At 50.8% G+C, this 69436-nt stretch overlaps 2 protein-coding genes and 1 long non-coding RNA gene across 12 annotated transcripts; 1 reads left to right on the forward strand and 2 right to left on the reverse strand.

Moving 5' to 3' along the window:
* Nucleotides 1-2817: 2817 nt before the first annotated feature.
* LOC108962542 (uncharacterized) lies at nt 2818-14213 on the reverse strand. Of its 5 annotated transcripts, none has more exons than XR_007777377.1 (4): nt 14083-14213; nt 6701-13828; nt 5906-5998; nt 2818-4824 (listed from the first exon to the last, which is right to left on the reverse strand). It is a non-coding gene; the product is annotated as an uncharacterized LOC108962542 (long non-coding RNA). The 5 variants fall into 5 exon arrangements; XR_007777379.1 differs by adding an exon at nt 6093-6333 and having other exon boundaries at nt 2818-3279; nt 6701-14162; XR_007777378.1 differs by adding an exon at nt 6093-6333 and having other exon boundaries at nt 6701-14162.
* A 105-nt stretch (nt 14214-14318) lies between these two features.
* On the forward strand, nt 14319-24972 carry DSTN (destrin, actin depolymerizing factor). Its single transcript, XM_030235823.2, has 4 exons — nt 14319-14461; nt 22990-23297; nt 23535-23611; nt 24683-24972. Exons 1-4 carry the CDS (start codon nt 14459-14461, stop codon nt 24790-24792), a joined length of 498 nt encoding a protein of 165 aa, XP_030091683.1. The 5' UTR covers nt 14319-14458; the 3' UTR covers nt 24793-24972.
* Nucleotides 24973-29780: 4808 nt separating this feature from the next.
* On the reverse strand, nt 29781-52833 carry RRBP1 (ribosome binding protein 1). Of its 6 annotated transcripts, XM_050973123.1 has the most exons (24): nt 52733-52833; nt 46631-47332; nt 43751-43899; nt 43428-43550; nt 42510-42662; nt 41893-42011; nt 40974-41127; nt 39210-39348; nt 38697-38884; nt 38496-38533; nt 37287-37377; nt 36639-36731; nt 36197-36289; nt 36015-36095; nt 35828-35917; nt 35304-35396; nt 34313-34384; nt 34033-34128; nt 33493-33576; nt 32631-32729; nt 31721-31804; nt 31186-31284; nt 30597-30740; nt 29781-30337 (listed from the first exon to the last, which is right to left on the reverse strand). In XM_050973123.1, exons 2-24 carry the CDS (start codon nt 47310-47312, stop codon nt 30299-30301), a joined length of 3003 nt encoding a protein of 1000 aa, XP_050829080.1. In that variant the 5' UTR covers nt 47313-47332; nt 52733-52833; the 3' UTR covers nt 29781-30298. The 6 variants fall into 6 exon arrangements, with proteins under 6 accessions (XP_050829080.1, XP_050829075.1, XP_050829076.1 ...); XM_050973118.1 differs by lacking the exon at nt 32631-32729; XM_050973119.1 differs by lacking the exons at nt 32631-32729; nt 34313-34384.
* Nucleotides 52834-69436: the final 16603 nt, after the last annotated feature.

The raw sequence follows: 69436 nt of genomic DNA on the forward strand, positions 1-69436 counted from the left end.
TTTTAAAAGAACCTTGCTGCTTTTCCACTGCCATCCTTGCTGCCAGCCATATACCATTAAACACAAAAAATAAGAGGCTTTAGTTGTAATTGTGGCTTTGCCTTTTTTGTAGAGAAGGCATCCCATGAAGACTGACACAGCTGAATACCTGCCTAAGCACACCAATTCTCTCAGCAGGAATTTTCAGAGAGAAAAATTAAATTGTAGCTGTATAATACATTGAGCAGACAATGCCAGTGATTATCCAGCAAAATGAGATCAAAAAGCCCCAGCAGTGCTGACTTCCAAAGGGGCATAAAGTGTTCTGAAGAGTTACCCTGCAAAGGATGACAAGTCCTTCAAGACCACACGTATTTTGTCCCTTTTACTCTGCTTCTCTGCAAGGCCTCTAGGGCCAGACCAGTCCTATAAAAGACTGAAGACATCTCACATTTTCTTGCAGGAAGACATACTCCACATAAGCTGGCAAGTGCCTCCTTTCCCTCTCTGTCCCAAGCCATGAAAACTAACCAACCTCCCAGTTCAGTCCCCTGACTGCATGACAATGGAGGACTCCTTGGAATTCCACAGCCCAAGTGTCCCACTGAATGGAAGTCTGTCATTCTACTTTCCCAAAATCCTAGGTGTTTCTGCTACAATTCACAGCATGGCCAGGAAATTGCCTTCTTTCCCTTCATGGCCTCCCTAGCAGTCAGGCAACCCTTCTGGATGTTGCAAGTGGCCACTTACAGTAGGATAAGAAAGCTCTGTGGCTCAGACAAACTCAGTGCCCCCCCTTGGCAGGGTCAGGCTGAGCAAGCCCACCCCACAGGCAGTTCCAGAGAGGCCTTTTATTTATGTGGAGTACAAGCCCACAGTGAAGATTGTGGTGTCAGCCAAGGCCAGAAGGAAGCAGTGGCTCTGCAGCAATAAACACAAATCAGGAAACATGGCAACCAGTGACACGCTGACCTAGGGCATGGCTGAGAGGAAGTGCAGAAATGTTCTCCAGTGAGGTGTCTTTGCAACACAACATCCCCAATTGCAAGTGCAGAGGAGTCAAGACAAACCAGACATGGAAGGGGAAGTAGTGCAGGGAGATGCCAAATTCTGTAAAGGCATCTGGAATCACAAGTGAGGTCACATTGCTTGCAAATCCCCACAGCCATGGTCCTGCAACTGTGCCAAGGCCAGTGTTTCCCAAACCTCTCCTTGACACCTGTTGTAGAACTAGGGAACACAGGACCCACATTTCTCCTTTATCTGGGAAGTATCTTCTTGACTTTTCTGGATGCTTCAGGTATATACCTCCAAAACCGCATGTGCACTGGGGGCTACCAAGAGACATAAAAGCCAGCGAGCCATCTGCTCTTTTCCAAGCTTCCTTCCCACCTGGACAAGAGTTCAGTGCTGTTCTTGTGTTCTCACTGGGCTCCTTCCATTTGAGTCATTGAATTCACACACATCTCAGGATGCATGCAGAGGTGGTCTCCTTTTTTTCCAAACCACCACCTTCTACTTGCTCCAGCAAGTTCTGAGTCCCACCAGCTCCATTCTATGGTCATGCTTTCTACAAAGTCCTCACTTAGGAATCTGAAGTAGCAACTCAGCAATTAGTATTGTGAAAAGGCCTAATGAGTTGCTTTGGAGACCAGCAAGCACTACAGATCTCTACAGAGCTGGCCATGCCACCTCTAACTCCTTCTCTCTTTCTTTGTGTGCTCAAATACTTCTAATCTTCATATGCCACCCAACAACCTCCTCTGAAATGTGTGTGCTCACCACCTATTAAAGGCTGGCAAACAGATCAGTGTTTTGAGGTATGACCTGACATATGGCTCAAAAGCATGCTGGTTTAAAAGGGGAGTGCATCTACCCCTGCCTCTACCTTCTGGCAGCCTGACATACATGGTTTAATGCATGGCTTGGCCCTTGTCTTGCATCCAGCCCAGACAGGGCCATATGAGGTCAATAATACTGGGAAAAGCTTGAATTAGATGGAATGGAAGTGCTTGACTGCTAATTATCCATATGACCTCAAAGCCTTGGACAGCCAGGGGTCTGCTATAGGATAAACTATAAGATACAGACACTTAGGCTCTGAAGACAAGGACTCTGATAAATAAGATCCAGCCAGCCTTTCTATGGTTAAGACATTTCTATCTCATGTATACGATGCCCAAAGCTGCAAATCTTACCTTAACAAAGTAACAAAACACATCTGGGAAAGAAAAATCACACTAGGGATAGCACTTTGTCTATCCTAAGCATGGATGATGCAGGTCTAAACACAGTGGGGGATAGAGAGAATGTTTTTCATCCTCCAGCTACTTTCACACCACTCCACTGCATCACCAGGAGTGCAACCACAAGTTTGCCACTACACAGCCTCAGGGTCAGTTCTGCTTGGAGAACTGTAATTCCCTCTCTGTGAATTCCTGCACTGTGCATGTCTTTCACCAAAAATTCAGTCATCTCCTCTGGGAAAACAAAACAAGGCAACTGCTTTCCCAGTCATGAGAAGATGAGCTCAAATGTGACTTTGGGTGCTGCACTGAGCCACCTGGAAACATACTGGGCTCAGCTGGTAAAAGGCAACATCCAGGTGGAACATCACCCACCACCCAAGGTGGAATTGTACAGCACCTGCTCAAAACAAAGCTGGAAAGCAAAGAACAAGGTGACAAAGACAAAATGAGGGATGAAACAAAACACCAGATCTGAGGTCAACATCAAAATCTAACCAAATTGAAATCTCCCGAAAGAAACATTAAAGTTCAGAAGGAAAGAAGAATGAACCAAAAAAGTTTCAGGATGAAATTCTCAAGCCAGAACAGAATAAAATCAGTTGGGGAACAAAACAAGAGACAAAAAGGGACTCAAGTACTGCTAAGAAAAGTTTGAAAAAATAAGTGGTCCCACCAGAGAAATATTTTTTTAAAAATTCTTTTATTTTACAGAAGTATTTACTTTTTATGAAAGTCAATATTGTCTAACAAAAGGAGACTAAACTCTGATTCCAAAATCACATGTGTCCTCATGCCTGCAGTCAGGTCCCAAAAGTCAGACACTGATACATTTCCAAACTGCAGAATTTCTAAGCCAATCTAAGGCTGTTTGTTTGCTGTCTGGAGCATAAAGCTATGAACCAAGATTTCCATCCTGTTTGGTTTTGATTTCAACATCCTATCTGGAACATTCAGCTCATGTTTTCATGTTTTTCTAAGCAACCATGAGAGTTAATTTTTTTTTTTTAATTAGAAAATGGAGTTTCTTATGCAATGTCTTTCTTCCAGGAGCCTTTAAGGAAAAAAAAAGAAATACAATATCCTGAGACTGCTGAGAAAGTCATAAAGCTTAGTAACCACTGCAATATGCCATAAAAAATGCTTTTCATTTCCCCTCCACACATAACTCACTTATTTCTGTCATTCAGTCTCTATTCCAAAGGTTTTACTGCAGTATTTGCTGAACCAGTGTACTACAATGAATATTTTTCACTTCTTTAAAGAATTTCCATTAAAGCATGACTTGGGTGGCTCGACAAGCAAATATCATTGATACTATACCTGTCATAGAAAACAAACAAACATCTGTGCTTGGATGGGATCAAGACACTGTTTTATAGAGAAGCAGTGTTCCAAGAACACCACAAAGTCACATGGGGCCCATGAGTGCCAGATTTTAAGTTCACATCTCAAAGGAAACTCAAATAAGTGGAAAACCACAAGGACACAAAGCCCCTCAATGATTTCATCAACAGTTTAGAAGAGCCATTTGCTGTGTTTGTTCTGGCTAATACACAAAATATCTAAGCCCTCATCAAAATGCAAGTGTTGAAGCATGTAAATAAATGATGAAGCAAGTTCTCCCACTTTAGGAGAACTTTGCCTTTTTTTGCCCATAGATATTCCCACACAGATGCATGCTAGCATATGCTGCTCTTCCAACACATTCCTAAACTCACCCTAACTTGAAACATTTCCCCTTGTCTCCCCTGGACAGCCAACTCCAGCCAGAGTCAGAAGGAAGCCACATTGGACTGAAAAGTGCCAGAGCTGTGTCTTTGGTTTCCTGGAGAAAAATTGTTCTCCTGGGAACTGCTTGGATTTTGGACTTTTTTATCTTCCCTGGCATGAGGTGACTCAGTTCCAAACAGACAGTGCACCCAGCCTTTCTGGATCCATGACAGGAAAGAGTCTAGGCCTAAGATGAGGGGACTTGCCAGGCAGGTCTCTAGAGATGTCCTTCCACTTCTGTCTGTGTACTACAGAAACCTTTGCTGAGGATGTCCTGTGACTGTCTGAGGACGGGGACAGGAATTACACCATTTTTTTATGCTGCTTTTTAAGAACCTCCAAGAAAGGGCATTAATTTCTTGCCTCAGTAATTTCGTCTACTGCTTTGCTATCCTCATCCTTGGAAACACTCTTCTGGTTCCAAACTCTGATGTCCCTCACTGTGGTCTAATACAAATACAGCTAGCAGGAACACAGAGAACACATTACTCTGCCACAGCTAACCTCACATCAATCACACCAGCCCCCAAAAAAGGAGCAGAGTCATTTTTCCAAACTCACTGTAGTATTCTGACTACTAATTTTTCACCAATTATTAATTAATTAATCATTATTCAATTACTCTAATTGTATTTCAACTATACCAATTATCTTTTCCTCCAAGTGTAAAAGACTTGTCTCCTCAGCAGTGCAGGAATGTGGGAGGTTGAAATATGTGTTTGTGAAAGTGCCAGGTAAGAGCAGGAAAGAAACCAGGCATTGGAAGGCAGGAGGGTAGATGGAAAAGGTCAGAATTACATTGTCTGGGGGAGTAAATGCTTCAACCCTGTAATCAAAGAGAAAAAGTCATATCACTGGCAATTAAAAACTCGAATTAGTACCAAACTAAACCTACTGTATGTGTCAACACTCTTTCTAGAAGCACAAGTGCCACCTTCTTCTCTGTATGTCAACTACAAGGGCATGGCTGCAGGCAGACACTCTCCAGCTCTGCTATTCTATTAAGACTGTCCAAAACCAGAGTGAGGAAAAATGCATTGCTGTCACCACATTTCCACCTGCTCACTGTGTTTTCTGTCATTAGCCAGCCTCAATAGTCCCAGCCTCAATGTTCTCTCATTCCTAGGAAACCTGCAATGAATGAGCAAAACCCATCCAAACACTAAATATTTTTTTAAAGCCAGGGCAAGCACCACAGAGTCCAGCCCTTACATAAGAGCTGGGATCTGGTGGAGACTGAGGGATTTTTTTTTTGCCATGTTGGACTCTGTTTTCTCACCATAGGACTGGTATGAGGAATGGGAGCTCCCTGGTGGCAAAACGTGAATTTGCAAAACGTGAATTTGCAAAACGTGAATTTGCAGTGGCTCCATGCTTTTCCCTGCTCCCATGGAAGTCTTGGGATAACAGGAGCACAGTCCTGTGCTGCCCTCTCCCAGTGCACTGAGAGTAGTCAGACCTGAACACTGAACACAATGGTGTCTAGTGCAGGGGTGCCTGTTTCAGATCCCAGCACAATTCCCAGCTCCTCCTCTCAATCCTGGCATCCCTTTCTCCAGCCCAGCATGCAAGCTGTGCTGGGACACACACTCACAGGCCAGAAGGTACCTGTGTTTGGTTAATGACAAAATCAACAGCAACCAGAGTACTGTCACCCATACAGGTTTCATGACACCCCAAACCAGAAGACCCAGCCAAAATCCAATGGAATTTAGCTGAAAAAGAGCTTGGACTGCCATGATTTTCACAAAGCAAGAGGCTTCCACTTTTTCCTACCTGATTTTTAGGCAACAGTCCCAATCAAGTGCCCAGCAGCCCTTAAACAGTTAGTGTCTCAGGGGACCTGGAGGAACCAAACCACTCCATCTCAGACAGCTCACATACAAGGTTTGCTCCTTAACACCCACCTTGACATCTGGTTCTGAGCTGGATGCCAACACTGCTCTGTGCCTGAAGATCAGCAGACCCACAATCTGGACACTCCTGGCATATCAAGGGACCTGGAAAAGAGACAACAGTGACATGTCACCAATCCTTTCTGGCTGGTGCTCTGCCCTGCAGCCCCAGCACGCAGATGAATGATGCTCATGCAACCTTGGGCAGCTCTTTAAAGTCCCAGACCAGCTGCACCTCCAGCAGGTGTAGCAAATGTCAGGAGTCTTCACAGGTTCAGGTGGTGATGAGCCAAAACCAGAAAGGATGAAATCCACAGAAGGTTATCAAAAGTAGAGGCACAATGCCAAACTCAGGAGATTCCTGCTTGCACATGGGAAGCCGGCAGACCATCTAGATGATCTCCTGCTGCCAACTGACTGCCTTTCTTCCCAGGTATCTCCTGCCAGGAAGAGGACACCAGGCTAGACAGATTTCTGATTCGACCCAGGACAGCTCTAAAGGGAGCAGAGCTGTCACATCTCAGGCTGCAGCAGCCTGCCCTTGGGCAGTGCCCTCTGCAGCTAACACTTCTTCCCAGACTGAGAAATTGCACCATGATCCAGAAATGCCCCAGAGCTGGACAAGTTTGTCTCTGTAAGAAATAGTCAACAAGAACATCAGACAGGTGGGCAAAGCCACAGAGGGACCCAAAGCCTCAGAAGAGGGGAGGGAAGAAGAGGGAAAAATAAAAAGGAGAAAAAAAATAGTTGGAAACTGCTAGTTTGCATCTGGCTGAGAAGGTCAGGACTGCTCTCTGACAGACTTACAGACAAATTCCTTTCATGCCACCAGATGGTGCCGTGCCTTCAGTAACCAGCAGGCCGCTGCTCTGGGACAGCAGCCCTCCCTCCGCTCAGCGGCGTCCGATGCTCTCTCACTGCTGGGAGAAGGGGTGAGACAGCCTCGCTCTGCCCCGGGGCGCGGCCTCCCCAGCCGGACACCTCCCAGCTGCCCGGCCACTTCCACCTTGATGTGGCGAGGCTGATGCTGAATCTGGGCCTGAGACAGTCAGGATCCGGGAGAGGAGGGGAAATGAGCCTGGAAGCCCATGGAGCTGCAGGGAAGGTCAGGAGTACCTTTTTGATCAGTGCAAGAGCAAAGCTTCATATGTTGGGAGAAAGACTTCTGTGATGGGCAATCTGGCAGGGGAAACACTGGCCAGAAGTTGTGTTTTGGTTACATTCAAGTGTTTTTGATCCAGAAGTGTCAGAGCCCCAGGGAAGGATGACAGGGTAGCCTGCTCAGGGAAAAAGTTGCTCTGCCTGGCCAGATTCAGCCCATACTGGCAAGCTGTGCTTCCTGGCTCCCTTCAGAAGTGCTGCTGTAACCATGCTCCATCCCAGCACCCACATGCAGCTTGTTGGGGGACCACCCATCCAGAGATATGAGCTGTGCCACTCAGGCAATGCAAAAGCTCAGAAGGAGAATACTGCCTGCTGAAGACTGGGAATACACAGGCTCACCCAGAAGGTCCATGCCCCCACAGCAGCCAGCCTTTCTACACTCTGAGTGCCAGAAAAGAGCCAGCACACCAAGCACAGGCCACCAGTACAGATTCAGGCACACAGAACAGATCTAAAGAGGGTGGTGGGAAAGGAATGCTCCACTCACACTAGCCTGTTTTTCAGTGGAGACTTCCCACAGCCACTTGCCTGGACAAGACCAACCACAGAAGGTATATATAGCTCACCATGACCCAGCTGTCAACCCAGAGCTATAAATACAGCCAGAGCAGAGATACAGCTATCAAGCCACTCTTGACTCCATTCATAATCTGTCCACATCCTGCAAGCCCATAACACAGATATGAGAGAGGTAAAGGAAACTGTCAGAGATTCCCATCCACTGCACACTTGCAGGAAACACAGCAAGACCTTCTTCCTTCCCAGTGTGTCTCTCTGCAATGTCCTCCTACTCCTCCACCTCAGCTGGCACAGCCCAAGTGGCAGTAGTGGTAGGAGTGTTATCCATCCAGGTGTGAGGCTCAGGTTCACCAGGAAAGCAAATCCCTTTTTGAGACTACCTGATGTACTGGAAGGCAAAAACACTGATATTCTTGCTCTCCCCTGCACCACCCATATCACTGCTGGCACAGCCAGCTCCCGTAGCACTCAGACCCATCCAGACCCAGGCTATGGGCAGATTTGTCCTGCAGCCCATCCCAGTTGTGCTCCACAGGCACTGCCAGTCTGTGGCTTCTCTCCAGTGTCACAGCAGCCATGGCTGCTGTTGGGAAATGAGTGCTTACCTCTCCAGACCCACTTCTGCAACTCAGGCCCCCCATAACCACCATAAATTCCCACAGCATTCCTCAGAAATCATAGTCAATGCTACTTAATTATCTTTTGACAGTTTTGAAGGGCTTTTTACTACCCTCTAGCAAATCCTCCACAGCTATAAGGCTGCTGTTGATGAACATCCATCATGCTGACTAATATGTCTCATTGCTTCCTTTTTCATTACCCCATGCATTTCTTATGGTTAGACAGTAAGCAGATCAGGGCTGGGGATTTTCCAGTCTATGCCTGTACATCACCTTGCCCTATACAGGGGTAGGGCTAATTCAACTCCCATCTAATCTTACCCACAGAAGCCCTCCATAAAAGGAACTGCCAATTTTAACAAGAGCCAAGCTCCCTCCATTCCAGAGAGCCAAACCCAGACAGGTTTAGTAAGTGGCCACAGCCCTGACAAACACAGACGGGCCTGCAGTTCCCAAGCCAAACCAAGGGGCCATCCTGCACGAGCAACACACCTCCAAAAGGTTTCATTATTCTGATGCAGCTGAGCACAAACCCTGTCATAAGAAAACTAAACTGCTACAACAACCTTCTGTCTGGGTTACAGAGTGTGAGGAGTGGGGGTTCACAACTTCGGGAAATAAAATAATTATTAATGGCATTGCAGATAGCAAATAATAATGGCAGCAGCAGAAACCACCTCCACACCTGGAACAAAGCCCACATGAGCCACAAATGCTTATTCTCCAAGAAATCCCTGCAGTCGTGCCGCATTCAGTATAGCAGCACGATCTCCTTCCATGCGCAGAGCAGAGATGGCCCGAAGGGTCGGGTGTTACCCTGCTAAGGCAGCGAAGAATTCATCACACTCGCCACAAATTTCCTGCCCGAGGCTGTGGGAGCCGTGCAGCCTCTCTGGGCTCAGCCTCCCCCTCTAGAAAAGGGACTGCACACACAGCCCTGTCTCACGGCTACAGCACAACCCAGGGAACGCTGCAAAGTGCTCGGGTAATGCAGGCAGAGATGTTGCTCAAAGCTTTACCCGCTGGTTCAAGGCCTCGCTGTACTCAAGGCGAGCCTCCCTTCTCAGACTGGCAGGGATTTAAGATCCAATTCCCGTGTATGCAAGGCAAACACATCATTGTAAGCTCTGTACATTGCCTGTTTTGAGGATTTAAGGGAGAGCTGAGCAGTGGCCAGTCCTTAAGCTGATTCTGGAGCAAGATGCATTTCATTCTCACATAAAAAGTATTTCAGACAGGCTTTACTGGCAACAAAACCAAAGAGAGAAAATAAAAAAAAAGCAGCCAGGTAGAAGAGTAGCTTGATTACATTCTTGCTTACTTAAATTAACATGAAGTTGTTCCACTGCTGAGCTGCCTTCTTTTGTTATTTCCTCCTTTGTCTTTCTAGTGGAGAAAATGCCCCGGGGGTAATGAAGCACTGAGTTAACTTCCCCATCTCACTCAATCCAGACCAATTCTGATGAGGCTGATAAAATTCACCCAGTTTTACAGCAGCAAGCAGGGTCAAATTTTAGCCTGGTTGCTTATGGCCTGCAGTTCTTACCATGCAGAAGTCAGAAGGATTGCAACCTGCAGCATTTGTGGAGGTTGACAGCAAATGAAGGGGAATATGAGTTCTGGCATTCATCTGTAGCAATTTAGGAACAGCCTTTTCATTACTGTAAAAATAGGGAGTATTGATAAGCAACATCTAGCTCTGATCTGCACTAAATCTCAAATTGTAATACCAAAAAAGCAGGAACAAAGTTAACACTTCAAAAACAGGAAACTAACGCAAAGGGGAAAAGCAGCTTGTCCAGACTCATGCCACGGACTAGGATAGGGCTCTGGACCAAATACCAGGCTCTGGTTCCTGCATCCTGTGTGCTGCACCACCTCCTCACTAAAGGGATGGAGCATCACAGCAATTTCTGGAAATCACCCTTAGATTCTCCTGTCCCCAGATTTCCCTTTAAATTTTTACTCCAGCGCACCTGCTGAGCAGAATGTTTCAGCAATGCACAGCCATGGGCGCCTCGTGGGGTTTTTTTCTGCCAGTGAAATAGCTATGACTGTAAGGTTTACAGAGACTTTCTGTTCCTGTCTAAAATTATCTTTGCTGATCCTTGCGACGCCAAGACCACAGAGCCAATATTCCACAAGCCCTGAGAAAAAGGCACTGTATTTCAGGCACACTCAGCTAGTGTTGTTACAGCAGCATCCATCAGCCACGACCAAAGCTCCGGGTCACCACCGTTTACGGGGGACACTGCCCACTCCTTTGCGGCATCAGACAGCATAGAGTCCGGGCGCTCTGAGGTTGTTCAGCCAAACAGGAGCCTCTGTGATCCCTGCTCAGGGTAAAAGTGGATGAAAAGACAGCAGGTGGATGCAGGCAGATGGGGGAAGCGGGGCTAAGAGGGAGACAACAGCAATTAGCATAAGCAGCGGCAGCCTCAGCTCACCAGCTGCTTTGCCGATTGTCCGCCTCCCCGATTTCCAACAGCAGAGCAGCAATTTGCCGACGAGCACAGTCAGTAGCCAAGGCTGCCCCTCAGGACTGAAACCATCAGGGAAAACAAACGATTTCCATGGTAGAAAACCATGGCTTGCAGGGCTTTGATGTAGGAGTTTGCCTAAGTAAGGCATGGAGCATGCAGCTCAAAACAGACACTAAATACTTCAGAGCGAAAGGCTAAAAAAGGAAGGTTTTAGAGGAGGAAATGAGTCAGTAGCTTGAAGGACGGGAGGGGGAGTTCAAATAGCTGAGGCATATAAAGTAAGCAAGTAGTCACCATCTCAAAAGCTACAAAGTCAGCAAAATGGATGTATTGATCTCAGGTTTTTGTTGATGTAGGGTCTCATTGGAAAATGGAGACACAGGTGACTTTTTATATTGACCATGCTGGATTTTGAAGCAATCCTTCATTGGGCAGACATTTGCCAGCTGCAGTTCACACCGGTGTTTCTGACAGGAACCTAAGTGGTCACCACCACCTACAGAACTGCTGGAATCTCTCAGGGTCCCCCCCGGCTGAGGGATGGATTTTGGGGGGGGGGGGGGGAAGTTTCAGGCTGATTGCAAATACCATTTGCCTTAAGAGCAGGAGGGGGATTCACCTTTCATGATAGTTCACCCAAACATGCAGCTTGAGCTTCCAGCCTGGATTATTTATAGCACTAACACTATGGAAAAAAGGGCAAAGCTGATTCACTGTTGAAAAGCAGAAGAGCTAGTAAAAACACCCTTCTTCTCCACCATGCAATTCATACCATTTCTGTCTGTCATTGTGACTACCTTGTATTGCACTCAGAGGCTGGGGACAAAGGGGTCTCACCCCAAGGCAGCTTTAGCCTTGCTCAACCACACACCAGAGGGTGTAACAAGCTGTGCAACACACTAAGCCAGAGGTGCTGGTGTCAGGGTGGCAGCAACTTCCTCACCTCTGCCCGGGTCCTGGTTCCCCTCTCTATCAGCGCCAAAGGCGGGCACTGATAGAGAGGGGAACTCAGAAAGAGAAACAAAATTTCCTCCTGCCCTCCCCAAGCCAGGGAGCTCCCCCTTGGTTTGGGCACCAAGGCAAGAGTGACACAACAGCTTTGACAGGACCCTGCTGCAAGCCTGGGCTGAGGGAAGCCCAGCATTACACAGGGTCAGGGTGATGCTTAAGGCACATGAGGAGAGAGCTGTCAGGTCAGGGAGCAGCACAGGGCTGGAGAAGCTGGCTCCCTTTCCCTGCAGAACCAGCAGCACGGGATTGGCATGCAACAGGGGTTCCCAGCCTGCCATACACACTCTTCATCCCCAGCAGGCAGCTCTGGGGCAGGGCTGGAGCTCCCAGTGCTGGAACAGCAGGGCATGGCTGTGAAGCCCTGTGCTAAGGCAGGTACCACCATAACCACACATTTGTATGTGTATTTTGGTGCACAGATCCTGCCTCTCCTCAGTAGGCCATGCTGTTTTGTCTTCTGGGGAATTAAACATTTCAAAAAGCCGTTGTGGTTGTTGGTGAGTGAGTGCCCTTCCGAGAGCAGGCACATCTTTCTCATGAGGCAGGTTAAAAGTGAGAGTTTTCTCTTACTGTGCTGGTGAAGGAGTTCTTGTCCCTGCTGAATTTCCTTTAACTGGTTAGATACTTTCTCAACCTTCTGCAACGTTTTCAAAACCACCTCTCAGAGCAGACTGAGCCAAGAGGCCAGTTCCACCTCATTTGCCCTTATAAGTACATAGCATGAAATAGCCCCAGCCCTGTTCTCATGGCCTTGCATCATCTCCTCCCCTCCTCCCCAGGATGTCTCACTTCTGCACCCCTCTGTCAGAGTGAAACCCATCTAGAAAGAGCAAGCCTGGAGCAGTAACAGACCAATTACCCACACCAATACAACTAGAAAGCACGGCTGCCCCAGGTTTCTGTCACCCACCACCAGAGATGGAGGTCTGCTGTGGCACTGCCACACGGCTCTGACCACCGCTGCCTTGATTTCCTTGATTTCCTCTGCAAGCCACAATCACAGCAGGAGGCAGGACCAGAAGTTGTCCAGAGAAACTTACTGACAGGACTGAAGCTCTCCCTACTACACAGGCACTTTATCTGACTTGGTTTAGAACTACATTTCAAAAGGGAAAAAAAATCAAACACATCCCTGTTAATTTCGTGGTAATACTTTCAGAGTAAGTCAAGATTTGGGGTCAAATTTAAGCATTCCTTGATTAAATGTATCAGAAAGGGGCCTAGGGAAGAAGTATCCTCTCAGGCCAGGTAAAGTCTGAGTCTTGCTGGTAGCTCTTTTTTGCTAGTTTCATTACAAATCTGATGCAAGAGCTTTTGCAGAAAAGGAACCCCTGGCAGGAGTAAGACACCCAGCAGAAGAGCCTAATGAAACAGGATGGCTTTTTCAATGCACCCACCTACAGGGCTCTTTCAGCAACTTCTCTCTCAGGTGAACAGGCCTAAAAAACATCTACAAAGAGCACCTACTGTGGTAGCCTCAAGAGAGGGGATATATCAAATAAAAATTAAACCCTTTTAACTAGAACAGCAATGTGGATGAAAACTGCAAGGTGTGTAAGCATTGCTCACCCCTGCTGCATGCCAATTTAGTAGTGGTTTCATGATAGTTGTAATGAAGTGTTATTCCTTCATACCCCAGCCCTGAAAATGCCACCATCGAGTCTTGTTTTTGTTTCCTTCTTACAGGAAGGCACATACTCAACAAATAAGCTTTTGATGCTGGGGGCTTTTTGCTCATCGACTCAAGCCGGGAACACCACTGCAGTCAGGATTCGGTGATAAAAACCTAACTTTCTATATATACATTTTGTACCGTCAGCAGATGCCTTTGTACTCTGATTTACAAGCAGCCCGAGCCTCGCCGGCCAGAAACATTAAGGAATGAGCATTTTCGTCAGGGCGAGCAGGACTGCCATGAACACGGAAGAGCAGCTTCTCGGAGCGCCCCGGCAGCAGCATTTCCTCAGGGCCGCCTTTGTTCCGAGGACAACCCGCCCGTTGTTTCGGCCGCCGGGATGAAGCAGTGCCGGGATCCGGGATGCGCGGGTGCCGGCGGGAAGCGCCGGGCTCTGCCGCAGCAGCCCGAGCCAATCAGCACCGCCTGTCTGAGATCGCACCAAAGTAGGTAGTGAAAAACCCTCGGAGGAAGAAAAAAAAAAAAAAAAAAAAAAAAAGATAAAAACTCCCACACTTCCGCCCGGCTGCCCGCCCCTCGCCGCTCCTGCCTGCCGCTGCGGCCGCCTCCTCCCGCAGGATCCCCGCCAGCCCCAGTCCGTTCCAGCCGCGCTCCCAGCAGCCCAAATCCTGCTCGTGCCCCCCGCGCTGTCCCTCACGGCTCCCCGAGCCCCCCAGCTCTGCCCTCAGAACCATCCCCGCACCCCACCCGGCACACCTTGGAGCAGGTAATCCCGCCCGCCCAGCTGTGGGTTTGTACGCCATTGGCCGGCTGGCACGTCAATCAGCCTATGCCTCCGTGTGATTGGTCGACCCGGCAGGGGCGTGGCTCTGAGCGACGACGGGGTTGCCGCCCCCCGCCCCGCCCGCGCGTGCGCACGGGGCTGGGGCGTCGCCACGCGGGGCTCCCGCCATAGCAACCGCTTCCTCCTCCTCCGGGCACGGCGGCCGTGACGTCGGCAGCGCTTCCGCCCGGCTCGCGCCCTCGCAGCTTCTCTTCCTGCCGCCGGAGCCCGCGCCGCGCCCAGACAGCCGAGGGAGCCGCTGCCGCCGCACCGCGCTCCGCCGCCCGCCCGCCGCGCCCTGCCGACGCCATGGTAGGCACTGAGCGCCGCCGGACGGGCTTTTGGCTTCTTCGTCTCCCGTCTCCGCCTTCATCCCTGGGGGAAAAAGGGGGGAGGGGGGCGGCGGTACCGCCCGCCGCATCCCGGCCGGCGCTCTGGCTGGCGGCGCCTCGGTGCCTGGCCATATCGTGCCCCCTTTTTCTTTTCCTTCCCTTTCTTTCGGTCCTTCCCGTTCGCCTTTGAACTTGACGCTGCGGGTCCGTTCTCCTCCCTTCCCCCCCGCCCCCATCCCGCCATGAGGCGGCGGAAGGTTACTCCCACCCCGCCTTGAAGCGATGGAACTGTCCTCCCTCCTTTTCCTCCCCCCCACCGTAAGGTGATGGTACGCTCCGCGTCGCACACAGGCGCTGGGGGCGGGCGCGTCCATTCGGCACTGGGAGGGGGGGTTGGTGAGGAGCGAGGGCGCGGCGGGAAAAGGCCGGGTAGAGGGGGGGGGGTTGTGCGCGGCACCTCCCCGCGCCGCAGGGCGCGGCCGGGAGGGGACGCGGAGGTGGCGACCCCGCCGCTCCCCACGGGGGGCTGGCTCGGAGGGGGTCGCAGCCCCGCAGGAAGGCACCGGGCGGTGTCGGTGGGAGCCCGCCCTTCCCCCGGGGCCGGGGGCTGCCCTGCTCGGGAGGAAGCGGGGCCGCCGCCTCGGTCCCGGCGGGAGCCATCTTCGCACGGCCTGAGGGTTCGGGCCTGGCCTAGAAACCGGCGGCGGCTCCGCGGGCAGCCGGGGCCAGCACGGGCCCTGCCAGGTCCGGCCCGCGCCCCTCGCCGCCGCGCCCGCCCGCAGCGCCGGTGGCGGACAAAAGGGGGAAGCGGAACCCGCGGAGGGGAATCGCTGGTTGTAAAACACAGGGTGTCGCAGCGGCCGTTCGAGAAAGCTGAAATTTTGAGGTAGTTGCTGTAAGGACTTGTGGTTTTTTGTTTTGTTTTGTTTTGCTTTGCTTCTCCGGACAGTGCTGAAAACATTCATCCAAGGCATAACGCTGGAAGCAAAGAAACAAAAAAGTATTAAAGATCCGCACTGATTTGCTTGTGTTTCCTGCCTTTCAAAAGAAAAGTGTTAGGGCTTGCATAAATGGGGCAGAATAGACCAAACGTGTGTTCAGTTTCATGGTGGCTCCTTCTGTTTGCTTTGCCCGTGCTCAAAGTTTGCATCCCCGTTTGATTCAGGAGATGGAGACTGGCAAATTTGCCTCAGTTATTAGCTCATGCAGTTTTAACTGCTGCCCTGTTATTGCCTGAGTCATGCACAAGTACTTGTCCAGCAACACACGCTTGTCTGGGTTATTTACCTGCATTAGAGGTGTTAAATATTGAGGCCTTCCCTTGGTATTTACCAGTAGTTCATTGAACACGTGGTATATCCGGGAAATAAATTTTTGGTCCGTAGGGTGGCAGACAGGATGTACCACTAATGTCCCTGCTTTCTCCAACACCCAAGCTGGAGCATCTGTGGCTGTTCTGCAGCGTGGAGCAGAGCTGATGGGAGCTGCAGATGAAGCTGCTAAAACGTCTGATGAGACTCGCAGCTCTTGTTTAAAGAGGCTTGTCTCAACAAGCCAGCTACCACCTCTGCAGTATGCAAACCTAGTTAAGTGTGACTACTCAGAGTGTCAGGCTTCATCTTGCTTTGGAACCAGGGAATTCCCAAGTCAGTCAAAACTACTGTTTCTCGTAGTGATCCTTCCTTTTTGCAACAGGGTTTAGGTTGGCTTTTTTGAGAGGCTGCAAATGAACTTGGTTTTGGGCAGAGTGGAGGCCTTCTGGCAAAGTAGGGTAGTGCCAGCAGGAGGGCATCCTTTGCTATCAAAAGGGCTTGGATTTTCAGCTTTTGTGTCTTGCCACAATGTTCAGTTTCTTTGCTACTGGATTAAATGAGTCCAAGGTCTTTGGAGTACCGTGCAAATGATTTTTCTTGGTTGTTAGTCAGTGCTATTCCCAGATCTGTGTAATTACAAGGTACATATGCCTCATATACAAGATAACAGCCTCATGACAATTGGTGCTGTTGATGTCTGGCATGTTCCTACTCGCCTTGGCAGAATCACTATCAAGAGGCTCCTGCTGGGTGCGAGAGCTGACCTAAGCAATCCCATGTGAGAGTGCCTGACTACAACCAGGACTTGCTTGTGAAGCTGTTCTCAGCCTTTTCCTCACTTGGTTGTTCAGTAGTCACAGCAGTCTCCTTGGGAGAGAAGGATCCCACAGTAACAAGTATCAGGGATGCCCAGAGTTGGCCTTCAAAGCCTCATTTTGAGGGTGACATTTAAGCTTTAGGTTACTGTAGGTGCCTGGAGGGCCACAAGAAAATTCTTAGAGGTGTTTAGGTTCATAACAGCTGATTTGTGTGCTGAATGTGTTTCTGAGAAGCTTTGATTTTCTGCAGGAGTCCTGTTACACACCATCTTCCACCTGCATTACCTTAAAAACTTGTATATCAACACAGGAATGGGTGCTGCTCAAAACTTCTGCCGTGCTACTACTGGCCACTGCAGTTCCTGTTTTTCAGTACTGTTGCTGGGATTGCCTTTTGTGGGTATTGCTTGTTCTGCCTACCTTGATAATTAAATTGGGAGTGAACTTTGTGGTGGCTCAGAGGAGGAGATAACTTCCTCTTTGGCTAAAAGCTGAAGAAATGACCTTCAAGAATTTGAAGGATAGTGTTTTGTTTTGTTTTGGGGTTTTTTTTTGTGGTTTTTTTTTGTTTTGTTTTGGGTTGTTTTTTTTTTTTTTTTTTTTTTTTTTTTTTTTTTTTTTTTTAATAATTGCTTTCCTACTCATCTCTTCTTGTCTTGTCAGTAACCTTTCTTCTTGCCAGGGTGGGGGAAAAAAATAAAAGATGAATAGAGTTTCAATTCTTTCCTGCACACCTTCTCCCTGCCAAAAGAGACCAAATAATGCAGAATAAAAACTTGAGTCCAGCTGTCAAGCTCTTTCTGCAAGTGATATGCAGATGATTCTGTACTTCTTGCTGGTTTATGGTGTGCAAATAATGGCCTCTTATACAACAGTAGTAAAAGGCTGTTAGTTCTGTTTCCTGTCAGGCTTCAGATCCGAGTTGAAACCTTGGCCTTTCAGATGTACAGGCTGTCCCCTGTAAATGGAGGTGTCTCCCTGTCCATCTGTAGGTAAGCAGGGAATGTGGGCTTTTCCAGACTCCTGAAGTCACTGGTGTTCCCACACTGTTGCTGGTCTCTGGGATGAAGTTAAAGTAGCTGCTCCTTGTGTTTCCTCCTTGCACTGCTGCCTTTCCTGCTCAGTAAAGTGGGGATGTTAACATCAGATGTGTTTTCTTGAGTTCTCAGATAACAGATTGAAAGCCAAGCAGTATTTAAAATCTTTATGGTTTTGACTGCTTACGTTTTCAGTTGGCTTGTTGGCCTTAGGTGGTGACACCTTTCCAGAGGCCTGATTTGGCAAAGCTTTCTTTCAGCCAGGCTGTTACTCTCCCTTTCTGCTAAGTGCTCCCACCACTACCTTGGCTTAGTTTTCCTCTCAAGTTGCTGATGATGGCCCAGGAGATTCCATTGTGTGGCAGTGCAGGGGACAGTTCTGTCCCTGAAGGGTACTGTCCCTGACCAGTTGGGTGGAAATAGGTTTAATTGCAAAAGTATTTATTGCAGAGATGTACTATGACACATTAGTGAGTCAGAGGGAAATGCCACATGGCTCCACAGGCAGCTCTGGCAGTGGCAGGGAATTTCAGAGGTAGATAGGAGAGAGGGTAAGCCAGGCATGAGGGAAACAGGGTTTGCTGAAGAGACTAAGAACCAAATACATGCCAATAATGTGGCCAGCAAACATGGGAGCACAGTGTTCTCACATCTGCCCTTGCAATTAAACAAGGCGTGCTTTAATACGTTCTTGGTGTCAGATTCTGGAAAAAATTGATGATACTTTTCCAAGAAGCAAAAGTTTCCACTTGAGTAGCTGTGGATAGTTCACCCTGATGTGTACGATGTTTGTGAGTGGTTCCCAGACAAAACAAGTCAAGAACTGTATCTTGGAATGTCTCTGGAGATAATGCATGCCCAGGCACCACTGTGGAGAGTTCTTGGGCTCTAATCACAGGAGGGAAAACCAACAGTCTGAAATTCTCAAGACTTAAACTCAAATTTAGTCCTTCAAACTTGAGGCAAACTAAGTCATTAGTTTAAGGTCTTAGCCGTCTTAGAGTTGAGGAAAACAAAGGCTCTTCTTAGATAGAATATTTTAAGTATTCAATAAAAAATACTGGTGCTCACAGTATTCACTTCCTAACAAAAGAGAAGTTGAATTTTATTGTGTCAAAGTTGTGTTTTAGTGCGGGCTTGCTGTGAATCCAGTTTATCAGGTGTCTGGCATGTCTCTCAGTCCTGAAATGGCTTTTCTATATGTGGGGATTTTCTTGAGAAAGTTTTGGGTTATTCTTCAGTCTTCCCCAATTTAGATGAAAATTCAGTTTGGCTACTTGGCAATGGAGGCAAAATGTTGGGGGCTCTTAGTGGAGGCAGCTGGGTCTGCTTCCTGCAGTTGGAAGAAGGCTCTCTTTGGCCTGCGTGGTGGAGGGAGGGCATTGTGCTCTCCCAAGACTTGTGCAGAGCTTTGCACTTCAGGCAAGAGCGAGGCTCCCTGAACAAGAGCTGCTGTGTTCCTGCAGAGTCTGCTGACAAGGCAGTGAATGCAGTGCCTGCCTCAGGTGCCTGCAGCAGGCTGTGTGACATCCAGTGGGGACACTGCCACAAGGGCCACGGGATAATGGGTGAGGGGCTCAGCCCCCAGCATGGGCTGTGTCTGCAGCAGCTGCGTGGAAGTGCAGGGGGACAACTCAGTTGTGCTGATTGCCTCAGAGAAACTTGTTCTGTCTCTTCCTTCCTGAACGTCTCTGTCCTCTCTCTGTCCTCGTATGATTTTCTCATCTGGTAATTAGGTGGCTTGCCTGCTTGCTGCTGCCTTGTTGCAATTAAGGGTCTCTCCCCTACAGTGAAATGTCACCAGCTGGCTGATGGTCATGGATCCCACAAGTGCCTGCAGTATGTGCTGCTCACTGAACCGACCCCCATGTGCCAGTCCAGAGCTGGGTAACTGCTTCCATCCTGGAAAAGGGACAGGACCAGGCTGGCTGCTGGAGCTCTGCAGCATTCAAGCCACAATGCACAAAATAATAACCAATGTGCTGTATTGAATCCTCTGAGCAGAGCCATATCTGGCCAAAGAGGGAAAATCCAGACTAACAAGTGTTTACTCTGTCATTACTGGGAGGGTGGAGGCTTCTCACCAGCTCTTCTTCTGGACAAGGCAGCAGACAAGAGGTTAAAATGTCACTTGAGGACACGTATTTAGAGTCTGGAATTTTTCCTTGTTCCAGTGCTGTTAGCAATCATCCTGTTGCTGTTCTACACAGAGTGGTTGCAGCTACCTTAAAACAAAAGCTGCCTGGGGTTTGAGTTTTTTCCTTTTTAAGTATGTTTGTGAAACCATTTGTGGCCGGTACAGGCCCAGGGTTGAAGAGGGAGCCCTGCAGTTAGGACAGTAGATCCTGTTTCAGAGGGAATTAGTTTGTTGCACTGTCTCCTCTCAGCCCATACTGTAACACAGCTATAGGGTGTTCTCAGATGGAACAAATCTGCATTGTCCCTGGCAACACAATGGCTGCTAATGTCAGCTTGTGTGATGAATCCAGGGGTTGTACAGCAGCTGTGAAAAGGAGTAGCACCAGCTACTAACAGCCTTTTGCTTTGGAAAGCTAAAAAATACAGTTGTCACTATTGTCCCTTCAGCTCCTGGTCAGTCCCAGTTATCAGCTGAAGTTTTACAGTGAATTTTGAGGTTCCAGACTAAATACTTTCTACATTTTTGGAATCTGAACTGACTTGCCAGCAGTGTTCAGTTTCTTTTTAAAGAAACAACTTGTCTCCTGACTTGGAGACATGTTTCTGGCTGTGTAGTAGCACAAGCAAATGCACATGACTGCACAGTTTGCATCAACCTGCAGCTCTGTTGCTGCTGCTTCTGGCTCTAAGCTGAGCATTAACCTATGCTTTCAAAGTTAACATGACTTGGGGCAAGGGAATTATTTGTTGTAGTGTTTGAGCAAAGCTCAAGAATTGACAAAGGTAGAGGTAGGTGACATGTGCAGCTCTTTCATTATAAATAGCCTCATTTCCATGGCAGTGCAGACTTTCTGTGCATTTTCTAAGAACCTTGGGGGGCTTTGTGACTAAAACCTGAGTCTTGCCACCCGTTGCCAGCTACTGAGGTACCTTTAGTTAGAAAATAAACCTCGGGGAGGAAAAGGCTTCCCTTGAATTCACTGTGGATTTGTCCATAGTGAATGATGAAATAGCTGCAGTTGCTGCACTGTTTGCTTTATTAGGTTAACTTTGTGTTATTTAAAGTCTTCCCAAAGAGGCTCTTGCCCACACCAAACGCAGGGACAGGAGAAGACCTTTATTCCTCATTAGCTCTCAGTCACACTCTGACAAAGTGCAGTGTCTCTGTATGGAGGAGGTGACACTGGAATGAGTCACTTGGAGTCCATGTTTGCACTGTAGCTTGAATTTGTCCTGGAATAGGCTTTCTCCATGTACTTTCCTCACCTTACTGGTGATATGCAGAAGGATGGCTGCCTGCCACACAGCTGAGGCACGGTGACTGAGTTGCGGTTCTCCCGTCCCAAAGTAAGTGCAAGCAATTCTGCGTAGGTTACCACTTACAGACTGACCATGCATTGTAAATCTAGAGGGAGGTCCCATGGTGTTTAGGTAAACCCTGAGAAAGCACTGCTCTCCACCCTAAAGAAAAGCTGTCTCAGATTGCTGGTGTATGAGATTGTTCTGGTTTTCTGTGACCAGCACTTAGGAGCTCTAGATACCAAACTCCATGGTAATAGATTCTGCCAGCTGTGCCACCTCTCCTCACTGGGTTAGCTGGCTATGCCAGCCACCCAGAGTTACAGGAGGAGGGATGTTGGAAGAAAGAAGAGAATCTGGGCTTATCTGAGGTCCTCCTTGATAGGCACTGGTCAAGGCTTTAAAAAAACCCCCACACATTAAAGTAGGTGTGCATTCCATAGCCATCTCTCAAGGACAGCCTGGGCACTGAGCAGGTCCCCTGCTCTGTCCCCCTGGTTTTGCAGCTGAACTCTGCTGTTCCTTCAAACGCAAAAGAAATCCCTTGAGCTCACATTTTGAGGCTGAAGATAAATTTAAAAAAAATTAAGAGCAGCCTTTAGCCTTTTTGAGTTGTGTATCTCACCTGCTGCTGTACCCGACTGTTGGTACTGCTGACTGTGCTCACAGCAGTGACGTGTCGTGGTTTGCACAGAGGGAGGAAGGCAGTTTTCCTTCTGATAGATGGATATGAGTAATGTCATTTGAATTTGGAAGACACAAAAGCAATGAGGGAGGAAGCAGGATTCTAAAGGAATCTCATTGTTTATACTGTGTGTAGCATTTTGAACAGATAGAGTTGTTCGGTACTGGACAGGCTTCAATTTGGTCTTTACTGCTCTGGCCATGATGTCCTTCCAGCAGTGCCTGCTGGCTTCCCACATTTGCAATATTCACTCTTGCACAGCTGCTTTTAAACTCTCCAGCTTGGTGCAGTCTGAGAACAAAACTCAAATGTAAATGCTTCTACTTCCCACTTTTTTTTTTTCTGTCTCATTCCCAGAAAAGCGTCAGACTGAAAATGCAGTTCGGCCTTTAGTCATTCTTGCTAGGTCTTGTCCTCTTTATTCTGTGCAGCTGCTTTTAACATCAGATTGATAATGCTGCATGTGCACCTCTTGTTCCAGCTTACACAGGGGAATACGATACCACTCACTACAGTTTCCCAGCTGACTCCAAGGTGGGGGAGAAATGTTAAGGAGGGTTAAGCTTGCTTTAGAAACTGCTGGAGTAGGTGCTGAGAAGAAGAGACTTTAACAGTTAAGACTTGCAAATTCTCTGTTTGAAATACTGAATTCAGAGCAACATCCCAAAGTTGGTTTGTTCAGCTAAAAGCAATCCCAGCATCCTACTACATTTCCCTTGATCTCTAAACTAAGTCCATGTGACAGGTATGGAATTTGGCCAGTTTTACCTCTTTTCCTAAAGCTCCTAGCAAGCATGCTGGAAATGGCTGGGAAGCTTTGAACAGAAGATCCTTGTGGTCTTGTCCAGCCAGCCTGAAACAGGGAAGAAAATGAAGCTGCTGTAATGCCAAAGGATCTGCCACAACTGAATCTCAGAGAACAAGGGGCTGCCATGCCTGTAAAACTCCCCCAAAACAATATTCTGGTGTAAGTGGGATTGTGCCTTTTTTGGAATAGTGTTTGGGTTGGCAGCCAGCTGTGGGCAGCAGCCAGACTCCAGATTCTTTATTTGGCTTTGGAAAAGAGGGGCTGCAGCCTTTTCTGAGGAGGCTCTCATGCCACAAGTGACTGTTGCAAGAATCTGTTGTCTCCTAGCCTTGGATTTAAGGCAGTGCCATGTTGTAGCTGGGAAGAGGAGGGATGGAAGGCCTGAAGGTGTGTGCTGTGGTCTTTGCAGGCCTCCGGAGTACAAGTGGCCGATGAGGTGTGCCGCATCTTCTACGACATGAAAGTGCGGAAGTGCTCCACGCCGGAGGAAATCAAGAAGAGGAAGAAGGCTGTCATCTTCTGCCTCAGTCCAGACAAAAAGTGCATTATTGTGGAGGAAGGCAAAGAGATTCTGGTGGGAGATGTCGGAGTGACAGTCACCGACCCTTTCAAGCACTTTGTGCAGATGCTTCCCGAGAAGGATTGCCGCTATGCCTTGTATGATGCAAGCTTTGAGACCAAGGAATCCAAAAAAGAAGAGCTGATGTTTTTCTTGTGGTAAGCCACCTTCCCAACTCTCATTCCTAGCATGCAGTCCAGGCTCTGTGGGTGAGGTCTCTGAGCGTTTGTATTGCCTAGGCTGGGAAAATGGCAGGCTTAAAGTGAGCTGGGCAGCCTCATGCCTGTTTTCTGGAGCCGTGAGATGTTCCACTTGTCCATGGTGGGTAGGATACTGCTTCTGTCTGGGGTGGATAATTGGTGTCACTAATTTCACTCTGTGGTGTCTCCCACTAGGGCACCAGAACAAGCACCTCTCAAAAGTAAGATGATCTACGCAAGCTCCAAGGATGCAATCAAAAAGAAGTTTCAAGGTATGTAATACGACTAATGTTCCTAACTCTGCTGTGTCCCTGGAGTACACAGCAAAGCTTAGTTAGTTTAGGTTTTGGGGTTTATTTGATGTTGTTTACTAGTGAGAAATGAAGTGTCATGTGATTGAGCTAAAATGAGCTCTGGCACAAATTTACATTATCTGACAAAATTTCAGAGGCACTAGGGCAGTGCTCAGGACAAGAGCAGGATTTGCAATGTGTGATGGACCATATGGAGCAGCACATTGCACCATACAGGCTAGAAACCATAAGATTCATAACACAGCACTGGGTTTTGTGCAGAGCTGCCTCAGTGGCAGAGCACTTTCATCCCCGTGTCTGTTAAAAAGCAGTCTCATAAACTTACTGTGCTGTAGTAAGCCAGTCTGGCTGATAGCCAGGTAGCACTCTTCAGCTCCTCAGGCTGCAGTGGGCCAAAATCTTGCACTGTGCAAGACTGACAGGATCTTTGTGCAGCAGTGCCAGCCTTCACAGGATGGCTTGCCCAGGGACTGGAACTGCCATGGGAAAATGTTGTGTGCTGAGAAAAAGAAATCCCGAGGAAATTCTGCTTTCCACCATGTAAGGCAGACATGGGTTGGGCTCTCCAGCCTTGAAAAGGAAAAGAAAGCATTGTTGGTTGGGTAGCCCAGCTCTCAGTCTCTGCCTCTCAGGTTTGCAGGGTGGTGCTTTCAGCCACCTCAGCAGAGGCAGCGGGAGCTGAGCAAGCCCTCTCCATGTGCTTGCCTGGAGCTCCCTCCCCTGCTGTATCCAGGGCAGCACAAGAAATGAGGGATTTGCTCTAAGAGCCTGCTATGAAAGGCCAAGAGCCTGAGCACTGAGCTAGTGACAAATTTCTGCCTTCGTGTCCCTTCAGTGACATTTGGTGTGCAGCCAGATGTCTCCTGGGACGTGTCAGGGGAAAACCATCAAATTCCCTAAGCTAAGGCAGGACTTGTCTGCTTGAGTGACTGGATTGCTTCTTCTAATGTTACTACCAGGTATGTTTCTTTGATTGCTTACCAGCATGTTGAAATACTGCATTATTGAGTGTTTTGCCTCTTTTTTTAGGCATAAAGCATGAATGCCAAGCAAATGGGCCAGAGGACCTGAACCGAGCTTGCATTGCTGAGAAGCTAGGAGGCTCCCTAGTCGTAGCTTTTGAAGGAAGTCCCGTGTAGATGTCATACAGTGCCACAACTCTACAAGCATTCCATGTTTTAATAGATCAGTTATATAAAGCAAACATTCTAGGCAAGGGTTTCACTAACAGTAGGGAAGCTGTCTTGTAGAATAAAGTAGATTTTGGAGATGTAGCTCGTATGTACAAATGACCCTAAATAAATCAAATTAAGGATTTATCTTGGTGTATTAATATTTGCATTGGTTGTCCAGCCCAGTACTGTCCCCAAGAATTAACACTAAAGGTCTCTAAAAATTGGAGCAGTGTATCATGAAAGGTGGAGAGGTGAGAATGATCTGGTTCCTGTTCTTGCTTTTCCAAATAGTAAAAAGCAAAATTCAGAAACTTTCCCCTGTAACCATTTAAGACAAAACCTGTAGTTTAACTTCAGCTGGAGCAACCTGTGAGCACCAAAAGTGGGTTAAATTCTTAGTGCTTACAGTTGCATAGCTGTACTAAAAAAGCCTAATTATGAAGCGAGACATAAAACAGACACACTTTTTCTGGAGGAGTAGTCCTAATCCACTCTCTTGTAAACTCACAGTGCAGTAATAATATTTAAAGGTTCACTTGTTCTGTAGGTTCAATTTTCTTGTTATGAAGTGTCTTGAGGTCTCTTTCCTCCTGAGTGATTCTATAGAAATGGCTCTTTCTGTTGACACAGTTTAATTTAGAACTACCTTTCTCTAATATACACTTACTAGTGGATCAGATGCTTCTGAGGCTTTTATAAATGCAGATTCCTATATCAGAACTCTCCAGTTATGGGTAGTAAAATGAAAAGGAACCACAACTTTAAAAATGGTATTTTCAGCCCCAGTCTTTGGTCACTTGGTCCATTTGTCCCATAATTACTATTGATTTAACTTAGTAGAACCAATCAGCCTGACTAATATGGCTTGATCTGGGCTTTTTGTCTGTTAGCTTCTTTAATTCTGTAGAAATGCATGGAAATATCACCTACTAGAAAGTTTGACCTGAAATGCCTTTTGTATGGGGGGTAGAAAACATTCCTGTGCCAGCTACAGAGATCTTAAAAGCTTCCATGTTTCATCAGTGGTTGATTAAAGCTGTTTCCTTTGTGTAATGTGTACATGGGAGTTGCATAGAGTTTTCTTGTATGTCTGTAGAGAAAAAGAAAAAAAAAAAAAACCCAAAACCCTTAGCCTCCAGTGCATTACTGTGATATGTTCTGTGCGTGCCAAATTTGAACAGCCTAAATAAATGGGCTTTCCCTCCCCTGGGTCAGTGACTGATTGCTCTCCAGCCTCGGGATCAGCCCTCCTGCAGGGGCTGACTCTGCTGGTTCTGGGTAAGCACTTAGGGAGCTGCTGTGCCCTCTGCAGCCACTGCCCTGCTCTGCTCTGGGGAGCAGGAGTGAGGGGAGACAGGCTGGAAGGAAGAGCTGGTGAAGCTGGAGGGATCTGGGGGAAAGCAGGTTTGTCTCTGCAGTGCGTTCCCCTCTTTGGCTCTGCATCCCCCTGCTTGCTGCAGGCTCCAGCTCCCAAACCTCTCTCTGCCTTTAGGCTTTGGGCCCAAATTCCCACTGGCTGGGGCTGTCCTGGGAGCCATCTCCCTGTTTACAGCCTGAGCAGCAGGAGCCCAGCCATGTGTTGGTTGTTGTGCACTGCCTGCCCTGTGAGGACTGAGGGAGCTTTCTCTGGCCAGGCCCATGGAGCCAGGGCAGTCACAGGATGGCCCTTCCTCCCTGAGCTGTTCCCAGCTGTGCAGGGAAAGAAAGCTGTGGTGTCCCCTCAGCTCCTGGCAGAGCAGTGCCAGCGCTGTGCTGCTGTGTCTGGGGCCAGGGCAATAATGGGCCATTACCTAACTCAGCATGTGCCCTCTCTGGCCAGGCTGAGTGGTTAAAACCCTTCATTAAAGACAGGCATTGGCTGACTGCTCTGACTTGGCACCCACATGGGTCACAGGGCTGGGAGCACAAGGTTCTCTGATGCCAGGGGACCCATTGGACTGCAGCTTCCTGATTCTGAGCAAAGCAAACTGGCCTGGATTCTGCTGGGGCTTCTAGCCTGTCTTGCAGTCAACTGGGGCCTCACCCAAGTGTGTAATGATCCTCATAAACAGCTCCTCCTTGCCCAGGTGTCTGCAGTACTGATCTCTGTCCAAAGTCCACCTGGAGATAAGGAAACCACTGTGACACATTGGGAGTGGTGCTGCCTGACCAACAGGCAACTCCTAGCCAAGATCCAGCTGATAGCTGGTGCCTCCAGGCTGCAGGCATCTTTATCTAGCCCAGGTGATGCTGAGGACACTTCTGCCTGGGATTTCCTTCCTTGGTCAGAAAATGGAGCAGGAGACACTGTAAAAGAGGAAGGATGTCAGACCTGTAAGGTAGGAGAGCATTTCCCACAATATGAAAGCCCTTGGATCAGGGACTCGGGTTCAAAGTACCTTAGTCCCAGAAGTGAGTGATAAGAGGTGACACTTTGGGCCTTGGCTGGGTGTGGTGCTATTGCTTCAGCCCATTGGAGAGCTTTTAGGACCCTCACAAGAAGTCCCAAAATGTATTAATCCTTGTGCTCCAGAACAGTATCTCTTAATCCTCGGAGCTACAGTGCTGTGGGCTTGTCCACATTGTGGGGTTTGTGGCAAAACTTCCCCTCTCGGGGTTTTTCTGCTTTTCAAGAGGATGAAACTCTTGTGACTGTTTTTAAGATTTCTCCCAAATTACCCACACCTTCTGAAAAGGCAAGACAAGAAGGAAGAGACATGATGAATGCTTCCTATAACTCAGCAGGGTGCTGGTGGAAGAAATCACTTCCTAACAGGGGCAGATGAAGAAAAAGGTGAAAGAGTTGAGGTGGGGGAGGCAGCTCAGGTAGTGTGAACATTCTGAAGTACACATGCCGGCAGTGGTTTTCCAAAAGCCATATTTGGCCACTTGGCCTGTGAGATGATGAGAACAGGAAATGGAGACTGATAATTCAAGCCTAGGTGTAAACAGCAGGCAGTGTAAATGTAATTTACAATGAGGGTTAAATTGAGTTTCTTCAACTTTGCCTTGATAAGCCCAGGTACCCAGGCTGAAAGGTAATTCCAGGCATGGCTGAATCAGCAGAAGGATCCAGTGTTCTTATTCCAAGTCACTCCAGGTGAGCAGCTTGTTGATCTTTATCAATAAAGGTACCTGCCTGCAGTGCTGGAGCTGCTCTGAGTCATGGGCTGACAAGCACCAAGCCTGGCTGGCTCTCCTGGAGGAAAGGAGGTGACTCTGGGTGGGCACATGGCAAAATCCCACCAGCTGGGGGGAAAGAGGGGCTGGCCAGGCCTCAGCTTCGTGTGCTCTTGGGCAAGGTGTGGCTTTCTCTGGCCTCTCAGGATGTCTTTCCCCTTCCATCAAGGTGCCAAGGGAATTAAAACATGGCAACAGTACCATTCCAGGTGTAAAAAAGTCTGATGAATGTCTTTCCCCAAAAAGATTTATTTCAGCTTTGCTTCACAAGAACAGTCCTCTCTGTTCCTAAAACAGCCAGCAGGGCATTGTGTGCCCTGGGGCTGGGGACACTGCACCTGCTCTGGGGCAGCCTTTGGAGCCCTGCTGGGCTCCGTGGTGCACTTGGAGCAGCACCTGCCCTTCCTGCACTGGTTGTGCTGGGTCTGTCACTGCTTCTGTGGGAGGCCTGGGTATCTGCTCTCTGTGCACAGCAGCTCACAATAAAGGAAAGAATTGTTGCAAAACCAAAAAAAACTGCAAAACCAAAGGAACTGCGTCACTTCCCGGCACCTGCAGCTGTGGGGCCCTTCCTCCGCTGGCTGCTGGGGGTGAGAGACACCCTGCCGTGCTCTACAGCTCCCTCCTGCCTGTGGCTTGTGCAATCCTGACACAATGCAGGCATTCCTTTGCTTTGGGGGAGCTTCCATCCAACAGGTCAGGCATGCTGGGCTGGGGCAAGTGACAGTGCTGACAGGCTGAGGGCACCAGTAGCCCTTGATTCGTGTATTCCTCTAATGTGCCACTAAGTCCAGGAAGATAAGCCACAGGCTAACCCTGGCTGTGAGGCAAAGGTCTGCTTCCTTTGTCCCTCTAGGATGGGGAGAGCAGCTCCCTCTGCCACCTGTGCTGGGACAGGGAGTGGGGGGGACACACACAGGGAGGGGGCAGGGGCGGCTCTCAGCTCCCCATTTTCTTGGCCTTTCTTCTTACCTGGTCCCAGCTGAGTCACGCACAGCCCTCCCCCACCTTTCATCACAGCCCCAAAAGCCACAGTGCTGGGGGAGGGACAGGATGTCCCAGTCCTGTGGAGTCTCAGGAGTGCAGAACAGGGGTTGGTCACACACTGGCCTTCCCCAGGAACAAAATGGAAGCAGGTCTGCCCCTCATCCTCCTTCCTGGCCTTGGCTCTTTGCAGGCACTGGAGGGACTGAGGGGCCTTTTTCCTCCCCTCTCTCAAAGCCTGCTGATGTCAGCACTGGGCTCAGCAGCTTTATTGTGGGGAGACAGGCACCAAGCTGTCATGTGGCCTCTGCCATTTCCCAAGAAACCAGCTTGAAAATAAAAAAGAACGGAAAAGAAAATAATAAAAGAACAATTTTTTAAGAAAGGAAAAAAAAATAAAAAGGAAAGCAACAAGGGAGAACAGAGGGCTAGAGAGCCTGACAGTAACCAAGGGCCACCACCACCACACAGCACCCACAGGGACAGATTACAGGGGAGCACTAAAGTTTAAAGCAAGTAGGAGGAATGGTCCTGTCCCCACCATGCCCCTACTGCCATGGTAAAAGTGTCAATCCCTCTGCCAAACTCCACACAGAGAGGCCAGCCCTGGACCAGCACTGGGAAAACACTGTGGGAATTAAGTTTATCTCCTTAGCTTGCAGTGAATAAAAACCTGAGGATGGCTTCTGTGACACAGCTCCTGGCCAAAGCAAAGTCCTTCTTCAGTGACCCCAAAGCCCTACCTGGCTTGCAAACTTAAAAAAACCCAACACAAACAAACCTCCAAGAAAAATAAAGCAAGGACAAGCTCTCTTCACTACATCACTTTAATTGCATCGACACCCAGAAATGCACGTGCCAAGAGCCACCCAGCCAAGAGGGCATCCTTCCATGGTGGGTCTTACTTTCACACTCCTTTCACTCAAAAAAAAAAAAAAAAAAGGAAAAAAAAAAGGAAATAAAAAGGAAAAAAAATATATAATTATAATTGCACTGGTTGATGTACAAACACAGTCTGTTCCCTTTTCACACACTGGTGGGTTCTGCTGGAACAGGAGGGTGAAGCCCCAGCACGGCGTGGCCACAGCAGCTCCCCAGGAAATGAAGAGTTGTACAAAACAGTATGAAGATTTTCTTACAAACTGCAGTGTTTACTGGTTGGTTTTTTGGATTTTTTTTTTGTGTTTTCTTGTAAGTTTCAAAAGTAGGTTTTGGGTCACTAATGGCTTGTATCTTTTATCTACAGTAAATTTAGCATAGATTTTTATTTTTAGGAATGTGTAAGGCATTTTGGTAAGTTAACTGTAAGGTCCAGGGTGAAGACTCATCAAACTGAAGTCCCTTCCTTTGAACTGTCCTCTTTCCCCTGGAGAACAAAAAAAGAAGAGGGTTACTCAGCTGGCCTCACCCTTATTCTCATGGCAGCTCAAGGCCCAAAGCATTTCACATCTGGGCCAGGTCTGGCCTGTGGGGCAGGGAGGACCTTGACCACTATCTCGTGTGGTCTCAGCCTTTCCCAAACGCCACCCAAATGGTTTCCGGCAGCAAGGACCACCTTGCCTCCACTCTTAAACCCCTGCCTGCTGCACACTGCCCAAAGGGAGGGACATGGCCACCACCAGTACCATTTCCTGAAGCTGTTCTTTCAACTTCTTCACCATTTCTCTCTCTTTGGCCAGTTGGTCCTGGGAAACCTTCAGTAGCTCCTGTAGTTTGGTTGCTGCCTGGCCCAGGTCCTTTGTTAATTTTTTCTCTTTTTCAAGTCTTTCCTACATGGCAGTCAAAAGAAGGCACCTGCCTGAGCCTCCCTTTGCCACCTGGTGACTTTCCCCCCTTCAAAACACCTCAGGCCACCTCGGGTCTGCATCAAGCTGTCTCAGTGACCACAGGACAGGGAACACCCAGTTCCCACCTCAACAGGGAGAACAGGCACTCCCAGAGATCTCTCTGGAGATGCTGTGGGCTAGGACTGGATGGTTCCCCAGTGTGTGACAAGCCCAGCCTGTGAGTGTTTGCTCAGGGCATCCCACTGATCTCAGCCTGCAGGGATGCAGTGGCTGTGGCCCTGCTGTCCTTCTGCCACACTGGAGCTCTCAGCCCTCTCCTGCAGGGTAACCATGGGATGGGCCTCACTCCCCAATCCTCAGAAATGATAAATCATGCCCATAGTCCTGCTCACACGTGACTTCTGCTGTCGTGGCACGGCCAACTCACCTTGAGATTCTGAACCTCCTCCTTGTCTGAAGCTGCTGCATGTTCAGCCAGTCTCAGCTTTTCCAGCTCTGCTTGCAAGCTGCGTGCCAAGCTTTGGGCCTGGAAAGGGACACACTCAGTGAGCACAGAAGCCAACATCTCCCACACATCCTGCTCCAGCCACCCCGAGTGCCTGCTGGGTGTGTCCTCCTGAGGAGTTGGGTGCTGCAGACACACAAGGCATTGCTTCCACCAGGGAGATGGCATTTCTCACTTGGAGCAGCAAGAAACCCAGCTCAAGACCGTAACCCTTCAAGGGAAAAGCTGGCACAAGACGTGGGGGGGTGGGAGAGCTGAATTTGAGGGGCCAGTGATGCCACAGAGCTTTAGCACAGCTGCTGTAAGAAGTGGGAGGGAACGTCTCACAGTGATGTCTGAGGTGTGGACAGTGATGGGGAAAAGCCTTCAGATTAATTCTTCCAATTCTGGGCTTCATTAGCAGCCAAGAATCCAGGAAGGCTTTGCACACCTTGGTATCCCCCTTGCCCACACCCACCTCCTCCAGCTCCCGTGCCAGCTTTTGCCGCAGCATTTGCTCCTTCTCCGCCAGCGTTTCGTTCTGCTCCAGCTGGGTTTTCAACTGTGTTGAGAGAAGAGGGGAAAACACCCAGAAATAGCATTTAAAAAAGATTCAAGAAATGAGCTAGCAGGCACATCACCAAGAGAGCTGGGCTGGACAGAAGAAATAAAACCAGCAGCTTTCCCCACAGCTCCAAAGGGCAATAGGTACAAGGGCAATCTCTCCTCTGCAGGGAGATTGCTGATGGCAAGCCTGGGGCCTGGCTTAGCACTGCCCAGTTTTGTTTGCTCCTCAGGCAGCACCAGCTGGGATGTGGGATGAGAGGCATCCCATAGAGAAAGATGTGCCTGGCAGGCCTCCATGACTGGGAGAAGGCTCCACAGTTAACAGGATTAAAGGAGAAAGACAGAGCACTGCCACTGGTCAGAGGTGTCAGCCTGGAAGGGAACAGCTGCTGCTAATGCCCTCAGCTCAGCTGGAGCAGGATTTATGGAGCCTCTGTAACCCTAATCCTCCCTGGCTGGGAAGGGATCCCAGCACAGCTCTGTCAGGGGGGTGTCCCCTTCCTCTGAGGAGACTCTGAACCCCACAGGGCACTGTCACATGGCAGTGCTGTCCTGCCTGCATCCCCCAGAGCTTGCCAGAGGGCTCCCAAGGGGAACAGCCTGGTGAAAGCCAACTGCTATGGGAAGGACACATGGTTAATGCATTCTCAGCATCCAGGATTCCAGCAGGGGGGTGCTGGGCTGGCTGTCCCCCAGCACAGGATGGGACACAGCACAGCAGAGACAGCCCTGAGCAGAGTTGTGTGCAGTTCTCCATGCGGTGAAGTGGGGACATGGGACATGGTTAAGGGTCAGAGCCTCCCCAGGAGTGGCCTCAGCACCCTAACCTCAAGAGGTGCAGGCTCACTTGGCTCAGATGGTAACCCCACGACTCCTCCCTCCTGTACAGGGCTCTCTGCCTCACTCAGCTGCTTCCTGACCTGAGGGATGAGCAGCAAGCCTGGCTTAGTGACACATCCCTGTGCCACAGCCTTCCCATGAGCCACAGGGACCGACAGATAAAGCCTGCCAGCTTTTTGGCCTGCACACCAGCTGGAATGCTTGGGAAACCACCTCAGATTCTGCCAGAGCAGGACAGTGGAATCTGACCAGGGCAGCTGCAGGGGTGCAGAGCAAATGATTCTACTTCATCTGCTCAGAGATGGATGGATGGATGGATGGATGGATGGATGGATGGATGGATGGATGGATGGATGGATGGATGGATGGATGGATGGATGGATGGATGGATGGATGGATGGATGGATGGATGGATGGATGGATGGATGGATGGATGGATGGATGGATGGATGGATGGATGGATGGATGGATGGATGGATGGATGGATGGATGGATGGACGGACGGACGGATGGATGGATCCAAACCCCTGCCTCAGGGTGGTGTTATGGTGACAAGGGTCCAGTGGTGGGGCAGCTGGCTTTTTCTGCTACACACCAGCTTGAGCAAGCCTTGCTGCTCTCCCTTCCCACCCCATCACAGGAGGAAAGACAGGCAAATAAAAATCTCCTCCTGGGTCCCAGCGATCACCTCTGAACATGTGGTCCCCAGCAGCACCAGGTAAGCCCATGCAGTGGCTGTGCCTTCCTGCCCTCCCTCAGCCCACTGGAAGGGTGCTGCCCCCACAGCTGCTTTGCAAGCCAGCCCCAAGGACACAGCAGGGCATTCCCAGGGTCCCTCCTTACCAGGGCCAGCTCCTTGCTCTGCTTCTGTGTTTCAGTCTTTGCTGCCTCCAGCTGCTCCTGGGACTCTGACAAGAGCAGCCTCAACTGCCAAAGAAAGGAAAAAAAAACCCAGCTCCTTTTATGCACTTGGTTTAGGAACTCTTTGGCCCAAGGAAGCTTTTTTAAGATGCAACATCATCCCAAAGAGGTCATGGTGTCATCACATGCTGATGTGCCTGCTGATGCCTGCTCAAGCAAATACAGCCATGGACAGGTCTGTCTCACCTGAGCCACAGAAACCACACAGGCCACCCAGGAGCAGCAGACAGCACCTCCACAGAGATCTCCCTGACCCATCACCTTGCCCATGATTCTTGGCTTTAGGAGTCTACAACCCAGACTGGAGCAAACATCTCCATCTGTTTTCCTCTTTCTTTGCAAAGCTGAAGATCCCTGGGGCACTTCCCAGATGCCCAGGGCACTCCTCAAATCCTCAAAACGTGCATGGGTGGGGAGTCAGGGTTAGAAAAAGCTGAAGAAGGCAGCAGCCTCCACACTTACAGCTTCAACTTCTTTTGTGTAGTTCTGGCGCTCGGAGCTGGCTGTCTCCAAGTGATTTTCCAGTTGTGTTTCCAGGAGAGAGGTGTATTCCTTTAGCTGCATTAACAGACAGGAAAGCAGGAGGGGGTTGATTGTGTGAGGTCCAACACATCCCAAACATCCTTTGGCTAAAGCCTATCCTCCCCAAGGCAGGTCAGGAGATGGGACCTGACTCAACCTGAGCACAGCATGTGTCTCTCTGGCACCTGTGCAGAGACCTCCCCTTCCCAAAAACCCTCACCTGATCTGTGCTCTGCAGATCTGCTTTCAACTTCTCCACCACACCTTCCAGGGATTTCAGCTGCAGGTGTGACTGAAGCAGAAAGGATCAGAGAAGGACACTGAGCACCTTTGGCTCAATCAAAAACTGGCTGCTGTTTGACTCCCACCCTTCCCACTTCATCCTGTACCCAGCCAAGGGGAGCTCCATGGAAGAGCTCTCCTTCCCAGGGAGGACAAGTCTAACACACACAGGCCATAAATGATGGAGCAAGGCAACAGCTGTTGCCTGCAGCATTTCAGATGGCTGCAGTCAGGTTTCAACACCCGAGAAACCATCATGAGACTCAGCACAAGCTTCCTGCTGAAAGCAGTTTTTGGTCTGGAAGCAGCAATTTTCCAATGAGGCAGCATGGACTTCATTATTAAGAGAGGCCAAGCTGCCAGAAAAAGCACTTAAACGCAGGCTGGTTTTTGAAGAGGACTCTGCAGATGCTGAAGTGTTTGGAAAGGAGGAATTCACCTCCTCTCCACAGAGAGGCAGGATTGCTCTGGGAGCTGCCCTAGGCACCAGATGTTCTTCCCATCAGGAACACCAGCAGCAGCCACGTCACCCTGTGCAATCCCACAGCAGCCCTCAGCAGTGCTGGCACTGCAGGAGCCAGAAGTGGGCTGAGAAATCAAACATCTCTTGTACAACAACTTCCCCCAGCTCCCTGCAGTCCCAGTTAACTCCAAAACCCCACGTGATGGATGGGGAGCAGCCAGACCATGGAAAACAGCTTAATCTCAGTTCTGCATTCTGGAGAGAAGATTCTACATGAGGTGGGCTTTTTGTCACCTGGCTTGGTGACAGGAGGGGGAGATTTGGGGAGAAAAGAAAGTTCCTGTGTCTCAGTGTTCACAGCTGGCAGGAACACTGAGGGCCACCAACAATTTATAGCCAACAGATCCCCTTCTCCTGGAAGTCCAGCTCCAGGAGCACCAAACCCAGCTGTGTCAGCAACACACACCTTTTGGAGCTCCTCTTCAGAGGCTGTGAGCTTTGCCTTCCACACTTGCTCCTCCTCCTCCACGCTCTTCTGCAGGTTTCGCAGCATCCCTTCCTGTGGGCAAAGCCTCAGCTGAGCCCAAACCTGCTGCAGCCCCCAGCAGGCTGAGCAGTGAAAGGGTTGGAAGCCTCAAAAGCCTCTCCAAGAATTTGGGCCAAACAACTGGGGACAGGATTAGAATCAGGTGGGGCTGAGGGCTCCTAATCCCTATTCTGGCTCAACCAGCCCAGCCATCAGAGCTCTTGCACTGTCTCATTCCATCACCACCAGCAAGGTTTCCAACACAATCAGGCTGAAGAAGAGCTCTAGAAATTCACCTTTACCCTGTCCCTCTGTCTCACTGACAAATACTCCTCCACACAGCAGCTCCCCCCACACACCAAGGGATGCCCACCCTGAGCTCAAGGGCAGCCTGGGCTGACAGGAGACCTCTCCAGAGGGGTTTCCAGTGGGAAGCCAACACAGTGCAAAGGGCAGGAACTTACAGTCTCTGCGAGGATCGTTCTGTACTGCTCACACTCTGCCTGTAAAGTGCTTTGCGCTTCCTCTGCTTCCTTTAATTTAAGAGCTGAATCCTAAAAGGAGAGGGAAAAGAAGGAGAGAGAGATGAAAAGAAGAAACATGTGACCCTCCAGCACACCCTTACCCCTCCACTTTCCAGCCATCACTTACTGGTGGCTCTGTTGTGATCATCTGCTGCTTTAGCACACCCACGGTCTTCTCCTTAAACTCCTGTAGCCACGTGTCATAATCCTGAGCTCGGAAAAAAGAGAACAAGAGAGAAGGAGGAAGCTTAGACCTCTCTCCTTCCCATGTGGAGAGGCTCTGGAGAGGGCTGAGGAAGCCTGTCTCACCTGCTGTGAGGACACAGTGACTCCTGGGAGGGCAGAGAGCAGCGTCTGCTTGGTTCGCGTCTGGAACACGTCCAGCTGTTGGGCCAGTTCTTCCTGAAAGAGGGACAAACTGCAATGGATGGAGCTCTTGGGCACCTGCTGGCCAGGCTGACAACACCGGTCCTGCTTTGCTGTGCCTACAGGGCTGGGGAAACCAGCCAACACAGAAAACTGCTGGTGCTGAGAACCAAAAAAGCATCACTTCCAGTTCAACCATGTCCCTGGCTCCCCAACCACAACCAGTATCAGGGATTCACTGCCCTCAAGAAAAATTTTGGAGAAGCTTGCAGAAGAGTTGGGCCAGCACTCTTCCTAAGTAGGCAGGCAACCCAGGGCAGGCCTCCCTGGTGGCTTGGGGAAGCTGAGTGTTTCCCTTCCAACACCAGGGCAATGCCAGGCTCACCTTTGCTTTGGTAGCAGCGAGCAGCTTTTCCTCACACGCCTTCTCCACCGTGGTCAGCGCTTCCATCGCCTTCCAGTTCTTTTCCCGAAGGTCCTGTGGAGACCACACACAGAGGGCAATAAGCCACACAAAGCTGCTTGCTGGCACTGCAGGGGATTTCAAAGGCACTGCTTAGGGAACTGGGTTTGGTCAGGAGTCTGTCCATAAGCATTCCTTTCTCCCCAGTCTTTCCAGTGGCTCCACACACCCCATTGCTCTGGCAGTGCCCTGGATGGGACTGGAGTTCCAGAAGCAAGCTCAGGATGCCTGCAGGGGACACAGGCCAAGAGCAGGGATGCAAGGTGGCTTCCACACAAGTGACACCACCTTGCATAGAGGGATAATGACCAGAGGAGCAGGAAGGTGTGAAGGAGCCTTCTCAGAGATTGCCTTGGCCCTACCAGGGCAGGATCTCTCTGGCTTATCAGGTCCTAAACCTTCCAAGAGAACAAGGGACAGACACGTCACCTCAGGCAGCCCACCGGGGGTATTCCTGCTCTCTGGCAGATGAGGCAATGCCTCCAGGGCTCTGTGGGGCTGGAAGAGCCTCTGGCCACACCCTGGAGCCATCAGTAGGTGACCACGATGGGCTGTCTGTCACTCACTCACGTTGTTTTTCACCTTCTGCTGCTCCACTGCCTCTCGCAGCTGCGTGGCTTCCCTTTCCAAGGCTGAGAGCTGGTTTGTCTTCTCCTGGAGTCTGGAAGGGCAGGATGCAGGAGTGAGCCTGAGCAGTCACCCCCCTCACGGGCAGCAAGCTCCCGAGATGGAGACACAGCCCTTCCTATCCTGGTCTGCTCTGGGATCTACACACAGCAGGAGGAAGAGGGAGCAGGACTAAAAACCACAGCCATGGCAATACTGGAGTGGGATCTGGTTTTCTACCCCCTTACCAGCAATAAAAAGCAATCACTTAACTGGCTGGCTGTACACACACAAGAAGAGGAAGAAGCAACCTGATGCAAAGGCCAAGAATTCTGGCTTGCACCACTGGGGCTGCTCCTATCCATGGCTCATTAGGCTGAGAGAGCCCACAGATCTGCATTTTGAGAGTATCATCCCACTGCCTTGAGAAACCCTAAATCAGGGCTGCCAACCAGACAGCAGAAAGCTGCAGGTTCCCTCCACCCCCTCAGATTCCCCATCTGCCCTGAAGGGACCCTCAGTTTGAGCAAACCAAGGTTCAGGTCCCCGAGAAGAACTACACACATCTCTTGGGGTCTCAGGACAACTCAACAGCTGCCTTCTTTAGAGGGATGCTGGATGCTTGCTGGCAATGGGGGCATCTGAGAAATCTTCCCCCCATGCAGAGCCTGGGCCTTCTTGGAGGTGCCCAGCACATGGACAAGGCAGGACTCATGACATGGGAAACTCCAGTTAAATGCCAGGAAACCTTTCTGTGCTGGGGTTGGGGGAAGAGGTTATCAAACACTGGAATAGGAACCCAGAGTGGTGGTGAATCTCCATCCCTGGAGATACCTGGGAACATCTTTAAAAAAACTTCCTCTGGTTGGCCCAGCCTTGAGCAGGGACTTGCACCAGAGATATCCCACAGCCAGCACCAACACCAGCAGAACCTCCTGTTCTGTAGGAGTGGTCAGATTCCATGTGCCTGCCAGCAATTCAGTCCTACTTCAGAATGGACTGGCTGTTATATGGGGCCAGCACCAGAGCCAATTAATATTTTAATTGAAAATAGAGCCCCGAGCCTGCCTGGAAGGCAGGAAGCCCTCAGCCACAGGCTCAGTGCTCAAGGAAGCCTGGGACACTTGGACAGCAAGCTGGAGGTGCCACTGCAAGGTGTGCACCTGGACCCACCTTGACTGCAGTTGCTTCATTTCTGCTTCATTGGCAGCCTGGAAGAGAGAAAGCACCTTGATGACCTGCCCCAGACATGTGATACAGGTCAGTCCTTTCTGTGGCATCCCAGAGAGGGTCCCAGAGCAAAGACAACTCAGGGATTGTGTAAGCAGTGTCACCCACTCCCCTCCTCCCACCCCAATTAAACCATCACACAACCTGCAGGTCTCTGTCTTTTTCTGCCTCCCGCATCTGGCCTGCCTCCAGCAGAGCTTCAATGGACTTGATCCTCTCCAGAAGCTTTGCATTCTCTGAGCTGGCATCCTGCAGTTTGCCTTTCACACTGTCCAACTCCAGCAGCTTACTTTTAACCTCTGCCTCGGAGCTCAGCAGCTTGGCCTGCAGCTCTGTTGGAGGGAAGGGTGACAAACACAGTAGGGCAGGTGCAAACAAACCTGGACACTCCACACCCTGCTCAGCCCATGCAGGATCTTAGCCAAAGAAGCCTTCCTTGGCCAAGGATGCTTTGAGGAGGCACAGAAAGGGCAGGCAGGGATGCAGGCAACCACAGGAGAGGGACAGAACCACAGACCAGCCCATGTCTTGCTCACACCAACACCAGGCACCCTAACTCATCCCTGGATCTATTTGTCCCCCCCAAGTTGTTCTTCCAAGCTCTCACAGTCCCCAGTCAGCCCTGCAGCCCTCCCCATGCTGATCCCAGCTCCTCACCAGCAATGCTCTGCTGCTGCCCTTTGGTCTTTTCAGCATCTGCCAACAGGCTCTTGTAGCTGCTCTGGGTTTTGCGGAGCTCATCACTGACCTCATCCAGCCTCTTCTGCAGCATCACCTCTGCCTCCCGTTGGTAAGCCTGCAGGGCAGGAAGAGAAGGTTTCCTTGAGTGTGACAGACACCCCAGCCAGTTTGAAGCAAAGCTTCGTGTGTCACATAATCTTATTTTTAAGCTGTGTTTTGGGGGATTAAAGTCATCCTCCCGCCACGCTCCCCCTGCGCACAGAGCACCCCGCGTTGTGCTCACATTTTATCCCGTGCCAGCCCTCACATTGGGAAGGAGACAATACCCAAATGTCTCAGTCCTGGGCCAATTCCATGGCCAACCTCTCCTCTGGAGAGCTCTGAAAAACCTCTCAGAGCCCCGGTTCAAACCACCCCAGCCCAGCAGGGAGAGGTGCTGGCACGGGGCTTTGCAGAGCACAGACACCCAACCACGTTTCCACAGGAGGAGGAACTGTCTGTGCAATTTGGGCCAGGGAACGCTTTTTATTTTCCATCATGGAAAGCAGCAAGGAAGAGGCTGGCAAGGGCAAGCATTTTGAGGGGGAAGGCAAAGAGGGAGGAGGATGAGTTGCAGCTTTACAGGTAAAAGTGGCACTCTTACAGAGGGAGAAAAATTGCTCTGCATGGAAGGGACAGGAAAAGGTAAACCAGCAGGCCTGTCTCTGTCCAAGGGATGCTTTCAGCAACACCAGGAAAGCAGAGCTGCTCTGGTTTTTGAGGATTTGACTCAATATCCTCAGCTCAGAGCTCCAGATGTTTCTGAGGAACACATTCTCCCCAGCACCTTAAGCACATCCCTGACTTTAGAGTCAGCTAGTTGTGATTTATTTAATTAGCATTAAGGTGTGCAGTGAGCTGACAGCTCTGGAGTTCTCCCAAAAGTATGTCTAGGAGCTCCTGCTTTGAGTCAGAGAGGCAGCTCCTGCCTTCACACCAGCTGTGAGCTCACATCACCCCCCTTGCTCCTCACCTGCAAAAGCAGCAGGAGCAAAATGCAGTGCACCAAACCACATCCTCAGGCATACAAAAAAATAAAAGCAAGGATATGGAAGGTCCCTTGCTCTAGGAACTCCTCTACAAAACTATTTTGGCATGTGCAGATAAAGGTCTCTTCTACCACAGCCCCTTCATGAAGAGGCCAGAGCAATTCAGAGACATCCCTCACCCTGTCTGCTACACCAGATTAATGCTCCCAGCACACAGCTTAGCAACATCCCTGCAGGATCCCAGCAGGAGCACTGTCAACATGCCAAGAAGATGCTCTTCCCTGTGTGAGTACCGACTGCCTGCCAGGCACCAACACAACTCTGTGTGCTCAGAGGCTCTGCTTGGGAGGTGCCCTTTCAACACCCGTAAAACCCCCAAACCCAGCCACTCCCTGCTGGCAACCAAAAAAGCCACAAGCTCCATCTCCTACACCAGGGAGAGAGAGCAACAAGCTTAAAACCATCTGAGTTTGAGAGAGAGAGCACCTGCAGAAGAATGGCCTCAACCAGGGCATGCTGCTCCCTGGGCTCTGACAGTGATGCTACACAAGCTTTGGTGCATCCACAGGGAACGTCGACAAGCTAATGGGAGTGGAGAGCAATTAGGCAGCCTGTCAGACAGCTTCCTTCCCAACCATGGACATCCATGGCCCTCCTAGCCCTTCCCATGGCCAAGTGCATGGATCCATTCAGCCACCCAGCCTTGCCTGACCTGCAGCTGCTCGATTCGCTTCTCCGAGGCTGTTGCTTTGATTTCCCAGCTCTTCCTCTGCTGCTCCTCTTGCTGCAGCACCTCTGACTTCTCAGACAGCTCTTTCATCAGCTTGCTGCACTCCTGCCTCAACTTGGCCAGCTCAGCATTTTGCCTGCAGCAACAGAAGCAGGTTTATTTCAGCACACAGGCCAGCCAAGCCTCCCTGGTACTGGTCGGGGAAAACACATCCTCCTGTGGGCCTGATACAGGACTTGAAATGGTGAACTTTGTTTGCCTGTTTCTAGGACACTCCTGGTCCTTCAGGGAGGGGGTATAAAGAGCCAACAAATCACTTTTTAAAAGCCCTGTTTCAGTCACAGGAGACATTCCTTTCTTATGAAGTAGAGGACACATGGATCTGTGTTCCCAGACACAAGAGGAAGCACTACAGCTGGAGTCCACTCTGTAATTATTTGCCTGCTGTTAATCACCACTCATTTCAGACTGTCTATAAAAAGGAGTGTGAAATTCTTCTACCTAGCTCCTATTTGTTCTGTTCTCTGTAGCATCACTCCCATCAATCAGCTGGCTGCATTTCTTCTCAAGTTTGAGAGTATGAGCTCCCCTACAGGGGAAAAACACCACGGTGCCTTCTGATGGGCTCTCCCCCCTCCACTGCCTGTTGGATCTGGCATCAACACAGGTGACCCCAAAGGAGAGAGGAATTCCCTGCCCTTTCACTTGACAAGAAGTGTTGTTTCATCCTTGTTTCTCATGGTGCACCCCCAAAAGCCATCTGGCAAGCTCTTCCTCCCTCATTCCCTCCTCCACCTCCAGCTAGTTGGGGTGTCTGTAGAAGTACCTTTGGGAAAGGGGGTGGTCAAGCCAAAGTCTGCCAGAGGGCAGCCCCAGGCTCTGCCCCTCCTCCCAGCCTTACTTGCTTTCCATCTGGCTGGTGGCCTGGTTGAGGGCATCCCTCAGGATAGAGTTCTCCTGCTGCAGGCGAGCCAGCTGTGTGTTGGGGCCGTTCTCCAGCTGTTCCTGCAGGGTCCGGATCTAGAGGAGCCCAAGAGGGGTTAATGCCACCACCAGCCCTTCTGCTGCCCCTGTCAAAGCCCAAGAGGTGAGCAGGAGGGACTGGCAATGCAGGGGAGTGTGTGCTGATGCTGACAGCCCTCAGGGGTGTGACATCCCATGAAGATGCTCCAATGTGCCTCTTCTCCAAAGAGGTTTGGAGGGGGCTTAAAGGGATTGGGCGGGGGGGGACAGTATTTAGGGAGTGTGGGGGGTATTAAGTGGCTCTTAGAGGGGTGTGGGGGGACCTGATGGGATTTGGGAAGAGATCTGGGGGAGTTTAAGGGCTGTTTAGGGGGCCTTAAAGGGGTTTTGGGGGAAAATTCAGCACCATGGCCCAGGAGCACTGCAGGCTCTTGCCCCTTCCCGAGGCTCTCGCCCCCTTGCACGGCTCAGCCTTCTCCAGAATGTCACACATGTGCCACCAGCAGCCACCTGGCAGAGGAAGGAGGCAGGTGCAGAGCACAGCCTGGGGCTCACCTTGCCCTGGAGCTGCTGGGTCTCGCTGACATGGTCCTGGTAGCTGGCCTGCATCCGTGCCTGCACGGCCACGATCTCCCGCTCGCGGGCCAGCAGCTGCTCCTTCAGCTTGCCCTCCACAGCCACCGCCTTGCCCCGCTCAGCTGCCAGCTCCTTCCAGGAAAGGAGACCCCCAGTTAGTTCTCAGAACACAGGTCTCCCCATTTTAAGAGGATGTGGCCTCCTAGCTCAGCAGACTACAAAGTTTAGCCCTTTTGTTGCTGCCCCCACTCCCAGGTACATTTAGCACTTACATTTTGTTTTGGGCTCTGTGGCCACTGGATGCCACTGTTGTTCCATGTTGGGCCAGCTAAGAGAAAGGAGTAAGACAGCCTGGAATTTTATTTTCTTCCCCCAGGATAAATAACATCACACAACGGTTGGGGCAAAGCAGAAGAATTAGGCAGATGGACGTGACAGCCACAAGTTCAGCGTGGCAGAGATCTGTACTGCCTTCAACACCCAAAAAAAGGTGGGGGCAGGGGGCTGAGTCAGAGAAGGGCACTGTAAATAGGATCAGGTTCCTTACAAAGGCACCATCTCAGCTCAGGAGAGCTGAAATGGGGAAGGATTTGTTTTTCTCCCTGGAGGGGAAGAAAGCTACAATCTCTCACAGAAAAGGTTTTCCTCTGCTTCTCCCATGGCTGCCAACGGGCTCTACCCTGCGGTTCTTTGGGCTGGCACCTCCCCAGACTGGAGCAGCCCCAACAGAGGAAGGCAGGGGGGATCCCCTCTGCTTTTTGGGAAGAAAACAGCCAACAGGTGAAGGGTCCAAACAGCCCCATCAGGGGGCTGAGATGTGGGGAGCAGGAGGCACATGGAAAGCCACCAAGAGCAGAGGCCACAGCAGGGATGCCAGGAGGGCCACCCAGGGCTTACCTTGCTCAGCTCCCGCAGTTTGTTCCTGGCAGCAGCTGCATCCTCCTGCTCAGCAGAGAGCTGCTTCTCTTTCTCCTCCAGCTGCCGTTTCAGGACAGCAACTGGGTCACCTTTCTGCGTGGCCTGCCAGCATGGGATGGCACATCAGTGGGGACCAGCACCTTCAGAACCATCCCCTCCAACCCACACACACAAGGGACATCCTGCCCTCTGCTCCAGGGGAAAATTCAGCTCCCTTCTCCCAAACACCTTCAGGGCCAGCCTGCCTGAAAATGGGGTGCTTCCCCTCCCCTTGCACTTCCTGAGGCCCAGCAGAGCCCTACCGTGTGCCAGGTGTCCTGGATGATTCCTGCTTTCTCCGTCAGGATCTCGATGAGCTGCTGGGCCTCCCCCTCACTGAACACCATGCTGCTGACTGTGGACACCAGTGTCTTGTAGGGCAGGTACAGGGCCCCATCCGAATCTGTAGGTGCTAGAGAGGAGAGAGGAGGGATTGGGACTTCTGGAGACAACGGCAGAAATATTCTATCATCTCAGCTGGCTTCAAGCCCACAGTTGCCATCTCAAGCCATCATCCACCGAGATTTCCAGAGTCACAATTGGTACCTCTCTGAGTGAGAACAGTGCTGGAGATGACACCACACACATGCTCCTTGAGTCAGCTGTCACCTCAGCCTGGCTCAACAACTGGTCCCAGCACCTGCCATCCATCACCTTCTACCAAAAGGAGAGACTCTCAGCAGCAGCTGGGAGTGCTTTGCCAGCACTAGGGGCCTCAGACATGTCAGGCATCAGAAGCTGGACCACACCAAAACACAACCTTGCTGAAGGATGTCACTCCACGCATCCTTCACACTGGTGCCAGTGACAGCGAGGCCATCTCCCACCTTTCGCCAGCCAAGTTTGTTCCAGCTCTTTGTTAAGGGAGCAACATGACTCCAACCCTTCCCCTGCTAACCTGGGAAAGCCAGGGAGCATCAGGGACCATGATGCTGTTGTAGCACCATAGTGCACAATACACAGAGGCAGTGGTTTAGGGGTTCCTGCATGTATCTGTGGCCCTGTGGGCTCCTTTTCCTAGAAAACCACAGAAGGAAAAGCAGTTTGGAGTCCAGTAGCTCCAGAGCCCCTGAAGTCATTACCAACAGAGTCTTTTGAATACAAAGTTTTGGATGCCCCAAGCAGCAAGGTTCAAAGAAGGAGGAGGAGGTGCTGCAGGTGTCAGAGATTCTCCTCTAGAGAATGGACCCCATGCTGGACAAGGTTCCTCCCAAAGGACTGCAGCCCATGGAAGGCCCCACACTGGAGGAAGGGGAAGGTGTGAGGAGAAAAGAGATTGCAGAGAGTGGCTGTAACAAACTGACCACAGTCCCCATCCTCCTGCACCACTCAGGGATGGGAGATAGAGGAGTCAGGAGGGAAGGAGTGAAGTTGAATCTGGGAATAAGCGCTGGAGGGGAAGACATTGTTTTTACTTCTAAAAAAAAAATCTCTGGTTCTCATCTATTTTAATGAGGAATAAATTAGTTTTCCCCAAGTGGAGTCTGTCTGGCCAGTGGCAGCAACTGCTAAGTGATCTCTGGTAGATCCATCTGGAATGGCAGCGCCGAGCCCTGGCAGCAGCCGTGTCTGTGTCCCCAGCCACAGCCACTTCCCAGCAGGGCACACCCCCTTGTGCCACCAGGGCCCGAGGCTTGGCTCACACTTCACTCATGCTGGCAAGTGCAGGGCTGCAGGACAGCACATGGCATCCCCTGGCTCAGCCCTGCAGCATGCAGGGACACACCAAGTGGAATTCTGCCCCTCTCCAGGTGGAGTCACAGGAGAAAAATACCCCAAGCCACTCCTCTCAGGTTTGCCATCTGTTTCAGTGCTGAGGATGTGTCCTTGAGCACTCTTGCACTTGAGGAGGAGAGACCACAGCTGCTGAAAACACGTTGGTCAAAAACTGCATTTGACCTCATGGCACAAATCCTACAGAAAGCTTTCCTTTGCAAAATCCCACAGGAGCAACTAACACATCACTCTTCACTTTCAGGACATGCAGGACTGGCACTTCATACCCAAGGGAATCTAAGTTTGGAGCACCCAAAAACCTCCCAACTTAACAAATGCTAAAAGGTCATCTCCCAGCCATGTTCCCTCAGCTGTTACAGCTTGGATTCAGGGCTTGGATTTATGTGTTTTTCACATGGGCGCATACAACAAACCAGTCACCTCCAGTTTCCCCAAGCCCACCACCCTTGCAATACCCTCCAGGAGCAACTTCTCCAATCATTCCAAACCCTATCACTGTGTGGAGATGGTCTTTAGTAAAATCCTTCCTTCAGAAGAGCAGATTCAAGGGGTTTAACCCATCTTTAAAACCCAGCAGCTGCAAACGCCCTGCTGAGTAGTAGGCCCTCTTCCAAAATGTGGGTGTGGGAACTGCCAGGCTGCACAGCAGGTTTGGATGTGCTGCAGAAGGGCAGCAAGAAGGGATGTCTTTTAGTTTGGTGGGCTGTTTGGCTTTTTTTTTTGTAAAGAAAGAAGGAAATCACATGACATCTTTGAGAACACCTGAGTGATTTCTGACATGTGTCCTCATGGGAACCCTTCCACAGGTCTGAAAGCACTCATGTTTTTAGTGCCTGTAATTATCACTTAACCAAAAATAAATCCCAAACTGTTCCCACTGGTACAATGAGAGGCAAGAATCCAGCAAGAGAGCTGATTTTCCCCTCCCTACACCTTTTTTATACTCTGCAGAGTTCAGGACCACCTGATCTTTTCCATCTCTGAGTCAATCAAGTAAGGCACGACTTATGATGGGTAAGTTTTCCCTTTCCTGTGAGAGACACAAAGTCACTTCCCTCTAATTACTCTACAATCAATCCCCTGCAGTCTGAAACTCCATCAATCCTCTCTGCTTGAAGAATCTTTCTTCACCTCCACCAAAGGAGGAGGAAATGCTAGCAGTGACCAAGTGTGGGAGAGCTCCTCTGTCCTTTAAACAGTCAGGGTTCTATGGGGAAAACTCCTCATCCTGGCTTTCCATCCAGATGTGCAGCACCTTAGCAGCTGTCCCTCACCCAGGACAGGGACATGCAGACCTCATTCACTCCTATCTGCAGAGCCCACAACACAAAGCCCAGAGCAACCTGTAACTCTCCAACACCCGTGTGCTGGACCAGAGGGATACAGGCAGAGGAATCTGGCCTCACCTGGCTCGCTCTTCTTCTTGGATGCAGCCTTCTTCTTGGCAGGTCCATCATGCTTCTGGTCCTCCTGGGCTGGGAGAGCCTCACTTTTCTTGACAGTGACAGAGCTGATGACTGGAGCACTTTGCTGAGTACCAACTGGGGGCACCGCCACAACAGGCACCTCCTTGGGGGCCACCTCCCGCACGGGAGAACTTTTGGGGACACTGACAGGGGGTGGAGCCAGCACTGGGCTCGGAGCAGGCTCTACCTTTGCCACCTTCTTCTCCTTCTTCCTCTTCTCCTTAGGTGATGGGACGGGTTTCTCCTTTTCCTGGGGGACAACTGGCACCGCTGGGATCGGAGTCTCAACTGTCACAGGCTCGGGCACCACAGCAGGCTCAGGAACCACCTCCTTGGGAGGGTCCGTCACTTCCTGACTAAGCTGCTGCTCTGGGATCTTTCCATTCGCTTTCTCTTCCTTTTTCTTCGCTTTTCCTTTTTTCTCAACTGGTTTCTCTTTCTTCTTTTTCTCTAATTTCTGCTGCTGGGTCTTCTCAAGCTCCTTGCGTTGCTTGGCCAAAGCTTCCTCGTAAGATGTCTCCTTCATGGAGAAGGTGGACACCAGGAAGATCCCAATGGCTGAGATCACCATGAAGCCTCCAAAGACCATAACACCCAGCGTCTGAGGGTCGTACACATCCATCCTGCCTCGCTCTTCTGTGCCTGCAAGACACCAGGACAACAGTTAGGGGCAGCAGGGGAGGAAAGAAATGCAATGGCTTTTCTGAGAAGGATCTACACATGGGCATCTGTGCCTTCCACTGGGAAGAGGAACACTCCAGATTCACATGGCTCAGCCTGACCTGCCTGCACACCCATGAGTTTGTGTTCCTCTGCTCTACACTGCCCAGGCACAGAGGTCCAGATGTACCTCCGTGACTAAATTTCATCTCCAGAAGAACCAGAGAGAAGGAAATAAAAACAGGGATGCAATCAGACAGCCACGAGACTCATTCTGTGTCCAGTGGGGTAGTTTTGTATGACCCTAAGCCACACCTGCAGCAGTAAGAGAGCCCACTTTCAGACTGCTGGGAGCAGGTTGGCCAAAATCTGGGCTTTCCCTGGAGCACCTGGCTTTTTCACTGCCCCCAGATGCATATCCAGGTGTCATCTTTGGGAGGAGAAAGCTTTACAGCAGCCCTTCCCTCTTCCCTTTCCTTGCTGAGCAGCAGCAGAGACCACAATGCCTGCTCTGAGCTCTGGCCAGCAGGGTTTAGCCACACCTGGGGAAAGATGCTGCTATCTCCACTCCTCTCAATGGCTACTTCAACCTATTCTGGTTTCAAAGCCAATTTTTGGTGGCCCATCCCCGTGTTTCATCCACCAGGGCATCACTTCCATGTGGCTCTGAGGTGGTTCACAATCCTCCAGATGCTGGTGTCAGGCAGTTAATCTGGGAAGGGACATTTTCCAGGAGTTGCCATGGCTGTGGTTCCTCATCACTGTTACTCCAAAGAGAGTGAGCAAAATGCAGGAAGCCCTCAGCTACCAGGAGCTCTCATCCCCACCATTAGCTGTTGACATTATCGAATTTCCTCTTTAAGGCGGTGTGGGTCGAGGAGGGAGGGAGGAAGGGAGGGATGGGCTGGAAGAGGAGGAGGCAAAAATAAGATTAAAACTAAGGAGATCAGCATCTTTTCAAACCTCAGTGCTTGCAGGGAGACACCTCGGAGGCCCTTCCTTTCTAAGAGCTGGAGCAGCAAACTTGAATCTGCAGCTCAAAACTGCTCAAGGTGGGGACAATGCAGTGAAAACTCATCTCCAGCACCCAAGCAGGGGGTGCAGAGCTGGGAGGAGCTGCAATCTCCCACTGGAGATACCCAATCTGCCTGGGAAAGGATGTTCTAACCAGCATCCCAGCTCTCCCTGCCCACCTCTCCAAGGTAAAGCAGCAGAGAGAGAAGCTGGCAGGCAGGAGGGCTCTCCATGCCAGCTGGAACCAGCCAGCCCTGTCAGGGCCAATTTTCTACCCCAGGGCACGGCTGGAGATCCCAGCTGATACTGCAGGCATCACTTATTACTATTTCACATCTACCCTGGCCATTTGGCACTTAAATGGCCTCAGCCCACTCTATCCCAGCACATCTGGTGCCAAGTCATTGCCTCCTGACTAGGGAGCGTTGCTTTGGGACGTCCCAACCAGGACAGACAGGCAATTCCTAACCCACAGTGTGAAAAGACTGGAATTCCTCTCCCTGTCAGTAAATAAAAAGTAGGGCTGGAGAACACATACCCCCAATCTTGTGCTGGTTTAGGGCTATACCAAAGAACCCAGGACCTGTTTTAGGACCAGAACAAGGTGACCTACATTCCTCACCCAGCAACCCCAACATATTTGTAAAAATAAGCCCTGCCTGACCTCACAGCACCACAGTTTCAAATTCAGATAAAAATCCACTGCTCCACCTTGGGGCAAGGGCATCCCCAAGTGCTGACAAACACACTCCAACCCCAGCAGCTGGTACTGCCCACCCTCCAAAGCAGCTGGATGGAGCCCACAGGGGATGGGAATGGGGCAAGAAATCCTAATCTCCACTAGGGAGGAGGGATGAGAGGACAGGGGTGGTGAGGTGTGTGAGATGGCACTGCTGGATGTGGCATCATGGCACCAGAGCCGTGTGCCTGCCCACTCCTAAACCCACAGGACTGTCCCCAGAAGCCCTTCCAGAGCCTCATACCCTCTGTCCCTTGCAGAGAGCCTCACCCAGCTCCATGGGCCTGCAGTAAAAGCTGCCTGTACCTTGCCTCCTGCTTTAAAGCCAGGCTGAGATAAGGATGTAAATGAGCACTAAAGTCCTTCCTAGCGAAACAAAAGCACCCCAGCAACCCCCTCCAGACCAAAAGCAATACAGGAACAAAGCAGCTGAGAGCTGGGAGGAGCTGTGGACCTGCAAAAGAGCCCTGGCAGCTGCCAGAGCTCCTGAGAGCAACCGAGATGCTCAGAAGCCATCCAAGCTCCCACTGCCGGACCAGGGGAACCCCACGCTGTTCCTGAGGACAGATGTGCCAGAAGAAGATTCAAAGGAAGGAGAGAGAGGTGCCAGCCAGGAAGTGAACCCTGGCAGCAGCACTTCCATGGCAAACCTTGGTGCTGTCCCAGGGCTCGTGCCCTGCAGCCCCGGCTCCGAGGGAGGAGCGAGTTCTACCTGTAGGGTTCCTCCTGTGGTCGGGACTTGGCACAACAAGCCCAGCAACTTCTTCAGGGAAGAGCCCATCTCTCCAACGGGGCACAGACAGCCACACAGGCTTGAATCAAGCCAGGCTGGCCCTGGCATTTGGGGGATAAGGAAAGGTCTTCCTGCGGGAACTTCCTGGTGCAGAGATGCCAGAAGCATTTATGCCACGGTGTTAGCAGCCGGGAGAGAAGCTCTGCTTTGACATTTCCTGACCTTGCCACCTTTGCCCTTCCAAGGGCTGGAAGTTTGCTCCTGGATTTGCAGAGCAAGACACCATCCCCCTCGCAAGCACGAGTGCCCTTTGGCAGGAAAGCCCTCCGTGCTTCCCACGTGGACAAAGTCTTAGCCAGAACACGGCAAAATAGGGCACCAAAGATGTTCAGCTTGACAGCCACACTTTGGAGAGGCTCAAAGACTTCAGAATCCTCCCTCCTGTAGCTTCTGGTCCTCCACAGGGCATCACTCCTATGATGGCATTTTTTTCTACCTGCCTGGGAGAGGTCTGTGTGCCCAAGAAGTGAGTGGACACCAGCAGTCATCAGAGTCCATGCTCAAAAAATCAAGTTCACATCCAACGCTGAGCACATTTACTTCCCTGACATTTCTGGAGCATCCTCCACTCCTCTCCCAGCCAAAACAGCAGAAATCATCTAATATCTCCATACACAAACTCCTTCCCCAAAACAGCAGGTCAGGTAAAGCCTTTCCCCACATCAGAACAGGAATAAGGTGAACAACTTCACTTGGTGTTCACTTGGCCTTCTCATGTAGAGGAGCTGGCTGAAATGCTGTGCTCTGACTCTTCCACTCCTGTGGCTTTTTCCTGTTACCCATTAAGCTTCCCAAAATCGCAGACAACAGCCCAAGAGACCTGACCTCCCTCACCTCCCTGCACATGCAGCCACCTCTGTCTGACCTGAGCCAAAGTCCAACTCGCCCTAAGGAAGCAGAACCAGAAAAGCACTCAGCCCTGCTGGTTTTTCAGCACTAAACAATTTCCAGGATGAAACAACCCACAGACATGTGACATGACAGCACCAGGGCCGTGCTCAGTGTCTTGTGGTCACATTTGTCACTGACAGCTGTGTCAAAAACCAGGCTGGAACTGTGCCACCTGCTCAGCCTGTCCTCCCCTCTGTGACCATACATGAAATCCATAGGAATTCAGCACCTTTAAGACCCAGCCCTCCACCAACGCTCAGTTAAATCACCCAGGCCACACAACAGGTAGGCAGGAGCAATGGAAGAGTCAGGTTGTGCAGTAACTACAGAGATCTTATTTCTTCCCACAGCCAAAGGAAAATACATGTTATCTCCCCCTGCTGTCAACAGGTGCTGCAGACAGGAAAGGATGCTCTTGGCAAGCAGGACACTGACCCCCTGCACCCCAAGGCTTCCACTTTGCCATGGTGTGAAGGTGGCATCTCAGTTTAGAGCAATGCAGCAGAGGCGATGAGGGGCCAGAGAGAGAACTGGGTTCACACAGACAGGCTCTGCATAACCCACAGCAATGCCTCCCTGTGAAGCTCCTGCAGCATCCCTTCCTCTACATATCCCAGCAGCTTAAAAAAAAGGAGGGAAAGGGCAAGGACGAGGGAACTGGGAGGCCTGATCAGCAGCAGCACTGCTAACAGATAAAAAAACAATCACCAGATACCTCTCCTGGAGTTTTTTTCTCCACCCTGTTGCAATAGAGACAAAAATTAAAAACAAACGAGAAATGCCTGCACGCCGTGAGCAGATCCTGCCCACGTTGCCAGCAGCCTCTGTTTAAATACATTTTCTGTGTAAGTGACTGTGCACTTCCAGCCTCCCAGCAGCATGTGCTACTCCACACAGCAACTCCAGATCAGCCCATCATCAACAGTTATAGCTCGACTTAATTGAACGTGTCTTAGTGCTCCATTAGCTCTGGCAGCAGCAGCCAGCTGGCTTGTGCCTGCCAGCAGTGCTGCCAGCTCCCTTCCTCAGCCCAGGAGTGAGGAAGCAGGCAGAAAATACATGTACATATAGGAGAAGAGTGTAACAGCAGCACAACACAGCTGCAGCTTGACTAAACTCTGCAGCGGCTATTAGAAATTCTCTCTCCCCTCCCTGGCCTGAAGAGGCATTTCACCGCCGGTCCTCATCAGCTCCTCCCTGGGGATCACATCCCAGGTAGCCTCGACTCCTTCCAGCCACTTCCCGCTGGTGCAGGGCTTCGAAGAAGGTGCGAGCTGGCACTCCAGGCGCGGACACTTCTCCATCCCGCTCAGCCACGTGTGCAGCACACGCTCTTCCGCTGGACCGCTTCCCCGGCGGGGCGAGGAGCGGAGCAGCCCCGCGGGAAGGCTGCTCGCGTCCCGGCTGCAGAGAGCCCTCGGCGGCCGGGGGTCTCCGCCTGTGGGGTCGATGCCTCTGTCTAATAAAACCTCCGCGCTGCCGGGGGTCTCCGGGTGCCAGCAGAGTTTCGTCGCGGGGGCTCAGTTAAGGAAAGAAAAGGGACAAGGGACAGCGGCCCGAGCGCCGGGACCTTCAGCGGGTTAATCAGATTAGCAATTGTCATCCGGCCGGCGCCGGGGCAGGACGGCGGCGCTGGGGGCCGGGGGCAGCGCGGGGCCCGGACCTCGCCCTGCCCTCACACGCCGCCATTCCGCGCTCAGGGCCATTCATCCGCCCGGCCCCGCCGCACGGACCGGACCCCGCGCCGGGACCGCCGCCGCTGCCCGCGCCACACGGCTCCGCGCCGGGGCCGCCGCGCCTCGGGGCTCCCGCCCCGCTCCGAGCGCCGGGGCCGGGGCAGCGCCGGCCGGGGGGGTCCCGCAGGCAGCGCCGGGGGATCGCGGAAGCGCTGGCCGGGGAAGGGGCCGGGGGAAGGAAGGGCTGCCCTGCCGCCGCCCCTACCCACCCGTGCCGGGTCGCGGTCCCTCCTCGCCGCCGCGGCCGTGTGGAGTCGTGGCACTTTCCGCCGCTGTCTCGCCGGGCTCGGCCGCCGCGTCCCGCCCCGCCCCGTGGCGTCCCGCCCGCCGCTCCGCGCCGCGCCGCGGGGCCCACTCAGCGCGGGGCCGGGCCGGGCCGGGCGGGGCGGCCGCGGGGCCCTCCCCGCGGGGAGCGGCGCTACCCCGCTGGCCCTCACGGTGCCTTCGCCGTCCCTCGCTGGCCCTCACGGTGCCTCCGCCGTCCCTCACAATCCCTCCGCCGTCCCGCCGCTCCACCCGGGCTGCGGCGGGGCCGCGGGAGCCCCGCGGAGCTTTGCCCCCGGGCTGAGCCGCCGGCGATCGGTGTGCGCCGGCCGTGGCTGCCCGCCGGCCTTGCCCCGGGTGTCAGCGTCATCCCTGGGGCACAGCGGGGAGAGCGTGGTCGGGGAGCCGGGGAGCTCCCGGCCGGCGGTGGGGGTGCTGATCCGTGCTCCTCAAGGGCTGGGTGTGAGCACCTGGGAGCAGATTAGACCTGAAAGATGCCCAATCCCAGCGGGAGCCTTTACTCAGGGCTGGCAAACGTTGTGCGGTTAAACAGCGCTAGGACTGGTCCATCACCCAGCAGCTTGCAGGTCCAAGGACAGGGAGAAAGCCATGGCCAGGATGGCCAGTGCCACGCAGGAAGGCGGCTGTCCTCTTGGCACATCCCTTCTGTGTGTCTCCTGGCCCTTTTGTGACCTCCCATGGCAAGATTTATCAGTCAAGTGCCTGCTCACATCAGAGGGAGTTTTCTATCTGGAAGTGGGTCAGAAGGGACTCCCTTCGCACCAGAAGCAACCGCTAGGCTGAACCATTGGAGAAGAGCCAGAGCATCTTCAGGAGATGCTGCATCCTGCCAGCCTGTAATAAAAATATGAGAACTGTCTCAGCCCCATCTCCCCAGGAATGTGTGTCCAAAACCAACCAACACCTGACACCCAACTGAGTGGCAAAAAGGGTTGGTCTGACAGGGCAGAGGTTTCCTGCCTACTCTGTAACACACAGGTGGCATTGGCTACACTTTTTATCCCAAAACAGACAAAAGGTCTGGTCCTGTGTGGGAATGTGTCTCCCATGCCTCCATACCTTCAGCCAAGCTCAGAGACATCTCTTTCCCTACCCTGCATTCTCCTTGGCCACCCTGTGGTGCACAACCAAGCTTCTGCACTGGCTGTGGAGTAAGAAAGTAATCTATTAAAAAGTGTCTCTGAGGGAGTGATAATTCACCATCACAGCACAGGCTGTTGGGACCTTTCAGCCTCCTGGCCTGGCACATGAACATTATTGTGTTTCAGTGGCCAGACCTTCTCAGGGGTGGCCACTGGGGCTGCTCTCAGTGGTGTTCCTGGGATTTACATCAGCTGCCACTGGATTGTCACCCCCTGCACGGAGAACAAGCCGTGCTATTGAGACCAGGCTGGGGAGGGCAGCAGCTCCTGCCCGCAGCCTGGTACATCTCGACACAAGGGCAAGGGGAGAATAAGTGACTGTTTCATGAGGGCTGATGTGGTGGGAGAAGAGGAAAAATATGCTAATGGAGAAACATTTCAGCTAATTATGATAGCACAGCTTCTGCAAAGGGACCTGAAATGGACACAAACACTTCTTGGCACTCATGAGGACTTGGAGGCTCTTTTGGGTTTTCTTTTGGGGCAGGGCAGGGCTCCCCACTTCGAGCAGGACCTGCACTGGGAAAACCCATGATGGCCATGACGCCTCCAGGAAAAGCCATAAAGGTTTGGGATCCATCCCTGCCTCAGTCCTGGGACCATCAGCTCATTAGACTCCCCAGGGACCTTCTCCAAACCAAAGCACTTGGATGCAGGAACGCAGGGGCTGAACAGCACCGATGTCCCCAGCCCTGTGAGTCCCCATTTCCCTGGCTAGCTGTGTGTGGAGCAGGCAGCCAGGCCCCCCTTCCAGCCCCTTGCCCTGCCATCAGCATCCTGGGAGGCCATGGTGCTCTCTCATGCCTGCTGGTTGTGAGAGACCCGAGGCTGGGCTCCCTCAAGCTCTCTTAGCAAGGCACCGAGCACTTCACTGGGGCAGGGACAGGCATGCACAGCCCCAGCCAAGGGGGCCACAGGGAGCTGGGCTCTCTCTCACCACCTCAGCCAAAGGAACAACTGAGTGTCTGCTTCAGCATGGAACAATGATGAGGGCAGAGCAGTGGGGAGGTGCACAGTGAGGGGTGAAACCCCAGGCAGACAGAGCTGAGATGTGAGCCTGGTGTCCTCTGCCACCATGGCACAGATGTGCTCAGGGGAGCGCTCCCTCTGCTCCTTCCCCAGCTGTGTTTGGGGTCTGTAGACAGATGTCTGAAACCCTTGCTTGCCCTCAGTTCCCCAGCCCCTGTGTGGCTGGAAGCTGTCTCATTCCAGAGTGTTCTTCCCAGCACCCACAGTCACCCTTGGTCTATTCTTGGGTCTTTCCCCTCACTTTGTAAGACATTAAGTGGATCCCTCCCATCATGGTGCTTCCCTCTGCACGTATGCTGTTCATCCAGAGCACTGGGATAACATATTATCAGTGTCATTTGATTTCACCTTCATAATGAAGGCATTCTCCTTAAATACTAAATTCTCCTTAAATTCTCGCAACTTCTGCCCAGAGGGAGAATCCAGCCTAAATCCAGAGGTCTGTGTACCCTGTTGTTAAATAAACCAAAGTGCTGACAATTTTCCATGGTTGTCTTCACTGCTACAAAAGTTTTTTTTGGGTTCAGTTTGAAAATTGCTTGCTCCAGCTCAAGTTTTTCAGTTTCTAGTTATTTTTGCATCCACAAGTCTTTGGCTGTTGGTGAAGAAGCTGTTGTTTAGCCCTGGAATGGCTCCAAATCTTTCCACTGGGTGTATTAGTTATCCTGAACTCCTAACCATAGCTGGGGTATTTTTAGCTCTGCACAGCAGTCATCAAACAAACGCTGCCACAAGGTCTGCAGGACTCCCTGAGGTGCCCCGCAGCCCAGCTCCTTCTGAAGCTCCAGGCTCAGTTGTGCAGAGATGACCATGAAATCCCACCTGGGGAGCCACCCAGGACCGTGACCAAGGGCTTTGTGCCTCTCCCATGAGATCCACATCCAGGCTGTGGCTGAGCACACGGACAGGCACAGCTTGTGCTTTCTTGCAGGAGAGCAGGGAGCTCTGCCTGGTCTTGGTGGTGCCCTCGTGGAGGTGTCGAGGTGCTTGCCCCCCCTCACTCCCACCAGGGAATTCTTCCTGCTGCAGAAATGCGCCAAAAATCTGGTAGGAAAAAGAGCAGGGAAGCCCCTTGCTCCAGTCTCGGCTGCTGCCTGCTCTGTGGACGTGATGCTGCATTGTCTCCTGGCCAGGCTGATCCTCCAAGCAGCACCACATCCTCACTTATCTTTTTGAAGACTCTGGAAGCAGCCTCCCCTTTTTCATAAAAGAAGGAATCAGTCTGTCTGGCCTCCCCTGGCTCCCTGGCAGTTCCTCCCAGCCTGCATGCCTTGCCAAGCCCTTGCTGGTCTGGGTTTAATAAGCAGCAGCTTTGCTCCAGGGATGGAAATTAGAGGTGGATGCTGCAGCAGAGCAAAGTGCAGGGACATGGTGGCAAGAGCTTCTGGATCCCTCCTCACCCCTGTTTCTGCCATGGCACAGCCGAGGCCTGGCTTAGAAAAATGCACCGTGCCACAGCTGGATTTGCTTCTGGAGCAGGGTGTACCTCCTGCATGGCCTCCTTGTTTTTCCAGCTAACTCCACATGGGATTGGAAAATACCACTGGAATATGAAATATGAACCAGGACCTGCAGGATGACCCCACGTCAGTGGGCTGGCAGCCAGAGCCCAGTGGGACAGCCCAGTTCCCAGCAGACACTAAATCCCTGTATCTCTGCAGCTGGGCTTTGCCCTGGGTGTTTGTAAAATAACACTTTTCCAGGAGCACTCCTGGTGTTTGTGCCTTAGATCTCTGTTCTGCTGTTCCTCTGCCCTGACAGCTCTGCTCTGTGAGGTGCCCCAAATGCTGGCAGGAGGAGTGCAAGTCAGGCAGTCACCAGAAGTCAAAAGTTCAATGAGTTCATCTTTGGGTCCACCAACAGTGGAAGTGTTGTTAGAGAAGTAGATTGGTAAGGAGCTTGGAGTTCAATCAGCTGATGAAGGGTTTAAGAAGGGAACCTCTTGCTTTCCTCCCCTCCTACTTCCCATGTTGCCCACTGGCCTCATTGTGGCATCTTTCCTTCTGCCCTCCTGGCCATAACTGAGCTCCCATTCCCATGGAATCCCATCTGAAATTGGTGGAATATTGCTCTGGGCCATCTCAAGGCACGAATAACAAACATGGTTTGTGACAGGGCAAGGTCAAATATCCGTGTGCTTCATCTGTTCCTCCAGCCCTCACTGGAGATGTTTTAAGCAGAACTTAAACCTGTTCTCTGGGAGGATTTATTTAAACAGCTTCACCTCCACAGAGGGAGGGTTGTGAAGCTACACTACCCCTGTAGCTCAGCCAGCAATGAAGGAGTGTTAAAACCATCTCATTTTAGACCCCCAGAGGTATCTGCTGTGGATGAGGCTTGACACCAAAGAGATCTCCCAACCAGTAGCTTCATGCAAGCAGCTCCTGCTCTCTGGGGCACTTAAGACCCATTAAATCACGGCCCCTGATTATTTTCTCTGTATGTGTATCTGTCTTGTTGGCACATGGAAAATATTTTGCATTCTCCTGTTAATTCTTTCCCAGAACTTTGCATTGTTTCAGCTGAGAACAATTCCTGGCAGAAGGAAAGCAGAAACAGGTGAGTGACTGGCCAAGGATGTGCTGGACAGGTTCAGACCCCATTTAGGATGGCTTGAGGTTCAAGGGATGTGCATCTCAGCCTGTGCCAGAATTAACATTCCCTCTGCCACGATGACAGGGAGTGGGATGCACCTGTGTCCTGTTGGTCTCCATCCAGCACATCCACGGTCCCCCCAAACCTCACAAAAACATTTTGGGCTGTTTGGGGTTTTCCATGCACTGGTGGCCTGCAGGGCTGTAGGACCAGTTCTCTGTAGCCTCAGCATCAGCCTAAGGTTACTCAGAAAGGGCAGCTGGTGGACTGAGTGTGGCTGGATCTGTCCAGATGTGAGCTGTGATGCTGCAGGGAAAACTGTATCCCTGTGCCAGGGCAGGCTTGTAACAGGAAAAGCCAGCCTGAGGGCAAAGCAGGAACACAAGCTAATTTGGGAACACAATGGTTATGCTAATCAAAACACCTTCCAGAGGAGAAGGGAAGGAAATTACCTAATCCTTCTCTGTGCAGAGTGGTGTCCCTGTGCCCAGGCTGAAGGACCAGGGCTATGCACAGCTTGGACCAAGGGCATTTCCATCTGGGCAAGGAAGAAACCCCTGGGACCTATTCCCTCCAGACCTCCTCCATCCACATTTGATGGAGGAGACTCCTCCCCTTCCCATCCCCAAACTGGCTTTAGGTCCCAAAAAATTCAGGCTTCTCTTGAAAGTTTGGCTGGACACAAACTTACGTGACTCAGGAGCTTAGCAAGAAACTTCATCAGAATTTGGCAAATCAGCTGAGGAGGGCTGAAGCAGTTCAGGGAAGTGCAGCCTGCCTTGCTCCACTGCCAGCAGACTGGGATGGGGCAATCACTGGCTCTGTCAAGGGAACTCTTCCCACTTCCTATGGATGATCTTAGCAGGGTTCATGCTCATTGCCTGACTCAACATCTGGAAACTGTAATCCAACTGAAAACAGCCCAGGAAGGCTCTCCCAACAAGCCAGGAGCAAGCACAGTTCCCAGCTTTGAGAAATCCCGGGCCATGGCCCCAGATAAAGAATTTAGGGTATTTGGGGATGCCAGTGCTACAGAGCATGAGTAGAGGACAACAGTGAATTTTCAGCATTCAGTAACAAGCCACAAAGTGCCTCTGGCTTAGAAGAAACACACCTCAGCTGAGGACAGGCTTCCTTGGTTGAGGCTCTCCCACATTCCTAAGGCTCCTCTGCCTACTGCCCCACACCTCCAGGTAAAACCTGCAAGGCCTTTTCTCACCTGGCTGAATCCAGGAGCCAACAGGGAAAAAGTGACAGTCCAGAGTCAGAGGTTAGGATGCACTTGGAGGGACCGCAAAATACAGGCACAAGACCCTTGAAGGGAAAGCCAAGAGCTGGAGGGGTTTTTCTTCTGTTCCATGAAAAAACACACTCTGTAAGTGGCACATTTTTCTGGATGAGAAGAGCCCTTTTATAGAATATGGATTTTTCTTCTCCCTTCACACTCCATTTTTTTTTGTGAGAAAAAAAGAATTAACTTGCCTTTTTTTCCCCTTTGTCCTGTTTGAATCTTTCTGCAGCCCACAGACACCAAAGGGACACCCATGGAAGGTGACAATGATATGTGAGACAGCAGTGGAGGGGAGATGGGAAGCCATCCCTCTGGTCTGATGGGGGGACAGGAGCCTTCACTGTCTGAGCTCAACACCACCTGGATTCACATAGCTCCCACCCCACTGCTCATTCCTCTGCTCCTGTGCACCAGCAGAAAGCAGAAAAGCCCTGCACCTGCATTTTGTTAAATCTCTTTATTTCCATGTCACTTCAAGCCCCCTCTGCTCCATATGAATCTTAGAGTGAATTTTTCTTGCTGGGTACAGGCATCCAACACACACCCACTGTTGCAAAGAGGACTTTGCAAAGGGCCAACAGCCCCTCTCTGTCTCTGCAGAAAAAAAAACCACCTTACTTTAAATCTCCTGGGATCTGCCACATCAGCACTGAAATGTGTCAGAAGGTCTCCAAAACAAACATACCTAGGGATGGTTATTTACCCAGAGAAGCAGGAGAAAAAGAAGAAAAAAAGAAGATAAGAAAGAAAAGGATAATTTTTTTTTTAATTGTAATTTTTTAAGCAATTTCTCTTCCAAAAAATGTAGCTGGAAACCTCAGGCTTGGGGTTAAATCTGTGTGTGAGGTGGCACTGAATAATGCCAAGGTAAATCCTAGCTCTGAATTAGTCTCCTTAGAGCAGAGTCGTGTACCTGCACATTGCTGTCCAAGAACATGCTGTGCTCTCTGGCTGCACACAACACTTTGCACTCAGAATCCTGTCTCTGAGCAGAAAAGGGATTTTTATATTAGCAAATAATAAATAAATAAATAAATAAATAAATAAATAGAACCACTCCTGTCCAAGTACATATACAATTTCACCCAGGTGCCAGGCTGGCATTTTGGCCAGGTGAGGGGCTTGAACCTGTTGCTGAATGTGGCTCAAAGCAAGCCCCAAATCTTGCTGCAGCAGCACAGCATGAAGGCTGGTGCTGCAGTGTCAAAACGTGGTGCTTGGGACTTGGGGAAGGTCTCAGGGTGTGCAGAGGGAAGCTGCAAGTTGTGGGAGGAATTCAAAGTTCAGGTTTTCCAGAGGTGTCTCTGTTGTCCCCCCACCATGGCACAGGACAGCTCACACACCAGTGACTCCAGCCTGGCCTGACACCTCACTGCTATCTCCTCGTTTTTCAGCTGTGCTGGAACCAAACCTGCCCTGGAGGGGAAGGCACATCCCCAGGCACTCACACTCGGGCTCTGCTCTCCCAGCATGGCCCTGAGCACTGGGAAACCTTCAGCTCACATTCAAAGAGGACTTTTGGCCAGCACTCGCCTTGGCAAGGGGCAGTGTTATTTGGTGTTTGACAAGGGCCTTAAAAGTAAAACTGGAGCAAAGGAGGTTGAATGGGAGTGCTGGGAATCAGGTCACCATGACTCTGGTCAGTTGGAAGTGCTCTGACACAGCAGAGCAGTGCTGTGGACAATGGCCTTTGGCGTGCTCATTCCTCCTGGGAGCTGAGCATGGATCCCTCCCAGGCAGCAGAAGTGCTTCCCTTTTCCACTGCCAGGGGCAGAGGCTCTTGTAAATCTCTTCATGCAGCCTAATTAACCCCTGGGAATGGCTTATAAAGAACAACATGTTGTAAAATCCAAACATTTAGATGTGCCATAAGTGCTGAGATTATCTTTAAAAGCTCCTGCAGTGAATCCTTTCAAATAACACATTTTGGGGTCTCTCTGACATTGCAGCACATGCTTAAAACTTAACAGACGGCAGGGAGTTACACTTCTCAGACTTTTTCTCAGCTGTCCTGGTTACACACACACATGTGTATTTATACTGCAAGTTGTACTTTGGCTCTGTGTACTGAGAGAAACACAATGTAAAGCTTGTCTGCATTGCTGCCTGCACTCCTATTTGTGTTTTAAAGACCTGTTTTGACTCCTGGATGAAATGCATTCTCCTAAAAGTGTCACATTTCCATCAATGCCTAAAAAAATCAAGAGCAGGTACTTGCCAGCCTGCCCTAGTTCAAGTGGAAAAGCAAGTCCCAGACTTTTTCCAATATCCAAGTCTGTAGGTGTTACTGAGGGCACTCTCATGACCATCAAAGCCTTGCTCAACCATCAGCACTTGTGCTGCTGGGTGGAAGGATGGTGTTTCCAGTGATGGCTCTCCATCCAAGGAGGAGGATCCATGGGCTCCACAGTGGCTCAGACCTATCCCTGCACCAGCCCCTGCTCTCCAAACTGCTCCCTCACTTTACCTTCCTCTGTTTTTAAATGTCAGGCCGTGTTCTTCTGTTCTTCAGAAGGTGCTGAACACCTACAGAAAGGGCTTTTGCTAGAAAATTTTCCTCATTTAATAACAGCCAACCAGAACATTTGATTTTGCCATGCTTATTTATTCACTGAGTCTATTAGTTGAATGTTCTGCCCTCCTCATGAGACCAAACAAATAAAGAGGGAATAAACTCAGAGCAAACATCTATTCCAGGGAGCCCATGTCTTTGTGAAAGGCTGTCTGAGGCTCCAAAATAGGAAAAATATTAATAATGCTGCCTGATTCTGCTGAACCTTCTCCAACTGCACCAAATAATTTGCAAGGGGCAAGTCCACAGCGGATCTTGTGAAGTTTTAAGACTGAACTGGGGTCAGCTGGAGAATGGGACACACAGGGACATGCACAGCCCACTTTGAGGGATCACTGCCGCTCCTGCACCGGCAGCTGCCGGGAACAAAACGTTTTTGCAATCGGCCAGCAGGAGTTAAAGAAGAAAGCAGCCTGGCAGTAAATATACTTAGCAAATTCAAACAGTGAAAGAGTTCCAGGAAACTGAGATAACCCTGCAGGCACAAAGATCCTGATCCAAAGCCCACGGAAGTTGGTGGAAAAGAAAATCCTGTTGGCTTTTAGACGAAGCCCAAAGAAAGTGAAATAAGAGGTCTGGTCCTAATGAGTCTGTAATTCTTCCCAATGAAACAGCCACCCAAATCTCACATGACTTCCCTGGCAGCTCCTCCCTTACAGCTGGGCCCCTGCAATGGGAATTTGTACTCATGTATGTACCTACACATACATTTTTTACTCACAAACTGCTCCTGGGTCCTGCTCCTCTCTGGTGTCTGTGACCTTGTCACAAGACTGAGAAGTTGGTGTTTCTCCTTGAGCTTCCTGTTGTCACAGGGTATTTAAAGATTTCCAAAGGCAGGAAAAAAGCCCCTGAGCAGCCCCAAAAGCAGCACACTTCCATGAGACCCCACAGTGCTCAAAACCAGGGTGTGGGATCCATGTGTCACTCAGTGGGGACCAGCATCCCACAGCACATGGGGAGGGGACACATGACAGGAGCAGCCAGGGAGCTGCCAGGTTGAAGAAGGCACACTTTACACAAGGGTGCAAAACCCTGGCTTAAGTAGGATCTTTGTTTTGGCTGCTCAGCAGCCAGTGGACCTGGCTGAGCACTTTACTTTTAAAATAAAACGTGGGGGTTTTACTTCACTCCTTTTAACTGCAATTGTCTGGAATAAAAATTAGCGGTTCCACAGTGCCTGCTCCAGAGATCACTGACATCAACAGCAAATTGTTCCTGCCTTCAGTGGGCTTTGAATCCTAAAAAATGCAGCCCAGCCCATCCACATCTGCAATACCACAGTCAGAAACAAGTTCAAGCATCCTAGTCATCCAGGGAGGTGGGGGGAAGAAACCCCCAAGGTGACATCTAGGAAAAGAAATGTGCCACAAGCCAGCAGCTGCCTTGGAGCTCTGAAGGGAGATCAGGAGAATGGGAGGGGATTGCTTGGCATGGCCAACTTAGAAAGACAATTGCCCTCTTAATACCAACATTAGCCAGCTCCAGCCTGGCCACTCAGTTTCTCCATGCTGACAAGTGTTGCTGTCCCTGGGCTGTCAGGGCAAAGCTAAGCAATGGTTTTCCAACAGAAAGATCCTTGTCAAAGAAGGAAGTGTCTTCCTGAGAATGATATGTTTATATGAGAAAATATAGAATTTGCTTTTTAAGCGTCCCTTTCCTCCTCTGGGTTTATAGCATTAAAACTAATCAGAGAAAAGATAAGACTGCTGGGGTTTTAATTACAGTCTTTATCAAAGAAGAGCTTTTATGACACTGGAAAGGAAAACAAGTTGAGACTTTGGACAACTTTTCCTTGAAACAGCTCCTTTTTTTGGTGTGATTTCTTAAAGCCATTAAAACCAAAGCTAGAGCTGCATCTGCTCAGCATTTCCCCTCTTTTAACATTTTATCCCCCTGAGCCCTTTCAAACAGGTTTTTTAAAGAGTGATAGAGTTTTCTGGGGAAAGGCCTCTGAAGAAGAGCTCCTACAAAGCCTTCCCTTCCAACCAGAGAGGCAGCTGGGCTGGGAGGGCATCCAGCAGGGCACAGCTTGGCTGCCACAAGACCCAGAGGAAGGCCAGTGTGTGATCAAGGACAGAAGTTAAGCCTGCTTCAAGGTAGAGATGCCTCAGGTTTTCCATGACTACCGGAGGCTCTCTGGAGGTCAGGTCCCCAGGGAATGAGGCAGGCAGTGGTTTGCAAGCCACGCGCTTCCCACCCATCACCTCACAGCAGAGCCAGTCTCACCCTGCTTGCTCACATTTGCCCAGCATGGAAAGCATCCCTTGGCTGGCAGCAGGGAAAGCCCTGGAAGATGCTCTGCCCTGGCTGGGGGTGGCCACTCCTGGCTGCTGATATGCAGAGGATGTGAGCTACAGCTCATCCAAGGGGACAAGCCCTGCTGCAAACTCACCTGCCTCCTTCCCCCACCACAGTTCACCCCTCACCAAATCAGAGATAGCAGATCAGATCTTACTTGCTCTGGCCATATTTGCCTTGTTTCAGAGTTCCCTGGTCCCTCTCCACTCACAGCTCTCCATCAGCACACATGGATATCAGCAAGGCTGCTCTTTGTCACCCACCTCAGCACTGGCTCGGACCCTGTGCCTGCCAGAACTTCCCTGAAGGCCAAGACCAAAGGGTCCCATCCCTGAAGGAGATTACTACAATTCCTTGCCAGCAGAGCTGACCATGGCATCTCCTCCAGCTCTCCAGGCTCACATTTTCTATTGTAACCACCCCCAGAGGCAGCTCACATTTAACAGATGTTCAGCTTTGATGCTGCCTCGGTGGGGTCCTGGGCTCACTCTTGCTCTTTGAGCACTTTGCTGCCTGAACACAAAGGTTTCCAGCTGCTTGCAGCCTCTCAGGGAGCCACACCAGAAGGTGCTAAAAATCCTTGGGCCAGACCACCTGCAGCTGCATCTCTGCCTCTCTGTAAGCTGATGTGCTTCTGCTTATCCACCAAATCACTGAGAAAAGCCTGCTCTGCTTTGTTTTCTTACAGTTATTTCCTCTTTCCACAGGATTTTGAAGCATCAGGAGTTTTTTTTTCTCTACACAAGATGCTTTCCCCCCATCCTTGGGCAGCTCAACACCTAAGAGTAATCCCTTTACAGAAGTATTGAGGGTTAAATTATGTGGTGTCTGGTCTGACTGTCATTAATAATATTGGATTATTATTGTCCTTAATATGTCCCTATGGAGATTCCCATTCCCTGGGGCTCTCTGCTGAGCTCATGTGCTCACAATTTCCTACTGGAAAAATCAGGGATGTAAAAAAGGTCTGAGAGAAATATTCTTTCCTCCTTGCCAGCTAGCCAAGAGGAGTTGGCAATAAAGGCCAGTTATGGCTGCTCCCCAGTGCTCCATTTCATTTGTGTTTCCAGCATGTGGAAGGAGACTTTTGGTGGGCACAGATGTATTTTGAAAGGCTGAGCTCACAGCCCATCAAGCAGGCACTGTTCAGAGTTTAAAAAGAAATATCAGAGTATACAAAAAGGAGGGACTGACTGAGGTCAGGCTGCAGCACAGAGCTTAAGATGGGGAATAGGAGAAGAAGAAGAAGTTGTATTTTCAAATACAGAGAATTAGTCATCTGTGGGTTCACGTTGCTGTGTTAAATGACATTATTTAAGCTGTTGTCTGAGACCAATCACATCCAAAGGTCCTGTTGCAGGTTTTCCTCACTCATGTCCAGCCTGAGCCCAGCTGTTCATGCAGATACACCAGAAAACACTGCAGAACACTGCTGCCTCTATCTCTGACTAGTTCCCATATTAAAAATAAATCCTGGGGAAAGGATGCACCCTCTGGGCTTGGGAAGGGTGTTTGTATGAATGCAGCACCTCAACAGCAGAGCATAAAACCAGCTAAATTCTCATCAGCACTACCAAAAGCCTTGACCACCAGAAATGTGTCTGCACTGTTGCTGGTAATTCCCAACTGGCACATAAAGCAAGAGCCTTCACATAAGTACACAGCCAGCCCAAATCCTGGCCTCTGTCCATATCACTGACAGCTCAGTGATAGCAATTTGCCTTTCTGGAAAGAGGAATCAGGAGCTGACACAAGAACTGCATCACTGCTGGTAGCTGCAGCAGCTGCAGAGCCCATTCCCTTTCTCTGCCTCAAAGGAGCATGCACACCCAGGCTGGCCAAGAAAGCCAGGACCAAGTTCAGATAAGGCTGTGAGCAAGCAGGTCACCAAATCAGCAAGGCCACCCTGCAGAAGAACTGTGGCACCCTGCCCAGGAGCAAGCACGTCAGGCTGGGGAAGGGAGTCCTGAGCTAGGAAGAAGAGAGGTCTGGGATGAGGGAAAGCTTCCTCAGAAACACAGAGAAAGATATTACAAGGAAATAGCCCAGTCAGCAGTGCAGCATTCAGGCAGTGAAAAGCACAGAAATGGTGCTGCCCAAATAGTCATAAGCTGGGAGTGTTGCCATAATTAATAAGAATTGCAGGTTACACTTGATGAACTCCAAAGGGAACAAACACACTCCCACTGGGGAGCCACTGCTGAGAAAAGCCTGTCCTGTACCCCACCACAGCCTGTGCAGAGTGGGGCCACATCTCTGAGGTGTGGAAGCCTCAAACTCCCCTTCTAAAAGCACAGAAATCTGTCTGCAGGGCAGCCACCTTTCAGGAAAAGGGACTTTTACTGTGACAGCTCCACCCCACTCACCCCAAATTCCCCCTGAGGGGCAAGCAAGATGTCTGAAGGGGACAGAGGTGTTCACATAAAAACATTTGTGCTTTTCTTTCATTGGAATGGCAAAGATGACTTTGGCTTCAGTAAGGAGAGTCCAGTCTCTGCTTGCTCACAGAAAGGGGGTGTCCCCAGCAGGGATAAACCACTGCTCCCCACTGGCACTCAGAGTGACAGCCATTTCTGCAGCTGGCAGCAGGGATGGCCAAGCCTGGGTCATGCAGAGGTTTCCCTGGCACCTCCTTTCCCCAAAACAAATCTTCTGAAAGGAGGGAGTGCTGGTGAAAGCCTTGTCCCCAGGAGAGGGGTGGGCAAGGAGCTCTTCCATCCTGCCCTGCTCTTGGCCCATACTGGAAGTCCAAGTGGCTGCCAGTAAACCTGCAGCCAAAATCATGCCCATGATGGGAAATTCTGAAGGTCACAGATGCAAACAAATATTTGATGAGTTGATAAAATGCAGCCTTGACCAGCGCTTGCCCAGCGTCGGGAGGACCCCCCTGTGCCACGGCTGAGTGTGAATGGCCTCCAGCAAACCACCCACACTGTGTTTGAGCTGCCCTGCTGTGTGCACACCTCTGGCTTTGTTAATGTTTAGACTTCCCCCAGAACGCCTGTCTGGGCTCAATGAGCAGCAATCACAACATGAATTCCCAGGAGACACAGTGTCCCCAAATGCTGCTGTTGTCTCTCTTCTCTAGGTGGAGGGGCCACGTTCCTCCTGGCCTTGTCTAGGTGACCTTTCCCTCCTCAGCTCACCTTCCCCTGGGATCATCTGACCCACATTTCACCCACTCTGGCCACCAGAAACCCACCTGGCCACCTTCTTACCAGCCCTTCTTCCAAACCTGACCAGCCACAGCCCAGCTCCTGGAGGAATCTGAAGGGCACTGAGGGGAAAAAGGCATCAGCCCCACTGTGATGAATCTGCAGTGCTGCTGCACGTGTGACTTTGCCCTCAGGATGCAAGAGACTGCTCACAGAGGCACGAGGGTCCAGAGCAGTCCCAGGGTTTACTTGAACTACTGTTGCTGAAAAATATGGATTTTGTCCTTGTAAAGTTGTACAAGATGCCAGGAAACCTGATTTGGACACGCTCAGTAACCTGTAACCTCAGTCTCTCCTTGTACCCAGCTCTCTGCCTCTCTGCATCTTTGCTTTGCCTCTTCCCTCCCTTATCTCCTTCCCATTTCATGGCATTTCTTTCAGCCCAACTCCAAGGACAACCAGCAGCCTTGGACCCTGATGCAGGAATATCATCACTTTGGGAGTGCCTTTTACCTGCAAAATGGGGAAAGCTTTCCTCCCCTCTAAATTTTGCTGTGGGAAGCCTACAAATTGTATGTCACAGTGTTCTCACATGAGGAAAATCTCCTTCAGGACAAGAAGAAGAAGAAGAAAGCATTTTCCTGAAAGAAGAGGCTTGGTGGGATGGAGTTGATATCTTGTTTCCTGACTCTGATAACTTGGGTGAACCCAAGTGTGGATGTGCCACAGGTGACTGCTTGCTCTGCTGGGGGTTTTGTGGGAAGCTAGGAGAGGGAAGTTTTAGGGTTGCCTTTTCTCCCTGTTCCTTGTAAATTTTCATATAGAAAAATAAGCCTGGCCATCTCACAGGCCCTCCAGCTGAATTTCCTGCCCCCTCACAGTGTGGAGACAAGGAGACCCACCAGCTTCCTCCTGCTCCCCACCCAGCACCTCAGCACAGCTCATCCAACCACAGCACAGACTCAGGGTTCTGCTGTCCTGAGGAAAGCCCAGTTTAAAGGAATTAAGAGGATGCTACAGCATTTTTAGAGCATTGGTTTAACTGATATCTATACCTCAGACAGAAACAAGCCCCAGTGCCCTGGTGAGCTGTAATATCCCTTGTTGCAGCACCTAGACATTTATTCTCACTCTATCCCCCAAAACCCTCCTCAGCACAGAGCTGCAAGAGCAACAAAATGCCCCTTGGACCATTTCCCCCCCCCGGCCCTGCCTCATCTTCCCAGCAAACCAGGTTTGCAAGAGATTGTGTTTGAATTCTCCAGCTAGGTGGCTTTTTCTTTTTTCATGCCTGGCTGCCCAAGCACAGCTGTGGGGCTCAGTAAAGCAAGCTTGATTTTCAGCCTTTGAGGTGGTTTCAGACCTAAACCACCAAAAATTCTGGTGCTAAAAATACACCTTGGCACTTTCAAGAAATGAAAAAAGTGGCTAGTAGTTGTGTTAATTCACCTGTTGCCTGGCTTCAGCATCCCCATATATCTGCAGGGAGCAATTTTCCATTCTGAAGAGGCATGTTATCTTGTATCTTTTTTCACTTTTGGTATTAGTGTGCAATCTGTGATGGAGGGACATTTTAAAAAAGCATCCTTCTCTTCTGCAGCAGTTTCAGGAGATCCAGCTTCTCCAAGCCATGCAGCTGCATGGGTTTCTGACCTGTGTATAAAAAATACTTTTCTTTAAAGCTTCTCAAAAATGCCAATTGCCAGCTCAGCACCAGGATTTCCAGGCTGGCAAATGGGTGTGATCCCAACCTGCCACTCTGGGGCTGGTGCCTCCCATCTGCTTTGGGGCAAGCCTTTCACTTATGGACCCTGTCCAGCCCAAAACCATCAGGACTGGCTGAGCTGAGAGAAGCAATTCCCAGGTTTTCCTCTGTAACAACCTGCCTATGCTGCCTGCTCCAGCCAAAGCTTGATGCACCCAGCTGCAGGGCACGAGGAGGGTGTGAAACCTGGATTTGTGAGCAGGAGTATCCCAGCCTGCAGATCACCAGCACCTCCCACACCCACCAGCTCAGCAGCAGCAGCCTCTGCATGGCTGCTGTTGTCACACAAGTCTTGTCACAGCACTTGGCAGCCCCGTCTTCAGGGTCACTGACATACCCAGAGGACAAATTATTCAGTCTCAGCTGTTTCTACACATTTAGGCCAAGTTGATCCTGCATCTCTCCAAGATTTGTGCCATGGGAATGCCCTGCAGTTACTGAGGTGATGGAGCACTAAAATTGGAGCTGTGCATCAAGGGCACTGGCTGCAAACAGTGTTTTAACATTCTTGCATTTTAGCTCCTTGCCTGGGAGGGATTCAAGCAAAATTAGACAACAGCTGCAGAAGGGGCATTTCCCAGCCCTACTCTGCAATAAATCCCACCAACAGGTGGGAATCACCCCAAAATGGTGCAGCAGAAATGGGGGATAGTTCCCCTGCTGGAGACCCCCTGGCCCTGTGCAAGGTGGGTCTGAGCCTTTGCCTCTGTGGCCCCACTCTGGTGCTGGGCTTAGGTCTCAGGTGGCCTCCAGAGGCAGCTGAGCTGCAGAAGCTGTC

This window comes from Serinus canaria, chromosome 3 (genome assembly GCF_022539315.1).
Source record: "Serinus canaria isolate serCan28SL12 chromosome 3, serCan2020, whole genome shotgun sequence".
In the NCBI taxonomy this organism is placed as follows: Eukaryota; Metazoa; Chordata; class Aves; order Passeriformes; family Fringillidae; genus Serinus; species Serinus canaria.

Excerpts from the sequence above, each read along its gene's own strand:
- DSTN (XM_030235823.2), top strand. Across the intron at positions 23,298-23,534 it reads GAGCTGATGTTTTTCTTGTG|GGCACCAGAACAAGCACCTC; the intron begins GTAAGCCACCTT and ends GTCTCCCACTAG. Across the intron at positions 23,612-24,682 it reads AATCAAAAAGAAGTTTCAAG|GCATAAAGCATGAATGCCAA; the intron begins GTATGTAATACG and ends CTCTTTTTTTAG.
- RRBP1 (XM_050973123.1), bottom strand. The coding sequence starts at position 47,312 with ATGGATGTGTACGACCCTCAGACGCTGGGTGTTATGGTCTTTGGAGGC. Across the intron at positions 36,290-36,638 it reads TCGCTGCTACCAAAGCAAAG|GAAGAACTGGCCCAACAGCT; the intron begins GTGAGCCTGGCA and ends TCCCTCTTTCAG. Across the intron at positions 35,397-35,827 it reads GAACGATCCTCGCAGAGACT|GAAGGGATGCTGCGAAACCT; the intron begins GTAAGTTCCTGC and ends CTTTGCCCACAG.